General features: G+C 26.9%; 7 protein-coding genes, 1 long non-coding RNA gene and 1 pseudogene across 9 annotated transcripts in view; 5 read left to right on the top strand and 4 right to left on the bottom strand.

Annotated features, from left to right (window-relative positions):
- LOC122855151 (probable RNA 3'-terminal phosphate cyclase-like protein) overlaps positions 1–25 on the bottom strand; it is a 1,439-nt gene extending 1,414 nt beyond the window's left edge. For both annotated transcript variants that reach the window (XM_044156316.1, XM_044156317.1), the window contains exon 1: positions 1–25. This exon is cut by the window's left edge and continues 225 nt beyond it. The gene's annotated coding sequence lies outside the window, so the exon portion shown is untranslated.
- A 5,214-nt stretch (positions 26–5,239) lies between these two features.
- LOC122853919 (speckle-type POZ protein-like) lies at positions 5,240–6,845 on the top strand. The gene is made up of 3 exons (XM_044154327.1): positions 5,240–5,585; positions 5,793–6,110; positions 6,736–6,845. Exons 1-3 carry the CDS (start codon positions 5,240–5,242, stop codon positions 6,843–6,845), a joined length of 774 nt encoding a protein of 257 aa, XP_044010262.1.
- A 2,953-nt stretch (positions 6,846–9,798) lies between these two features.
- Positions 9,799–10,505, top strand: LOC122855150. Its single transcript, XR_006374048.1, has 3 exons — positions 9,799–10,006; positions 10,187–10,258; positions 10,363–10,505. It is a non-coding gene; the product is annotated as an uncharacterized LOC122855150 (long non-coding RNA).
- A 1,974-nt stretch (positions 10,506–12,479) lies between these two features.
- LOC122853918 (putative exonuclease GOR) lies at positions 12,480–13,652 on the top strand. Its single transcript, XM_044154326.1, has one exon. It carries the CDS (start codon positions 12,480–12,482, stop codon positions 13,650–13,652), a length of 1,173 nt encoding a protein of 390 aa, XP_044010261.1.
- A 7,340-nt stretch (positions 13,653–20,992) lies between these two features.
- LOC122853917 (speckle-type POZ protein-like) lies at positions 20,993–22,162 on the top strand. Its single transcript, XM_044154325.1, has 2 exons — positions 20,993–21,721; positions 21,911–22,162. The coding sequence occupies exons 1-2, from the start codon at positions 20,993–20,995 to the stop codon at positions 22,160–22,162; spliced, it is 981 nt and encodes a 326-aa protein (XP_044010260.1).
- An 892-nt stretch (positions 22,163–23,054) lies between these two features.
- Positions 23,055–31,498, bottom strand: LOC122855149 (annotated as a pseudogene).
- An 8,700-nt stretch (positions 31,499–40,198) lies between these two features.
- On the top strand, positions 40,199–41,326 carry LOC122853916 (speckle-type POZ protein-like A). Its single transcript, XM_044154324.1, has 3 exons — positions 40,199–40,550; positions 40,704–41,105; positions 41,214–41,326. Exons 1-3 carry the CDS (start codon positions 40,199–40,201, stop codon positions 41,324–41,326), a joined length of 867 nt encoding a protein of 288 aa, XP_044010259.1.
- A 1,869-nt stretch (positions 41,327–43,195) lies between these two features.
- On the bottom strand, positions 43,196–43,795 carry LOC122853915 (speckle-type POZ protein-like A). Its single transcript, XM_044154322.1, has one exon. It carries the CDS (start codon positions 43,793–43,795, stop codon positions 43,196–43,198), a length of 600 nt encoding a protein of 199 aa, XP_044010257.1.
- Positions 43,796–49,466: 5,671 nt separating this feature from the next.
- On the bottom strand, positions 49,467–50,066 carry LOC122853914 (speckle-type POZ protein-like B). The gene is made up of 2 exons (XM_044154321.1): positions 49,841–50,066; positions 49,467–49,765 (listed from the first exon to the last, which is right to left on the bottom strand). Exons 1-2 carry the CDS (start codon positions 50,064–50,066, stop codon positions 49,467–49,469), a joined length of 525 nt encoding a protein of 174 aa, XP_044010256.1.
- Between the last annotated feature and the right edge of the window lie 4,826 nt (positions 50,067–54,892).

The raw sequence follows: 54,892 nt of genomic DNA, 5'->3' as shown, positions 1-54,892 counted from the left end.
ACAATAACAAAAAACATGTGACTGCATGGTGCATGCGATCTGATGCGATCCATGTTGGTTCGTAAAAATCATTACATGCCATCTAGGATCTAGCAGATATTTAATATACCTATATCTGGATAAAAATGGCAGAAAGCGCGTAAGTTTAAATGAAACATATTGTATTAAGCAAACAATTGCCCTGTTATTTGTAATAAATGCAATAACTCTAAAAAAATGTTTTTCATCTTACTTTGCATACCATCGAAATTTAAAACTAAAAAAAATTATAGCAATTGAATAAAGTTTTTATATGAAAAAATATCAACAATTTTTTAATTACAAATTGCTGAGTTTATTTATATTAATATGAGATTAGACTATGTTATTTGATCCTCATTAAAATTTTCTTCAGCCATTGTCCGAACGTCATCTAGTTTAATTTTTAAAGTGATTTTTTCAAAATTATTAACCATATTTTCTGTAACTGGTTCAGTATTCTTTCTAAGATAATTTGTTTTTTATAGAAAAAATTGCTATGGAAATAATCTAGTCTACGAATCAATTTATTTGGCAACATCCTTTCTTCAGCTATTTTTGCCATAATTAATTGATAGAAAAGCTATTGGCAAATAGTTCTACACTGAGAGAATTTTCACGTTATTTTTAAGTTGAAAAATAACTACGGGGTATAGCCACTAAAAACTGGGCCGAAACGACAACACCGTAATTTGTACAAGATAGTTTGTTTTTTTTCGTGGGTTACAAAGAAAAGTTTACGCACGGATATTAAAATTCGGATTTTATAAATACGTACAAAATACAATAATGCTTATGGGGTACACCGTTTATAAAGGTACACGTGTGCTAACTTTTATTTTAGGAATTATTAATGCTCAAAACATAATTTTTTGGCAACCTTAATTCCTTAAATACATCTTTTCCTTAGACATTTTTATTGTTGAAAAATAAATTTACATGTATTTTATTTATAAAATAAATAAAAATCTTGAGGAAAAGCAGTAGCTAAAAAAAAGATGTAGCTTAGAAATGAAGGTTGCCGAAAGATTATGTTTTAAGCAACATTATATTCTTGAAACATAATTTTCTGGCAACCTTAATTACTTAGCTGCTGCTTTTCCTTGGGATTTTTATTTATTTCATAAATAAAATAAATATGTAAATTTATTTTTGAACAATAAAAATCCAAAGGAAAAGCTGTTGCTAAGGAATTAAGGTTGCCAGAAAATTATGTTTCAAGAAAATAATGTTGCTTAAAACATAATCTTTTGGCAACCTTAATTTTTTAACTACATCTTTTCCTTAGCTACTGCCTTTCCTTAAGATTTTTATTAATTCCTTATATAAAAAGGACAGTTGTCATCGATCTTCCTAAGATTTGATAATATCCACATACATTCTATTTAGAAACAAAAAAAAAAAAAAAAAGGGAATCATTTTATTCACAATTTTATTGACAATTGAGAATGTAATCATTCTATTTTGACAAAAAAGTAGAATATATATACATATATACATGTCTCTTTAAGTAAAAAAACTGATTATTTCAGTATAACTATTGATAAATATATGACTGTTATAATTTATTGATGGAACTGGTCATGTTGATATGATTAATGGCATAGGTGTTTATTTTTATAATTTCTTCTTTCACATCTTATAAATAATTCACGAAAATGAGTAATGTCACACTTTGTTTAGAAGTTGTGGTGAATTATGTAATGAAAAGAAATTGAAACAAATAAAATGAGGATTCGAAACTTTAAAGGTAATAATATGTTGGTGTTGTCTTGATATTAGTCATGATCTCACTAAAATTTCATTGGAAAATATTTATTAGTCTTACAAAATTTTCATGTATCTAAGCTAGGCAATTTTTTTGAAGAAGTTCTTTGATCAGGCTGGCCTTAATAAAGAGAAGTTAAGGTTTTCTTCATCAATTCTTGATCAGGCTGGCCTTATTAAGGATAAGTTAAGGTTTTCTCGATCAATTCTTGATCAGGCTGGCCTTATTAAGGATGAGTTAAGGGTTCCTTGATCCAATCTTGATCGAGTTATCCTTAATCAAGCATCTTGATCAAATATTGATCAAATTTCGATCAGGCTTCCAGTGTTAAGGGAACATTGATCAAGTCTCAATCAATACTTGAAGTCAAATCGGGCTAGCCTGACCAGATTTCCACTCGGGATCATATTTATAAAGAAGAATTTTTTTTAAAAAAATACTTAAGAACATAATAATTCGCTCTGTGTGAATGAATGATTAATTAATCAAAATATACATACCCTGAAAACGGAGTAGTAAAATGGAAAATGTTTGAAGTAAGCACAAAAATGTTATAAAGAAATGGATTTTTTTTCGACAAAGGTTGCCGGAAATTTCATTGTTTTATAAATTATATGTTATTCGTGAAAATATAATGTCGAAATTTTTTTGAAAATTAATAATCAACATAAATGAAAAATAATTGAAAAGAAGATTTTAGAATAGGCGCATGATTTTTCAGATCTTTAGTTTATGATTTGACAAATGGCTCAAGAAAACGAAATATTAGCCACTTTTGAATTTATTTTATCTACAAGTCGTGGTAAATATAAAACTGCATAAAATAAAGAGTTATAATCATTTCATGAAATTGTTTGGAGATTTTTATTGAGGGTGAGTTTGAAGTCTCAGATTCATAGTTTCACAAAAATTCTATTTAGAAATATATGTTTTATGTACATGACTTGAAGCAGGAAACGTCGTATTTCGTGTAAAAGTTATAGCAAATATAAAAAAGAGTCAAAATTGATTTTAAAATTTTTTAGGATAGAAGTACTGCACGGACAAAAATGAAAAGTAAAATTTATCATAAAAAAATTGTATAATTAATATTTTACGGAGGAAAAGAAGAATCTAAGGACAAAATCAAATGAAAATTACCTATTAATAAAATGAAAAAACGGAGACGTGTTTTTATATTTTTTTAATATGAATTTTACAATTTAAAAAAATAAAACACAAGCTTAACCATATTAATTTATAAAATTTACATTTTTTTTTCCTGTAGTTTTTTTCATGAGGTGTTTTTTGAATATAGGAATCATGATTTCGGGAAAATTCTATTTAGAAATATTTTATTATGAACATGAGTAATTTTGAAATGAATGTTTAATTAATTAATTGGGAATTGCATCACAGAAATAAAAGAATCGAAAATAAAGTGATCGAGACTTTGATGAATAAAGTATTATGGGTAAATTATGAGAAGGGTTTTTTAAAAGACATAAGAAAACATAATTATAGTTTGCTCTTTTTGTAACTGAATGATTAAGTTATCAAAAATACTCAGCCATGAAAAACTGAATAGTAAAATAAAAAATATTCGAACTAAACATCCACAAAAATGTCATAAAGAAATGAGTTTTGCTTCAACAGTGGCTGTACGAATTTGTTTAAACTCTATCTTTTTTAAAAATTGTCTTTTATTCGTGTGAACAGAGTGTTGTTTTTTTTTTTAAATTATTACTAAATAACAATGAAAATAATTGAAACATAAATGTGAATTACTATTTTTACAAAATAGCTCAATGAATAATGACATCAAGAGAAAGTATGATTGTGATAATATTTTTTAAAAAACTATCTTCTCATTCTTATAATAAAAACGGCGCGCGAAGCGCGCCCAGTGATCTCGTTTTATAAATAAAATACATGTAAATTTATTTGTCAACAATAAAAATGTCTAAGGCACCGTTTTTTCAGTGTACTTTTTTAACAACATCATAACTAAATTCATCAAGAATTTTCGAGTGATAATTTTGATCCAACATACTAAAAAATATATGCACCTGTAAACTTCCTGCAGAAACAATATTTCTAATTGCCCAATATTCATTTAATAAATTATCTGGTATAGCTTCACGTGTTTGATAATGTTTTGCAAATAATTTAATGGTTTTAGGATCATTTGAAAAATTTAACACAAATGCACTTGGTATACCAAATATATTTCACTTATGTCACGACTATACATTTTGTACAATGAATATATTGATACTGGGTTTTGCTCAACATTGCATGCAGTACATATCCCATTGTATGAAAAATTGAATCAACTAATTCATATGACAATAGACATGGATCATTCTCATTTCGTCTTGCTAAATTTAGAGACCATGCAATTATTGGATTTTTTAAAATACAAAATGAAAAAAAAAAAAAACAAATTAAATATTGACATTATTTTTAAATAGTAATTTTAATTGTAGATGAATTTATTACCTGGTAAGTACCGTCAGATATTTACCGACGTTGAAATTTCGTGCAATCACGAATAAAATCATGGACCTCTCAATCATCCTTTTTCAAATTTTTTATTAACATTAATACGAGATTAGACTGTGTTATTTGTTCCTTATCAAAATTTTCTTCAATCATTGTCTATACATTATCTAGTTCAACTTTTAATGTGATTTGTTTAAATTATTAACCATTTTTTTCTGTAACTGGTTCAGTATTCTTCCTGTTTAGTTCTTTTATAGCAAGTAGAAAAAATAGTCATCGCACCTATGCCACATGATTGAAGTGTTCTCACTGAAACACACGCACATGCTTTCTGAACATTTCCATTAGTTTATTTTTTTTTCTTTTGTTTTTTGACCAATGTTATTCATACTTTGAAAAAAAATATCCATAATTTTATTAAAATAATAAAATTTATCAATCAAAACATTACTTCAATCAGAAAAATATTATGAAAAAATCTCTTGTAAATTATGAATTTAACACTTTCTCTTATCTTGTCTTTATCATTAAGGATTATGAACATATATATGATGAAACCAGCCAAAGAGAACGGCAACAATTTTCATATAAACCATTAACAGTATTAGCCTAATTATATCTCTGTTCATGGTTTACATGAAAACTGTCGCCGACTCTTTAGCCGGTTTCATCATATAAAAGATCGATCGATTGTATAAAGCATTCGATTAATCAATACATTTATTGAAAGGTGTATCGATAATAAACCATGTGCTCGAATGTGCTGCCAGAGGCTATAAGGTTATAGATAAGGTTAGATAAGGTTTCATCCAGTTCTATCCAGCCATTCAATTCCATCGTTTATATTTGACGTTTTCATTGCCTATCAGTCTAAATCAGTCGGAATTAACCTGTACACAAATACACATTTTTTGTGCTAAAAAAAAATTATTAGTTTTACAACTAATTATATAAATAATATACATAATCATGGCAGTAGTTGCTAAAACAGCCACCCAAAATCACGTTAAACTTATAAAGTCAAACCAAGATTATGTTACTGGTATGGAAACTTGTAAATTTGCATATAAATGGATAATTAATAACGTCGAATGTGACCAGAAAAAAATTAAATCACCGAAATTTTCATCTCATTATTCTGACTTCAACGATGAATGGATTTTAGAGATGGATCCGGATGCAGTGCTATACTCCGATGGTCATTGGATATGTGAAAAATTTGTTTCAATACAGTTGCAATCTACAAAATTCAATAGTTTCAATGATACTTCACAATTTCAAACAGAATGTGAAATAATTGTAGATGATGATATAAGTCCGTTTAATAATATTAGGGACCTTTCAAAAAAAGCATATTGGAATTATAGTCGTTTCGGAAAAACTTTGAAAGCTGCATTGGATAATAAACATTTTCGAAATGATAAATTAAGGATTGTTTGTAAAATAAAAATGTCTAGAAAACTTACAAATAATTCTAATGAAATTAATATGAGATTTAATGCAACACATCAATTGATTGCAGACTTGGAAAAACTTTTGTTAAATAAAAAATTAGCTGATGTTACCATTCAAGTGGGTCAAAAATCATTTCGTGCGATTAAAAGCATTCTTGCAGTACGTAGTCCTGTTTTTGCTGCAATTTTTGATCATGAACAATTCAAAGGAAATGAAAAGAACGAAGTTGTCATTGAAGATATTGATGAAGATGTTTTTAAAGAATTTTTACATTATATTTATACTGGTGAAACACCAAATATTGACAAAATGCCGATTGAATTATTTGCCGTTGCTGAAAAATATCAGGTTGATTGTTTAAAAAATATTTGTAAAGAAATAATCGGTAAAACGATAAACTGTGAAAATGTCGCAAGTATATTCGTTTATTCTGATAGATATAATCTTAAAGAACTGCATGAAAAATGTTTAGAATTTATGAAAAAAAATTTACGAGCTGTTAGGAAAAATAAAACATTTCAAGTTTACAAAAAAAAATATCCTAAAGTTTTTGTAGGTGTTCTTGAGCACTTGTTGTTCTCATAAAATAAAAAATATATATTTTATTAACATATTAAAATGTCTTACATAATTCTTGTCTAAAATCTAGTGTAATAAAAAAAAATTATTGAAAAAAAAAACTTCTTTCAAGACTTATTTCTTAATAAACCTTTTCTTTTTTTTAGTTAATTGTGAAGTTTTTTTCCAAAGTAAAATTTGATACCTAATATATAAATATTTACTGGCATTGAGAATAACAATTATGAAAATATTGAAAAGTATTTATCGTCCAGATAGAATTCCAATAAAAAAAGATTCATTATAATTTGAGCCAAGAGGTATATGAACTTACATTCACCCTTGTATGTACATTTGGTCTAAGTATTGTATCTTGTATCAATGAAAACATCAATATCAGAAAATTTAATTGATCCAAAATATGTTTCACTAGCTGTTTTTTTTTATTATAGCATATTTTTTATTGATACATATGGATAATTTACCAAGTGACCATAATGCTGATTTAAAAAATTTAAAAGAACACAAAGAATTCATAAATGTTGTTGGACTTATTGATTAATCTGTGAAAGTATTTTTAAATTAAATATAATATAATTTTTATACAATTTACCTTTGGTTTTAAATGAAAAACGACAAGTATGTGAATAATATATCAACAAATAAAATTAATTTGAATTAAGAAAAATTAAATGAGTTTTTTTTTTTTTGAGTTTCTTTTTAATTGTTGTTAACTATTATTTTGAGTAATAATTTCATACTTTTACAAAGATGTCTCATTCTAATTAAACAACTGATTATTATTGACAATTATCAGATGATGTGAAATTCAATAATAAAAATTTTAGTAACGGATTCGTTCTATTGAAAATTGAAAATTTTCAAAACTCCGGCGAAAGCCCGTGTGGTTCCTCTTGATTATTCCAAATTCATTTTAGTTTTTTTTTTTATTAATAATTTTAAATTATATGATTAAATATTTTTTGTTTTTTTCGCGCTGTTTTTCACCTGTCAAATTATGTACATAAATCAAAATACAGATGAAAAAAATTTGAGGTTATACCACTTGTAATTAATAATTTTATTAGATTCGTTCAAAAAAGAAATCAATACAAATATAAAAAAAATAAATCATTCTACTTTTTTTAAACTGAACAAATCTTTTTTAGAACCATTTTGTTTATTACTTTTATTTATGAAAATTCGTTCATGGTAGTTTTTTTTTTTTCTTTTTAATAACATGATAATTTAAATAACTATTTTATCGATCAAGCAAATTATAACCACAGCAAAGAAAGTTTTACGCATGCGCTTTAAACTCTTTTTTGAAGAAAAAATGTTTAAAATAAAAATCGATAATTGTATATATTTTGGACAACTTTTGAACAAATTAACATAAAAAAGTTTTATTAAGCTCAAAAATTTGATATTAAATTCTGAGAGCCACTCTGTCTGATAAAAATCGCAAAAATCACTTCGTTTATTTTTCGACTGTAACATATAAGGCTGATAGTGATTGTTATAAACAATTGCTGATATCTAATTAACGAATGATCGAGTAAATTTTATCAAGAGAGGGTGGCTCTCGGTATCAAAAGACAATTAATTTGAGCTTATAAACAAAGCTTGTAAGTTAAAATTTTAAGAGTTATGCAAAACATAAAAACAGTTTTGTTTTTTTTTTATTAACAATCTTCCAACGACATTAAAACAATTTTCAACTCGATTATTATTATTATAAATCATTCTTAATATCCTGGCAAAAAATCATCCATGATTTGTTCTTAGTTTTCTTATTATTTGACACTTTGAAAATTACACGGTGATCGTTTTTGTTAATAATAAATTAACTAACAATTAAAATTACTTTTAGTAAGTCCCTGGTTTTAGTATTTTCATAGACGAATAATTCGGTCCTAATACGATCCTTCTACCTTTATTACTTTACAAGATATGATCATTTTAAAAAAAACGTGTATGAATTTAATACTATAGGCTTCGCCTACGTAAAAGTGTACAATGTTATCATAAATACATAACAGTTGAATTTATAACGAAAGAATGAATTTAATAATTATTTCTTTAAAAAAATTTAATACTTAACTAAAAAAAAAAATAAAAGAGTTTTCAAAAAAATAAGTAGATTGATAAAAGTTTATTTTTTAATATTTTTTTTCTTATTTATTATAATGAGAGGTTTAGAAAAATATTGTTATTGTTGAAAACCAAGACAATACCAAGACAATACCAAGACTGGTCTTGGTCTTGGGTGAAGCCCTAACCAACACCACAAGAAGTATCAAATTCGTTGAAATTTCTTATCAAATGGATTGTTGCTATATTTTCAAAAACATTTCATATCTAATATTTAAAACAAGATAAATATAATGAAATAATATAACGAACAGTATAATATTAAAAAAAAATATTACGGATCATTGAAGGTTCTTTTTTTTTGTTTTTATTGACACTGTAAGTCATCAGTTCTGACTTCTGAAAAACTGATATGATAATCAGGCATGGTTACTAGAGTTTTTTTATCATATGAATTTGTATATAATTATATATAAATCAATTATAATGGAAACTTTTCGAATGAATCGAACAATCAATCATTAACAAGAAATGCAATATAAAATTTGTAACATGTTTAAATCGTTTCATAATAAATAAAAGATTATAAATTATAAATTTAAATATTCGTTTATCGTATTTTTCTAATTTTTTTTTTTTTTTTTTTTACGACAGTCAATAAATTGACAAACTGCATAAATTTTATTTTACAAAAAAATATTTTTAAAAATCTAGAAATTTTATTTTTAACAGTAAATAACTAATATAATACGAATATATTGTAATGTTTATTGTATTGTTTATTTAATTTTTAAAAAAAATTATCATTCCAGAGAATACACACGAGTTTGCTTTTAGACAAATCGATTATTTTCAATTTTCATTACTCATTTAGATATTATGAGTATTATGACTATTTTAATAATTACGTATTAAACATATTTACTCCATATTTTAAAACTTTATGACTTTTATAATTATTATTAATAATAAAATAATGGTTCAACTTATTATTATTATTATTATTATTTAACTGAACGATTTTTATTTCTACATTCGCCTATAACGAAAATGAGAGTCAAATGGTATCATAGATATTGAGCAAATTATTAGTTCCAATTATAATAATAATAATAATAATATAAATTTTGTTTCGGAATTAATTATAAGTTTGCAATGCTGGATAAATATGTAATCAATACAAAAACATACGATTTTGTGTTTTTGACTATTTCAGTTTTGAAAATGGCGAGAGACATCTTGGTTTTCTTGGGAAAACTAATTTTTTTTTTTTATGCGCATTGTGTGCATTGCTTTGTATGTGTGTGTGTCTCTCTCTCTCTCTTTCAGAGCCAGATGCAGCCAGATGTCAATCTCAGTCAGCTGAGTGCATCCATACATTGATACATGACATGACGATGACATAAAACTTACGTCGTACCTGTTGCTAGAAACACATTGTTTTGTCATTTTCAACAAAATTATTACAACAATTAAGTTTATAAATCAATTATAATCTCGAATTATTCCAGTTATATAATTATCAATCTTTGAATTTCATAATTACATAATAAGTTTATACTTTCTCAGTGTATAAGGGTCCGCAAAAAACTTGATATGACCACGATGAGTCAATTGAGAAATAAAGAGGTTAGTTGAAAAAATTAATTTAAACTCGCGGATTATCTTCATTATATTAATGACATGAAAGGGTTTCAATATTATTATTTTTTTATTTTATTTAAATATTTATTTATTTTATTTATTTAATTAAATAAAATTTATTTATTTTATTTGATTCTATTATTTGTTTTTATTTTTTTTTTATAGGTTGAACCTCAGAATACTATCCGCTGCTGTACTCTTCATAATATTGTTAAATATTTCTCAATTTATGACGTTGTAAGTATATAAAATATATAATATTCTTTTAACTAAATTAAAAGCCGAGTTTACACTGAACAAGACTAACAACATTCTATGAAATTAATCTGTTTGATATTTAGATTACAACTATGTTATTACCATTAACGGTACGAGGTCGAATTGGTGGTCAATATGGCGTGTTTACATCGGAACCCCCAATACATGGTTTATGTTTGACAAACATGCCCTTCGAACTTGAAGTAATTATAATAATTCTGCTCTTTCTAATCCATTTAATGTGCTGTATTAGTGTCATCAAGGTTAGTTTAAAAAAAAGCAAAATTATGATATTATATTTTTTTTAATTAATTATTAATTAATTTAATTCTATTCTAGAATCTGGTCTTATTTTTTTGCATTTCTATGGCAGTCACTCGTTCCGAGCGTAACACTATCAAGTCGACAACCATGTCACAATTTTCATTGGGATGTTATTGCTCTTTTTCTCTGGGTATGTTGAAATAATCATGTTTTTAATTTTTTTTTTTGTTTTTTGTTTTACCATTAAACTCAGTTGCTTAATTCAAAAAAATTTTCTTTTTTTTCTAGCTATCCAAATCATCTTTGGAATTTTACTATTGAGGCTTCTTGTTCAAGAGTTACGAAGCAAGCCATCGTTAATAAAGAATAATGATTAAACACAACAAGAATAAAAAAAAAATATATATCTATTGTTAAAGTTATGAAAAGTATATATGTAGTATTTCATAATGACAGTAATATAATTATTATTGTAATCAACAGTTTTTCTAGCACTTAGCAATATTTTTTGCAAGAAATCAATTATTTTTTTTATCATTCAAGTCAACTAATTTTAGATAAATATAATTGGTTAATTTTTGCATTAAATATAGTTTGCTGTTGTTTATTTGATAGTTAAAAATATAATTATTCTGGAAAATACACACGAGGATGCTCTTGAAAAAATTGACTATTTTCAATTTCCATTATATTCATTAAGATATTATGGCTTTCCAGTAGCATTTTGTGTTAAATATTTCATCTTAAAAGTCATTTCAAAATTGTATTCTAATTATTATTAATAACAATATTTCAACTTATTATTATAATTTAGTTTAATATAACCATATGGTTTTTTATAATAAAAAATGTAATTTATAATTGATGTTGTAATTATAAATAAAAAACAATTTTTCAAACCACTTAACATTTTTAACCAAAAGAAATTATTTTTATCGACTTTTCATGTATTTCTTTTTCGTTTGTTCAGTCTTTTTTTTTATTCATTAATAATTTGTATAAAAAGAAAATATCATTTTGAATATTATCTATGAGAGATAAAATTGTAGGCACTGATTGAGAATTTAAAATAATGGATTAAGAATTAAGTTTTGACTGCTGGAGTCTATAGCATATTATTGTTCGATCAAAATTCTATGGCGTAGCCTTTTTATTACCAGAAACGACTAGATTATTCACAGATATTAGTGAAACATTAAGTTATTTCTGGTAATAAATTGACCATGGCATAAAACTTTAGTCAAAAAATTTGCTAGCGAACTCCACTCTTTCGTTTGTTTCCTTGATGGTAGAGTTTTACAAAAGGGGCGTTAGAAAAAAATTAAATAATTTATCTTTAATTTTTTTTTTTATAACCCACGGTGGAAAAATTTCTCCGATATTTTCTGGGTTCCTCCGGAATTGCTCAGGACTTCTCCGGATTTCTACGTGGTTGAGGCTTCCAAGAGTATTTATGGTGTAATCTTTCGATTATTTTCGTAATATCTTTGGATGTTTTCCGGCATTTCCTTTCAAAAAAACCAACGGATAAGAAAATGGAAAAATATCTCAATTGCGTAGAAATCCGGAGAGACTTTTTTTTACCAGGGAACACAACTTGTAGTTCTTTTTTATCTTATGAATATTAAGTATTTTTGTTTATTCGTTCTTTAGTTATCAACAGAAGAAAAGAACTTGGATAAAGTTACGGAGAAAAAACTTGAGCAAACTTTCCACTGACCCACTGACCTCTACTGGAGTTTTGCGCATGCGCTTAATGATCCTAGTAATCTTTTGCCAATTTCACTATAGTTCAAAAATCAGACACTACACGCACTGTGTTACGGTTACAGTGTGTGTACAAGTGTTTTAAATCGCACAAGGACTATTCACTGAACAGCCACGTGCAAAAAAAAAGATAATTTGAAATAAACAGAAATAATAAGTGAACAACAAAATGACAAAAGTTAATTTACGAAAGTACATGTTAAGTGGAGTGGATTTAACATATCTCGGCTTTCCAGTTGAATTGACTCATTATCCTGGTTGTGCTTTTATTGTATATCAAGAGCAACATCCAAGATATCATCAACCATATTCACGTGTTAACAACCAAAACAATAATAACAGCGGCAATAATAAATATATAAACAATTCTCTACAACACACTTTTAATGTAAATGCACGTGAATTTGTACCAAGTCAAGTGTCAAGTGATAAATTAAAAACTGCAGACAGTGATAGTGATAGTACATCAAGTTCATCATCCTCATTATCCGATTGGTCAGATGAAACATGTGAAAGTTTAGGTTCAAGTCCAACAACATGGAATAATATAAATCAAACACAAACTGTTGAACATTCTTGTGTTCGTTGTTTCGAGAATTTCTTAATAAACCGTGAAACAAATGAATATATTACAAAAGATAAATGCATATATCATTGGGGAAAATTACGTAATAATTATTATAATCCAAGTGATTCCAAGTGGAACTGCTGTAATGGTGAAGAAAATTCAAGCGGTTGTACTGAAGGAAATATGCATGTGTGGACTGGCATAACACAAGGTTGTAATGGACCACTTGATGGATATGTACGGACAAAACCATCACGTGTAATTTCATGGGATGATAATTATGGTGTTTATGCGCTTGATTGTGAAATGTGTTTTACTAAAAATGGTCTTGAAGTTGTTAAAGTGAGTGTTGTTGATATGAAAAAAAATATTGTGTATGATACACTAGTTAAACCAAATAGTGAAATTATTGATTATAATACAAGATTTAGTGGTATTACAAAAAGTATGTTAAAGAATACAAAAAAAACTTTAAAAGATGTGCAAAAAGATTTATTGACATTCATAAGTGCTGAAACAATACTCATTGGTCATGGTTTAGAAAATGATTTAAAAGCATTAAAAATATTACATTCGATGATTATTGATACGTGTGTTGTGTTTCCTCATTTTTTGGGTTATCCATTTAGAAGCAGTTTAAAAACACTTGCAAGAACAGTATTGAAAAAACAAATACAACTAAGTGAACATGATTCAATTGAAGATGCTAAAATTGTTGTTGATTTATTATTGGCAAGAGTTAAGCATGATAATACAAAATCATTACATATGTAAATATAAATATATATTATATTTAAAACATCATCGTTATTATTAAAATATATAATTTATTTATCTATTTGTATTTGAGTATTTAAAAAAAAAAACAATCAACTTATAGTGTTTAGTTTTGAAATGAAATTTGTGACATGAATCAATACTGTCGACTTTCGTAGAATGACTCATTTTTACATTGTTTTTTAACGTAACTATATTTTTAGAACTTTTAACAGATTTCAATAATGTATTTTATTTATATTTTTTTGTCACTTATTTTTTATTATTATTACAATTCAGATATCGAAATTTTGAATAGTTTCGAATGCTCCAAGAATAAAAATTATTTATTTTTTTTTTATTTTTCATGTAGATTATTTTAAGTATTGTGAATATTGAGAAAAACAAAAATCATGTTTCCAAGATCGAAAATTTATCGTACAATTTATTTATTTATAAAAATACTCAACAAGAATAATTATAAATACTCGAAAAAAAAAACGGAAAAAATTGTCGTAATGTGTACTGATTAAGCTGCCTAATTTGTAAATGAAATGATCAACATACATTTTGTTAATCTAAACTTATCCAATGAATGTATTTTTATTTGATAATATAATTTTTTAAATAAATAGTTATTAATAATATAATTATAAAAATAAATACTGTGTTTTCATTAATTTATTTATTTTTTTTTTCTTACACTTGACTCCGTGCCTTTTGATAAAAAAAAACTTTCAATGTTATTATTTTACTATTCAATATGTATAAATATATATTGTATTTTAAACATCATTATTATTATTAAAATACATTATTCATTTATCTATTTGTATATGAGTATTTGAAAAAAAAAAAAAACAATCAAATAAGTGTTTCAAAGTTTCAAAATGAAATATCTGTGATATATATCGATACTATCATTTTTCATCGAATGACTTATTTTTCCATAAATATTTTTTATACATTTTAAAACAACGTAATTATCATTCAAACTTTTAATCGATTTCAATAATGTATTTTTTTTTAATTTTTTATTATCATTATTATTACAATTTAGATGTCAAGATTTCGATTTGATAAATTAACAAAACATTTATAATTATAAATTCATATAACATTAAAATTTATTTACTACATCAATGTGTTCATTACCAAAATGTTTTTATTGATTAATTTATTTTTTTTCGATTGTTATTTCCTGTCTTTTTTCGACTACTATAGTTCAGCACCACTGTACTTGGTACTAACCAATTACCATTAGTTGTTGATCATTGTCAATAAAGGCCAGTGTCTTCTGCTATTTATTTGCGGCGCCCAGGAAAAAATTAGACGATCGCCAACGATCGTTGAAGATGTCATATTTGTCCACATCTTTGTCGATCGCCGTCGATCGCTGTCGATCAAAGTCGAACGCTGTCGATTGCTATCGATATACAACAATTTACAGAAAAATAGACAAATTATAATAATTATTAGCTTATGCTGGAGAATTTATCATAATTATAATATACTCAGGAATATTTTTTTTTTTTATTTAAATTAAGGCCGGAGAATCATGTTTGTCTATTTTTCTGTAAATTGTTGTACATCGATAGCGATCGACAAAGATGTGGACAAATATGACATCTTCAACGATCGCTGACGATCGTTGGCGATCGTCTAATTTTTTCCCGGGCGTGCTCAAACCGGCCATGAGGTTTTCACATTTTCATTGTTCATTAGACTGAGTTAACCTGTACTAAGTACACAAATACAATACAGAACTACTAAGGATTCAATTATAAAATTTTGAAGTCAAACCAAGACTATTGTACGGGTATAGAAACTTGTGAATTTCAATAATGAATGAATTTTGTATAATAGATCTAAATTGAAAATTGCCAAGTGGACTGATATCTGTTTCAATACAGCTACATCCTGCATCATTTAATAGATTCAATTGATAAATACTTCTGAATCTTTTTGTAAAAATAAAAAATCATATGCCAAGAAGAAAGAAAGACACACCAGGTCACGCTTCAGTTTAGAAATAATTTTTATCAGAGTTATAAAGACAAAATTTCAACTAAAATATATTCCAACGAGACAACAACATCCAACTTATTCTAGCAATGATTATCTTAATTAATAAATTAATTTAATTTTAATGATTCATCAAAATAGACCAATTGATATTTTTACTCCAGAATATATAATAGATGATGAGACAAGAATAATTAAGTAAAAAAAAACAAATATTTTTTTATAATTTGTGTATTTATTTATATATATTATTTATTTATTCGTATTTTGAAAAATAAATATTTTTTTTAAATTCATTATGTTCAACCATCCATGACAATATTTACAATTTATAATAATCATTATAAGTATACAAATTTAAATTGAAAAAACTTGTGATTATCTTAAAATTATCCACAAGTTCTTCGGTGTCACGTACATTCTCGAATTACATCTTGAGAACTGATAATATTTATCATATATGTAGATTTTTCATAAAAAAACATAGGCGAAAACAATATTTATTATTCAGTATGTTAATCTACAAATGAACCAAAGAACCTAACTGCTGGGTTAGTTAGTAAGCGGGAATGCTCATCATTAATTTTAAAAGATACAAACACCATTAAAATTTGTTGACGGTCTTTAGTTAATTCAGCAATGTCTTCAATGACTTCAATAGTTACTTTAGTATTTTTAATATCGAGAGACTTTAAATTTAGTAAATTTTCAACAATTCCAATGACTGAGCTGTTAGTGACGTGAATGCAATTTGATAGGTCCAAGTTTTCTATTGTGTTGCTAAACAAACGTTGTAATGAGTAATCAGTGATTAATTTATTTTCTATATATGTTCCAATCAAACCAAGAGAAAAATATTTTAATTGTTTAAAGTTATTAACTGCAATTAAACTTTCATCCGTTATGTTTGAACTACGGACTTTTAAAGATATCAAATTTTTACAATTATTGGTAAGCTTCACGAGTAATTCATCGGTAACACCATAATCCAACTTAATTGTTGCATATTCGAGATTTTTCATATTACCAATGACAGTCATTAAAGCTTCAGTTTCTGGAGACAATACCTGAAAGATAAATAATTTATTATTAATTATTGGGAATCAAAAAAAATAAATAATATTTTTTTTTTTTTTACATTTTAATAGTTGTAAAATTTATATACTTACAGAAGAATCATATGCAAGTACTCGAACAGAAGGCCAAAATTTTTCAATTTCACTTGAAATGGAAAAAGTTTTCAAGGTTTTACGAACTTGTTTTAAGGACTTGATCAAAGTCATTGGTAAAATTGGATTTTCACATTGCCAATGAATGATTAATGTTTCAAGATGACTCATATTAGAAAAAACATTATCAAAATCTTTACTTTCCATTTCTTTAAATCTTAATACGAGTCTCGTTAGATTTAAACAATTTGATTTTATCAATTGCATTATTTGAGAGGAAGGATAATTATATAAACTGAGACTCGTTAAGTTACATCCACAGAGATTAATCAAATATTTTAAATCATCTTCTTCATTTTTAAATGTTTCATCGATTGGTTTAGGGAAATTATATGTTGTAAAGCCGGAATCAACAAAATTGTTTCTCCAATCTTTGCATACTAAAAAAATAAAAATTATTATTATTTAATTATTTTGTAATGTTTTTTTTTTTTTTTTTAATTCAAAATTATACCGTTAATTTGTATTGATTTTATTACTTACTCTTTTCAAGTCTTGGTTGATTTGCAAATAGTGGCTGCATGCGCATCATGCGCATCTTGCGCTGTTCGAAAAATTTTTTTTCACTTTCACTCAATATTCTTTTATTTTTCTTATTATTGTCATCATCACTTATGTCTTTATAATTCTGGACTGTTGCTCTTACACGTGGATGAATATCAGCGCTATTAATTTTAGTTGGTGAGTCAATCTATATAATGAAATATTAATTAATTATTTGATTCAATTAATAACCAAAAATTACAGCAACTTTAAATTCATAATGAAAGAACATTATCAACATTATTTACTTGGTACTTACCTCTTCTTTCGAGATCGACATGAATGTTTCAACCCATTGAGTATTAATTGCAACAGTCTCCATATTTCAGGTTAATCTATGAAAAAAAAATCAATAGGTTATTCAATCAATAATATATTATATTTTTTATCTAAAATTTCATTCAGTTGATAACGGGCTCATTGAATTTATAAAACTTCAAACATGTGTGAATAATTTAATGGAAAATAAATAAAAATTTTGAGGACTATACCTTTTTTTTTTGCACGTGGTTGAAATGATGATCTTACTTTTTTTGACCAGTTTTACCTTGCTGAAGAGCACACGTGAGGTTGAGCAACTAGCATGAATTAACGCAGCAAATGCAACTGCAGTTCCATGTGCTCCCATGTGCTGGCATGTGCTCTCATGTGCTCCCATGCTTCTCCCCACTTTCAAAAAGACCTGTTTTTGCGCACCTTAGAGTTGCCAACCCACACTATGTACAAAAAAAAATATATAAAATAAATAATGTCAAAATCCCTGGTGGAACCTTCTCCCGCATATGAAACTATACTAAATTTCTTTATTTCTTTACCTTTTTAAAATAATTGCTACCATATTGTTGTATTTCAAAGTGAAACAAATTGAAATTAATTGGAAATAAATACCAAATAATATTAATATATTAGAAATATTATCATAAATAAATTAATGATTGATTTTTATATATTTTTTGGACATTTTGAAATAACTTGCTTAATTTTTTCTATCAACCTAATTGTAATAAAAAAAGTAAACGAAATATTGATTAATAAATTAAAATATGAATTTTTTTTTGTACGTGTTGAAATATTTTTTATCGTTTGCTGAATTTGAATCAACGTATGGTGCACATGCTGTTGCATCCATCAATATATATATATCATATGATACCTTTTTTTAGAATAAAAATAATATTTTTTTTTTTTCAGTAAACATCAATGGACAATAAAGCAAAAATATTGCCAGTAGACCAAGATGTTAAAAATTTCACATCAACCAATGACTACCAACAGCATGAATTACTTGAGATCATGAGCAATCAAGTTAATCCAGCATTTAAAATACTTCAATAATGAGCATCATTATTAGCAGGACCAAGTGGTAAATTATCACATGTTACTGTACATTGTGAAGATTGTCGTGAATCAACTGGTGGTAATATTATATTTGTCATATCAATTTTTAAACCATCAAATAATGTTACAAGATCACCAACTTTAGTTGATGATCATGTTTATTTTCAATAACAAGATCTAATGTTAATTCAAGATTTTCAAGTTTACCATTATGATGAGTTAATATTTGAAATAAATTTAAAAGTTTTTCACCAATTATTGTATCTTTTCTAAATGCACTATGATCTAATAAACGAAAATGTAATTCTGAGTATGGTGTTATTAATATTGTAAATTTTTCATTTCATTTTGGTTGATATCTTGCTTTACAATCTTCTGTTTGACGTGAATTTTTTTCAACAGTAAATTCAACTTATGGATTTGGTTTTAAAAATGATGAGCTTCAACTGAAATTTTTTTTTAAAATAATAATTGGATAATAAATTGATAAATCTTTCTTTTGCAAATCTTACTATCATTATACTTTTTTTGAATAAATAAAAAAAAGAACATGTAGATAAATATTCACCTGTGTTTTATTTAAAGAAAAAATAATTGAAATATTGTTGTTATTAATATTATTTTGGTTTATTATTACTTTCAAAAATTTGTACGTATCACAGTGTTATTTGAAAATACAATTCAAAATGTAATTCAATAATGCATATGCCACCTGTGCCAAATGTGCTCGAATGTGCTCCCATCATCAGCTGCCATCAGCCCCGAGGTTTTAATTGCCTCAGTTGCCTTAGTTGCCTCAGTTGTCAAATTAATAGTTTTTGTTTTTTTTCAAATTTGTATTTATAATGATTATTATGAATTGTACATATTAGCATAAATGCTATAGACAGTTGAGTTTTATAACAAAATAATGATGAATTTCAGAAATAATAGGTATTTATTTTAGAAAAAAAAAAACGAAATAACTAAAAACAAATAATGAGGTTTTAAAAAAATTAAATCTATCGATTAGTCTTAAAAAGTTGTAAATAGATAGTCATCACATTGTTTTTTGAAATCTTTAAAACATACTGTTTAAATAATTTTATTATTAATTTTTTTATAATATTGTATTATTTCTTTACAGAAAACATTCAAAAGTATGATTGTAATAATTTCATAAAAATAATAATTTAATATTTTCATTTCAATACATTTACTCAATATATTTATTTTAATTTAGTTGTTATTCCTTGCTCTATAATAGAAATAATTGGTATATTGACGAAAATTTGTTTTTTAATATATATTTTTTTTTGTTTTTACGACAGAGGTTTAGAAAAAAATTGAATAATTAAAAAAATATATTAGAATAAAAAAAAAACTAATTTAATTTTTCTGAATTTGAATTTCTTTTATTTGTTAATAGATTATTTACATACTTTTCGTTTTTCATTCAAAACCAAAGGTAAATTGTACAAAAATTAAATTCAATTTAGAAAAACTTTCACAGATTAATCAATAAGTCCAACACCATTTATGAATCCTTTTTGTTCTTTTAGATTTTTTAAATGACCATTATGATCACTTGGTAAATTATCCAAGAGTATTAATAAAAAATATGCCATAATAAAACTAACAGCAAGTGAGACAAATTGTGGATCAATGAAATTTTCTGATATTGCATTGATACAAAATACAAAACTTAGACCAGATGGACGTACAAGTATGCATCAGATCTATAAGTTGACTATATTTATAAACCGCTACTTATTGGCTTAAATGATGATGAATCTTTTCTTGTTCGAATTCTTTCTCAACGCGTATTTACTACATATAGTAAATTTTAACCCATTCTTTAATTATTAAATATTAATTAAACTATGCATTCCCAAATTAAGAGAATCATTTCCCAAAAGTTCTCAAATTATTCTTGAACGATTCTAGTTTCACCTCTAGAGGGAGATGTTTTATACAAATAGATAAAACTAAGGATGTTTAAAACTTATTATGTTTTATACATGCCCATCCCTGATACGGAGCCGACCCTTAGTCTTATTCGATGTAGTATGATACGTATGATTGTACGATGCTCTAAAAATCGTCAAATTACCCATCACTGGCGCCCATCTGTCTGAGTTGACTATGCTAAACACGCAATACGCAAAACGCAAATACGATTGTGCCTCAAAGAAATTAATCAGTTTGGAAACGAATTATAATTAATATACATAATCAATAATCATGTCAGTAGTTGCTAAAACAGTTACCCATGATTCCATTGAAATTTTGATGTCAAAACAAAACTATTTAACTGGTAAGGAAACTTGTAAATTTAAATATAAGTGGACAATTGAAAACTTCAGTCAGTTAGCCATAACAGAAGCAATTACATCACCAAGTTTTTCATCTCATCATTCTGATTTTGGCGATGAATGGATTTTGGAAATAAATCAAAATGAAGCAACCGCTTCAGATGACGATTCTGAATCTGATGATGACAGTTCTGATTCTGAATCTGACGATACTGAATCTGACGATCCTGACTCTGACGATGCTGAATCAGTCAACGGATACGTGTCGATGGAGCTACAACTTCAATCATTCCATGCATTAAAAAATCCTCTACAATTATTACAAGCAAAATGTAAATTATCAATTGAGGGAAGACAAACAATAACTAAAGAACACTGTTTCAATAATATCCATGAAAAAATTTCGTATGATAAATATATTTCAAGATCAAAGTTGTTGGATCTATCGAATAGATACTTAAAAAATGATAAACTGAAAATTTGTTGTACAATAACAATGTCTAAAAAAATAACAAAAAATTCTGCTGTAGTTTCAACATTAAATTCAACATCACAATGGAGTGAAGACTGGAAAAAACTTTTGTTGAATAAGCTATCAGCTGATGTTACCATTCAAGTGGGTCAAAAATCATTTCATGCAATCAAAGGAATTCTTGCAGTACGTAGTCCTGTTTTTGCTGCAATGTTTGATCATGAAGAATTCAAAGAAAATAAAAAAAACGAAGTTGTCATTGATGATATTGATGAAGATATTTTTGAAGAATTTTTACATTTTATTTATACTGATGCATCACCAAATGCTGACAAAATGCCAATGGAACTACTCGCTGTTGCTGAAAAATATCAGGTTGATCATCTTAAAAATATTTGTGAAGACGTAATTGGTAAAATGATAAACTTTGATAATGTTGCAAGTATACTTGTTTGTTCTGATACATATAATCTTAAAAAACTAAATCAAGCGTGTTCAAAATTTATGAAAAAAAATTTACAAGTTATATTGTTAAATGAGAATTTTAAAGTTTACAAAGAAAAACATCCTAAAGTTTTTGTAAGTTTTTTTGAAGAGTTGCTGTTGTCAGCAAAATCATTTAGATAAGTCATAAAACAAACATATTCATTGGTGTTTTGTTAAAAAAAAAAAGAAAAAACAAAACAAGTTATTCTATATTATATTATCATTTTGAAATGAGTTAGTTAATTTTTTTCTAAACCACTATTGTAATAAAAAAAAAATATTGAAAAAAATTTTTATCAATAGACTTATTTTTTTAAAACCCTTATTATCCTCTTTTTAATTATTGTTTTTTTTTTTTTTTTTTCAATAAACATTATTTTTAAATTCATTATTATTATATGTTATAAATTCAATTTTTATGTATCCATGATAATATTTAAATTCTCTAATCATAAATACAAATTTGAAAAAAAATAAAAAAACGTTTGATTACCTTCTAAGTATATATCAAAATGGGATGTCACATGCATTCCCGAATTACATCTTGAATTTGAGTTAAATTTTGTGATGCAATACTTGCTGCATCAATATTAATTCACGTAGTATATTTATGGACATGGAGCAACTCTTTCATGAAATATATATATTTTTTTTTTTTCACAAAAATCATGCTCTTTTGAAAGCAATATATTCGACCCTCATATCCATGGACAATTTCCTAAAAAAATAAAAAATAATATTATAATGTTTGATGTATTTTTCCAACGATCTGATTTATTTCTCACTTGACATGCAGCTCCATGTAACCTTTAATACACTTTTGACTTCAATTGTTTTTTGATTTCTCTCGGAGAACTTTATTTCTCAATGACTTATTGCTATTATCTAGATTTAAAAAAAAAATAAATAAATATATCAACATTTTATTACATAAATTATTTGTTTACCATCATAGGTACGCTGTATTTAAATTGTATATAATAACTAAAAAGAAGTATAACTTTGTAGTATTATACCTATATATACTACGAAACTATAACGCTCGTCTGCTGAAATTATTGTATCTAATACCCATGGAAGATAGATGAACTTGTTCAAAAATAATGTCTTGGTTTTCTGAGTCTTTAGCTGGCTCCAGTTTAAACACAACTCCCATGAAATCTTTTAAATCACTCAAAAATTGATACTAATATATAAATAAAATAATAAACAATTATTAGTTGATGAATTATTCGAATAATAATGTGTCTATAGACAAAATCACTGTAACACAAAATTTATAAATAGAGAAAAAATCAATGATTAAAGTTGTGCCATTTCTGCCAAATAAAACTTTTGATACATTTTTTTTCATAAAGCCATGAATAATGCCTTAAAAAAATTTATTATTTTGGTCCTTTCGGGCCGACCTTGAAAGATGCATTGAATAATGAATATTTCTGAAATCGTAGGTTTAAAATTAATTGTACAATTACAATTTCTAAAGAACTAACAAATAACTCTGATCAGAAAATTATTTATTATTTTTAATAAATTATTATTTGTTAGTAATAAAACTTTTGAATGTTTCTTGTTAATGATACAGTATTAGCAGTTAAATTAGTAATTAAATTAACTACCAAATAATTATATGTTTCATTTAAAAATATAGACAAAAACAATAATTATTATGAAGTATATTATTCTTCAAAAGAACTAAGGAACGATAATGTTCGGTTACTTAAAAATTCGGAAATATCATCATCAACTTTGAAAGAAACATATACTGCTAACAATGGTTTAGAGTCTTTTTTCAATTTGACAATTTCGTCGGCAACTTCAATCGTTGCTTTTGTATTTCTAATATGGAGAGATTTTAAATTTGGTAAATTTTTAACAAGTTCAATAACTGAGCTATTAGTGATTTGAATGCAATTCGATATGTTCAAGTATTCTATTGTCTTGTTAGACAAACATTTTGACTGATTAGTGATGAATTTATTTTCTTCATATGCTACAAATAAACCAAGATAAAAACTTTGCAATTGATTTAACTTATTAAGTTCATTTAAACCTTTATCCGTTATATTTGAACCACGTATATGTAAAAATTTTAAGTTTTTAGAATTATTAGTAAGGTTTATGAAAAATTCATCTGTAAAACCATAATCCAATTCAATTGTTGTAGACTCGAGATTTTTCATATTACTAATGACAGTCATTAAAGCTTTGGTTTCTGGAGATAATACCTGGGAGATAAAAAAATTTATATTATTATTTATTAAGATAATCAAAAAAACAAATAATATTTTTTATTTTATATTGTAATAGTTGTGAAATTTATATACTTACAGAAGAAATCGATTCAACTAGTACTGGTGTGTCTTCTAGATGAAGTTTTTCATGCTCACATGAAATGACCAAAGTTTTTAAGGTTTCACGAACGTGTTCTAATGACTGGATTAAAGTCATTGGTAAAGTTAAGTTTTCACATTGCCAATGAATGACTAATGTTTCAAGATGACTCATGTTATAAAAAAACAAGTCAAGGTACATCCACAAAGATTATAATCAGATATTTAAAATTATCTTCTTCACTTTCAAATGATTTATTGATTGGTTCAGGAAAATTATATATTGTAAAGTTTATTAACATTTTGAAATAGCTTACTTAATTTTTTTCTAAACCTCTTATTATGTAATAAAAAAAAAAAAAAGTTGAATACATAATAAATTCTTATTAATATACTCGCTTTCTTAAAAACCTCATCATACTTTTTTTTCGTTAATTTTGTTTCATCTGGATTTAAAGAGAAATATATAAATAACAACATTTTATAACAAATTATTTGTTTGCTTTTTTTAAAATATTAATTTTATTAATATATATACATACGTAGTTTTTTGTGGAGAATACTGTTGTACTTGTTAAAAAGTTTTTCAGTGTTTGCTGTTTGCAAATCAACGTTGCTTTTGCATATATCAATATAGCTATACTAGCACTGCTCCATCATGCTCCTGGTTGTTTTTTAAATGTGTATATTTTGTTTTATTTTGTGTTATTTACCAGTGTCAATAATGTTAATGAAATAAACAATAAAAGTTATTGTTTAACTGACCCTTTTTACATCAACATTTTCATCACCTAATTGACCTAATGCCAGAGATTCTCTTGGAATAACTAGAGCTTTTTTTTTTTATTTTGAATTATATTAATAAAATCAATTGTAGAAATATAAACACATTGAGTATTAATATGTATTTTCAAGTGGAAATACAAATTAATAAATATTAATTGGAAAGATTTATTGTATATTTTGGTTTATCTATGGCTGAAACCATTCAATAATACTTCACAATTACATACACAATTGTAAAATTAATTTTTTTATTTGGAAATGTTTTAAGTAAAAAAAAAATTGTATTATTGTCGTTAATTTTGATATTGTGTATATATTAATTTTGAATGATGGTTGTTTTTTTTATTTTTGGGTAGTTGGATTTTTTTTTTTGTTTTGCAACAACCAAACACGAAAGTATTAATTTTTAAAAGTAATTTTAAGAATAAATTTTTTATGTTTTAAAGTTGGTATGAATGTTTGTATGAAATGTCGAGAATTGGAACCAAAAAAACCAAAACTTTGAAAAGATAAAAATTTTGAAAAAATGATGTGCTCTTTTTTATATGAAGAAATATTATTTTATAATAGAAAATGTTGATAGTTATAATTTTATTAATTATTATTTTAATCATTAATAATTGGCAACGTATATATAATATATCGATCGATTGTATTAATTTTTCGATTAATCGATTAATTTATTAAAAGGTTTATCGATAGTAAATTAGTAAACCATTAACCATGTGCTTGAATGTGTTCCACAGTCCAATTCACGGGGCAAATGTTATACAATTTAGGGCTTTTTTTGCCGCTAATGGCGCTTGTAATATTTTTTTTATAATAGCAGCATCATCTATATAGATTTCACATATATACACAACTTCACAAGCGCCGTCAGTGGAGGAAAAAAGCCCTAAATTGTAATCAATTGCAAATTGCAATGCCCTGTGAATTGGACTGCTGATCAGTCACGAGGTTTTCCACGTTTTTATAGCTCATCAGTCCAAGTTAACCTGTACAAGTAAATACACATTGTGCTATAAAGAAATTTATTAGTTTCAAATCCAATTATAATTAATATACGTACGCGTAATGATGTCAGAATTTGCTGGCGCTCCTGGCGCTGGACCTTCTCCGGATTACATTGAATTTGTAAGCGGAAGAATCGCGAATCGTGATAATTGTCAATTTACGTATAATTGGACTGTTAAAAACTTTATCAGTCAATATTCCAAAGGAACAAATATTACATCACCAAGTTTTTCATCTCGTAATTATGATTTCGACGATGAATGGATTCTAATAATAAAACCGAATAAAATAATCGATCCAAATGATGATTCTGAATCTGATGATTCTAAATTAGCTGATAACAGTGAATATGTATCAGTGGAGCTACAACTTCAATCATTCGATGATACTTTACGGTTATCTACAACATGTCAAATAACAATTAATAGTCGATATGGAAAAACTAAAGAACAGGATTTTGATAAATTTCCAGATAAAATTACATGGAATCGTTTTATTTTAAAGTCAAGCTTGTTTAATTTATCTAATGATTATATACGAAATGATGAACTTCAAGTTTATTGTACAATTATAATTTCTAAAAAACTAAAAAAAAGTTTAAAAAGAAGATTTACTGGAACACAAGAACTGAGTGTCGACTGGAAAAAACTTTTGTTGAGTGAAAAATCAGCTGATGTTACCATTCAAGTGGGTCAAAAATCATTTCGTGCAATCAAAGGAATTCTTGCAATACGTAGTCCAGTTTTTTCTACAATGTTTGATCATGAAGAATTTAAAGATAATAACAAAAATGAGATTGTCATTGAAGATATTGATGAAGATGTTTTTGAAGAATTTTTACATTTTATTTATACTGGTGAATCATCAAATATTGTCAATATGCCAATGGAACTACTTGCTGTTGCTGAAAAATATCAGGTTGATCGTCTTAAGAAGATTTGTGAAAAAGTAATTTGCGAAACGATAAATTTTGATAATGTTGCAAATATACTTGTTTGTTCTGATACATATAATCTTAAAAGATTAAATGAAGCATGTTTAGAATTCATGAAAAAAAATGTACGAGCTGTTTTGTTGAGTGAGACATTTCAAGTTTACAAAAAGAAAAATCCTGAATTGTTTTTTAGTGTTCTTGAGGAGTTGCTATTGTCAGCAAAATCATTTAAATCTATTTATAACTTCTCAAATGAAAATATTAATTAAGGATTTTTATTGAAGAAAAAAAAAAAAAAAATTCAAATTCACATATTAACATTTTTCTATAAACTTACTTAATTTTTTGCTAAATGATTATATTGTAATAAAAGAAAATATTCATTAATGTTTTGTTCAAATAAAAAATAACAAAAAAAAAAACAATTCTATGTTTTATTAAAATTTTGAAATAACTCTTAATTTTTCTCCAAACCTTCTATTATAAAATAAAATATATATTGAAAAATAAATATTTATCCATATACTTTTTTTTAAAAAAACCTCATCACCTTTCTTTAGGTAATTTTTTTTCATCTGGATTTAAAGAGAAATATATAAATAACAACATTTTATAACAAATTATTTGTTTGCTTCTTTAAAAATATTAATTTTATTGATATACATACGTAGTTTTTAGTGGAGAATACTGTTGTACTTGTTGAAATGTTTTTTAATGTTTGCTGTTTTTAAATCAACGCATGGGGTACATGCTGTTGCATAATATATCAATATAGCTAAACGAGCACTGCTCCAACTTGCCACCTCCTTTTTATGTGTAATTTTATTTCATAATTAATTGTGTCAATTTAAAAAATATGGAATTTATATATTTTATCAACTGACCATCGCCTGATTGATTACATGGCTATAATTGTTCCTGGTAAGTTGATGTGATACTTGATTACAATTTGTTGGACAAATCAAATAACATTGTAATTCAAAAATTTGATAATAACTAAGTTTAGAAGATGTGCTTGTAAAAATATTTTATACACGAGTGTTAATAATGTAAACAAAATAAACAAGTAAATTAATCATTTAACTTACTCTTTGTATATCAACAGTTTAATTATCAAATACCAGAGCTCTTTCTAGCTCAACTACAGCTTTTTATTTCTATTTTATTTGGTATTATTGGACATTTCAAATTCTAATATTGTTTATCATTGAGTTGTTTAATCAGAATGTGACATGACACGGTAATATTCTGTATGGAAAAATAATAAAATTTACATACTTAGTTATATAAATATGTAAATGAAAAATAATGCTAAATATACTCATCAAAACCAATCCAAACAGCTGTTTTTTATGATTTGAAGATCGCACAAAACGTCGAGAAATCGAACAAAAAAATCAAGCTGACAACAGGAAAGTTATCTTCAGTAAAAATGTTGTGTATCTTTATTATCAAAAAATATTATTCTATAATAAATTTTTTTTTAATTATAGTGTTATATTTATATATAATAGGTATATTAATAATTGCTCAGATATTTCGATTAATCGATTAGTTTAGGTTACAGTTTATCGATGAACAGTGTCCCATGAGGGGATTCCCGGAATTTCCATAATCCAAAACCTATTTATTGCTATTTATATTATTGCTTTATTGTGCCCCACTGACCACTGCCTAGTGGTAATAAGTCCCACATTTTTATCGTGGATCAGCCTGAGTTAAACTGTACAACGACGCCAATAGGATTGTGCTAAAAAAAAATAAACGAGTCTAAAAAGGGGAATTAAACAAAACAATCATGTCGGTACTTGCTGGACCTACTCGAAATTCCATTAAACTAGTAAGATCACAACAAGTACAAGACTATGTTGATGGTTTGGAAGGTTGTGAGTTTACATATGAATGGACAATTAAAAACTTGAGTCAGTTGTATGGTGAAATTATTGAATCGCCAAGTTTTTCATCTCATTATTCTGATTTCAACGATGAGTGGATTTTAAAAATGATTCCAAATTATAGATTCGTTTGTGAAAAAATATATATTACGGTAGAGCTACAACTTCAATCATTTAAGAATACACAATTATTTACAAATTGTAAAATATCAAATGATGAAAATGAACTAACCAAAGAACATACTTTTACTAAATTTCAAGAGAAAATTAGATGGGATAATTACGTTTTTAGTTCAACCTTGCCAGGTGCAATTACTACAATTTTACCAGATGGTAAACTTAAAATTTGTTGTACAATAATAATTTGTAAAAAACTAACAAATAATTCTGCTGTAGTTTCAACATTGAATGCAGCACCACAACTAAGTGAAGACTTGAAAAAACTTTTGTTGAATGAAAAATCAGCTGATGTTACCATCAAAGTCGGTCAAAAATCATTTCGAGCAATCAAAGGCATTCTTGCAGTACGTAGTCCTGTTTTTGCTGCAATGTTTGATCATGAAGAATTCAAAGAAAATAAGAAGAACGAAGTTGTCATTGATGATATTGATGAAAATATTTTTGAAGAATTTTTACATTTTATTTATACTGATGCATCACCAAATGTTGACAAAATGCCAATGGAACTACTCGCTGTTGCTGAAAAGTATCAGGTTGATAGTCTTAAAAATATTTGTGAAGATGTAATTGGCAAAATGATAAACTTAGATAATGTTGCAAGTACACTTGTTTGTTCTGATACATATAATCTTAAAAAATTAAATACAAAATGTTTGAAATTCATGAAAAAAAATCTACGAGATGTTTTGTCAAATGAGTTATTTAGAGTTTACAAAAAAAAACATCCTGAAGTTTTTATGAGTGTTTTGGAAGAGTTGCTATTGTCAGCAAAATTATTTGATTAAGTCATAGGATGAACATATTGAACATATTCATTGGTGTTTTGTTTTAAAAAAAAAAAAAAAACTTAGTTTTATATTTTGTATTAAAATTTCGAAATAACTTACTCAATTTTTCTAATAAATAAAAATATTAAAAAAATAAATTTTTATCAATACACTTATTTTTTTAAAAACCTTCATATCCTTTTTTTCATGATTGAGTTTTTTCTTTGAAAAATAAATATTATTTTTAAATTCATCAAAATATTATATATAATATTCAATCATAAATATATAATTAAATATTTATATATTTATTATAAAAAAATTCATTAATACTGTATCTAATACCCATGCAAGCTAAATGAACTTGTTGAAGAATGTCTCCATTTGCTGGGACTCTTGCTGGATCCAGTTTAAAAACAACTCCTAGTGAAATCTTTTAAATCTCTTAAGGGATTACCATCACCAATCAAAAACGCAGGTAGAGCCGTGAAATAAAGCTTTTGATACATTTTTTTCTCTCAAAGCCATGAAGCATGCAGTCATTGGTTGAAAAACAGAATCAATGCATCCATATTTTTTAATTTCGTCAAGAAGACTATTTGCTACTTGTCCAATATCTTTTGGAGTACAAAAAAATGTATGTATCTCCATTGATGGACAATATGCTTCTCCAGTAAAAAATGCTCTAGTTCTATTTTCCTTTTTTTAAAAAAGTCTTTTTATTCCTGTTGTTTATGCAGTAATACTAATTCCAAATCCTTTAAAAATATTAAGAATAATTAGTAAATGATAAGAAAACAAAAAGACAAAGCTATTTACCTGGTGATTCTCCACCGAGATTTCCATGACAATGATTAGTATGAATATAAACATCAGAAATAAAATTAAGCAAAACACCTTTTGCTGCTTCAACCATACGATTTGCAATTGCTGGTGATACTTTCATGCTACATGATACACCTCTTATTCTTTGAATCAATCCACATTCATCAAATTGTATTGTTCTAAGACCACTATTACCTGGACATTTAAAATGTACTTCACTACCACCATTTGGTGAAGCACTAAATTTTTTCAATATTGGTAAACCAGAAACCCTTTTAATTTTGTCAACTTGATGGATCAGTTGTGTCATTTGTAACACCACGTAATTTCATATCAATTGGAAGTTTACAAAATAGTGCTAATATCATAACAGCTTCAAAATATTATCCAATACCATGTTGTAAACTACAATCATGTTCTTATTCACCTCCAATAAGTAAACCAGGTATATAAGTCAACACTGACCCAGTGTCATTGAGCTCAAATTGACTTCCATTTGTCAGTTTGTCTAGTAGTCTAATTAAGCTAACTTCATAGTCTATTTTGTAAATGAATAAATAAAAAATTCTATTAACATAACATATAACAGATATTAAGTAATTTTTATTAATAATAGATAATTTACCTTTTGCACCTGGTTCATCAGGGTTTAATTGAATGTTCTTAATTGTCACTGGTTTTCCAGACAATGTTGAAAAAAGTAGACGATACTTTATAAAATTAGAACCACTATATATTATCATTGCAACAACAATTGATTTTTTTCTGATTGAATTGATTGTAAAATCCAAATATTAGGAGACATCAATAAGTTAATAAATAAATAATAACAAACAAAAAAAACATGTGACAGCATTACCGCAATACTGCATGCGACCAACGTGGGTTAGTAAAAATCATTACATGCCATCTAACGGACAATTTATGTATATGTACGCATAAATGGCTGCAAATGGCTGATTGTACGTAATTTTAAATATAGAACATGTTGAGCCAACACAACTTCACATCATATTAGATATCTAATAACTTCAATAATAATCAGTTGTTTAATTATAGAAAGAAACATATCTCTATTAATAATTAAAATAATAGTTAACAACAATTAAAATCTGTTGAAAATCCAGATATGGAAATGTTTAGGCTCTGGGCTGTTTTTTATGATTTGAAGTTCGTACAAAACAGTACAAAACGTCGAGAAATCGAGCAAAAAAAATATTTGGAAACATAAAAGTTTTTTTGAAAAAATGCTGTTTGTTTGTTATTAAGCAATATTATTTTATAATAAATTTTTTTTTAATCATAGATAGTTATCAACGCATATATAATAGGTATATTAATCGTTTGTATAAATTTTTCGATTAATCGATTAGCCGTATATGTGACGGTTTATCGATGATGAAGCGTCCTATGAGGGCATCTCGGGATTCCCATACATATGTACATAATATGTATGTACATAATAACCAAAACTCACTTGATTGTGCCTACTGACGCTACTGACTACATAGTACATACTGGATTGCACTGGATTACTGCCTCAAAATCTCACTCTTATATTTTCACCGTGGATTAGCCTGAGTTAACTTGCCACAAAAAAAGTTTATTTAGCCTAAAAACAAATATTAATTAACACTTATAATGTCAAAACAAGACGTTATTTATGTAACTGGTATGGAATCTTGTGAATTTAGATATGAATGGACAGTTGAAGACTTTGCTAAGTGTATTGGAACAATTGAATCACCAATTTTTTCATCTCATTATTCTGATTTTAACGATGAATGGATTTTAACGATGGATACAGATTATAGATGTGGTCGTGAAAAAGTATATATTCCGGTAGAGCTGCATCTTCAATCATTTAATAATACTTCACCATTAAAAATAAATTGTAAAATATCAAATGATGATAAACATGAACTATCTAGAGCATATACTTTTACTAAATTTCAAGAAAAAATTAGATGGGATAATTATGTTTTCAGTTCAGACTTGCCAGGTGCAATTTGTACGCCTTGTCAAGATGGTAAACTTAAAATTTGTTGTACAATAACAATGTCAAAAAAACCAACAAATAATTCTAATGGAATTTCAACATTTAGTGGAACACCAAAACTGGGTGTCGATTTGAAAAAACTTTTGTTAAATGAAAAATCAACTGATGTTACTATTAAGGTGGGCCAAAAATCATTTCGAGCAATCAAAGGCATTCTTGCAGTACGTAGTCCAGTTTTTTCTGCAATGTTTGATCATGAAGAATTCAAAGAAAATAAAAAAAATGAAGTTGTCATTGAAGATGTTGATGAAGATGTTTTTGAAGAATTTTTGCATTATATTTATACTGATGGATCACCAAATGTTGACAAAATGCCAATGGAACTACTTGCTGTTGCTGAAAAATATGAGATTAATTGTCTTAAAAATATTTGTCAAGAAATAATATGTAAAACGATAAATTTTGATAATGTTGCAACTAAACTTGTTTTTTCTGATAGATATAATCTTGAAAAACTTAATAAGAAATGTTTAGAGTTTATGAAAATAAATATACAAGATGTTTTGTCAAATGAGACATTTAGAGTTAACAAAAAAAAACATCCTGAAGTTTTTATGAGTATTTTTGAGGAGTTGCTGTTGTCAGCAAAATCACTCAAGTAATTCATAAAATAAACATATTTATTGGTGTTTTGTTAAAAAAAAAAAAACTTGGTTTTATATATTGTATTAACATTTTGAAATAACTAACTGAATTTTTTTCCAAATCACTATTCTAATAAATAAAAATATTGAAAAAATAAATTTTCATCAATACACTTATTTTTTTAAAAACCTTATTATCATTTTTTCAATTTTGTTGAGTTTTTTTTTAAATATAAATATTATTTTTAAATTCATTATTATTTTTTCATTAAATTCCATTATTATGTATTCATGATAATATCTATATTTTATAATAATTATTATAAATACAAATGTAAAAAAAAAGACTTGTGATTATCTTCTAAAGTATATGTATCAAGGTTTTCAGGTGTCATATGCATTCACAAATTACATCTTAAATTTGTTTTAATTTTGTGGTGCAATGCTTGATGCTTATATAAATACACCCAGCAGCCCATGGATATAAAGCAACACTTTCTAATAAACTTATCCTTTTTTTTTTTCACAAAAATCATGTTCTTTTAGAACGCAACATGTTTAACCTCGATATCAGTAGACAATTTCCTAAAAAAATAGACAGTAATATTAGTTTTTAAGGTGTGTTAACAAAATTAGCATCAATTATTTGAAATATACATAGTGATTGATATATTTTTCCAATGATCTGATGTATTTCTCTCTTGACATGCAGCTTTCAGTATAACATTTAATTCACTTTTGACTTCAATTGTTTGTTGATTTTTCTCACCTCTTGGATACTATTTTCAATACTATATATCATTTTCAGAAAGTTATTATTTCTTAATGGCTCATTGCTTTTATCTAGATTTGAAAAAATGAATAGATAAATAGCATTTTAATACATGAATTATACATTTATTATTTTAATTTTTAAATTATATCAATGTACATATGTAGTTTTTAGTGAAAAATACTGCTGTACTTGTTAAAATGTTTTTCAGCGTATGCTGGTTTTAGTTCAACGTATGGTGCACTTGATGTTGTATATCAATAGCGGTACTAGTACTGTTTAAACTAGCACCTTCTTACAATGCCTATATTTTATTCGATTAATAATTATTCCATTTATTTTTTAGTATTCAATTTTTGAGAGATATAAAAGATTTCACTGGAGTTGGGCCAGAAGACCAAGACATCATTCTTGAACAAGTTCATCTATCTTCCATGGGTAATGGATACAATAATTTCAGCAGACGAGCGTTATAATTTCGTGGTACATAGGCATAACACTACGAAGTTATACTCCTTATTAGTTGTTATATATAACAATTATTATATACAATTCAAATACAGTACCTATGATCTCAAACTACTGCTCTAAAAAGGGTGAGTTGAATAATAACTTTTATTGTTCATTTCGTTCAAGTCATTAACACTGGTATTTTTATTAGCTCATCTTCTAGACTTAGTTCTTATCGAATTTTTACATTACCAGGAACAATTATACCTTGTAAAGCAACTGAATCAGAAGATAGTCATTTCACAAAACATTTAAATTCAATACATTCTATTATGTAGTTAACACAATTATTAATTGAATAAAATATACACATTTGAAAAAGGTGCAAGTTGGGATAGTACTAGTATTGCTATTGACATGCAAAATCATGTGTACCATACGTTGATTTAAAATAAAAAAACGCTCAAAAACATTTCAACAAGTGCAACAGTACTCTTCACTGAAAACTACATATATGTATATATAGATATAATTTAAAATAATAAATGAATAATTTATGTATAAAAATGTTATTTATCTATTCATTTTTTCAAATCCAGACAAAAGCAATGAGCTATTAAGAAATAATAATTTTCTAACAATGATGTAGTATTGAAAATGGTATCCAAGAGTTGAGAAAAATCAACAAGCAATTGAAGTCAAAAGTAAATTAAATGTTCTACGGAAGGCTGCATGTCAATTGACAAATGCATCAGATCGCTGGAAATATAGGTATTTATCACTATGTATATTTCAAATAATTAATGCTAATATTTTTAATACGTCTTAAAAACTAATTTTATTTTTGATCTTTTTAGAAAATTGTCCACTGTTATGAAGGTTAAACGTGTTGCTTTTAAAAGGGCATGATTTTTGTGAATTAAAAAAGAATAAAATTATTTGTATTTATATATGCAACAAGCATGAATTTTAATGAATTTAAAAATAATATTTATTAAAAAAAAAAAAAACTTAATAATAAAAGAAAGGATAAGAAGGTTTTTAAAAAAATAAGTGTATTGATAAAAATTTGACTTTTTTCAATATTTTTATTTATTAGAATAGTGGTTCAGAAAAAAATCATGTAAGTTATTTTAAAATGTTAATAAGATATATAAAATCAAAAAATTTTTTTTTAATCAAAACACTAATGAATATATTTATTTTATGATTTACTCAAATGATTTTGCTGACAATAGCAACTCCTCAAAAACACCTACAAAAACTTCAAGATATTTTTTTTTGTTAACTTGAAATGTTTCATTTGACATAACAGCTGGTAAATTTTTTTTCATGAATTTTAAACATTTTTTATTCAGTTTTTGAAGTTTATATCTATCAGAACAAAGAAGTATACTTGCAACATTATCCAAGTTTATTGTTTCGCCAATTACATCTTCACAAATATTTCTAAGACGATCAACTTGATATTTTTCGGCAACAGCAAGTAGTTCCATTGGCATTTTGTCAACATTTGGTGTATCATCAGTATAAATGTAATGCAAAAACTCTTCAAAAACATCTTCATCAACATCTTCAATGACAACTTCGTTTTTTTCGTTTTCTTTGAACTCTTCATGATCAAACATTGCAGAAAAAACAGGACTACGTACTGCAAGAATGCCTTTGATTGCTCGAAATGATTTTTGACCTACTTTAATGGTAACATCAGCTGATTTTTCATTTACTAAAAGGTTTTTCCAGTCTTCACTCAGTTGTGGTGTTGAAATTACATCAGAATTATTATTTAGTTTTTTAGACATTTTTATTATAAAACAAATTTTAAATACATGAGTTCGGTAATATATATCATCCAATAGATCTTTAAAGGTTGGTCCAACACTACTGATATTCAAATATATTTTTCTTGAAAGATCGCTAAAATCACGGTCTTCCGCTATTTTTCCTTGAACTACTATATCATATTTTGTTTGTAATTGTGAAGTATCATTGAATCCATTAAATGAGGTAGGTTGTAACTGCATTGCAACACATGTCTTTCCATCTATCAATGTACAAGTCGAATCGATTTCTAAAATCCATTCGTCGTTAAAGTCAGAATAATGTGATGAAAATTTTGGTGATTGAATTGTTTTCTGGTCTAATTTAACGTCATTGATTGTCCATTCATATGTAAATTCACAAGTTTCCATACCAGTAACATAGTCTTTGTTTGACCTTAAAATTTTGATGGAATCCTGGGTAGCTGTTTTAGCAACTACTGACATGATTATGTTTATTAGTTATAATTGCTTCCAAACTGATAAATTTCTTTTAGGCTCAATCGTTTTTGCGTATCTGTGTACAGGTCAACACTTCAGGCACTTCAGGTAAACTGAGGCAACTGAGACTGATGGGTAATTAAAACCTCGTGGCTGATGCCAGCTGATGGGAGCACATTCGAGCACGTGTTCCATCATCGATACACTTTTTAATAAATTGACCGATTGATCGAAACATTTACACAACCGATCGATATATTATATATACGTTGACAATTAATAATGATTATGATAATAATGTACAATATCATAATTATAAATATTTTATATTATAAAATAATATTTCTTATTCATATAAAAATATACGCATCATTTTTTTTTTAATTTTAATTTTTCCAAAGTCTTGGTTTTTTTGTTTCGATTTCTCGACATTTCGTACACATATTTATACCAACTTCAAAACATAAAAATTTATAAATAAATAAAAAAAAGAAATCACTAGCTTCTGATAATTTCTGGTTAATTAGTATTTTTTTTTTTTTTTTTCTAAAAACATTTTTTTTTAATTAATTATTTTTGTGTATTTAGTTGTTTCCAAAAAAAAAAAAAAAGACATGATACAGCAGCATGTAAATTGTAAAAACGTGTAAAATAACACAAAAAAAAACATGGAGTTGAATTTTTACCCGTGCTTTAACGAAAAAAAAAATATTTTACATGCTCAAATTTTTAAATTGAAAAAACAATTTTTCAATTTTTCTTTTTTGTTATTTGCCATACATGTTCAACGTAACATTTATTTTAACATGAACAGTCAAATTTTTCTATAAGAAAAGAGTGAATTTAAAAATAGTATTCAATTTTTGTCATGGTAGAAGTACTATTTAGAAGTAGTATTTCTACCATGAATTTTTATTACCAATTTCTTTTTTAACGAATTCCGGATAAAAGGTACGTATTATACGACGCTGAAAATAAGAACCTTATAATACGCGTATAATACAGAATATTATACGGCGTATAATACGGTTGGATAAAATGAGCCCAACAGCAGTCCAATTCACAGGGCATTACAATTTAGAGCTTTTTTCCTCCACTGGCGGCGTTTGTAGAGCTTTTGTATGTAAAATCTATATAAAAAAAATTTTACAAACGCTATCGCCGGCAAAAAAAAGCCCTAAATTGTAAAAAAATTTGCCCTGTGAATTGGACTGCAGTAGGAGCGTTCTTTCATCAATTTTTCAATCACGTATCATGATCGCGCATTTGCGCCAAAGCTAAAAAAGCACGTGAGTTTTTAAGGGTACGTTCCAAAAATCACTCGGAAGCCCGGAAGTTCAAGATTGTGATCATAGAAAATTTTTGATATTTTGTTGTGGTAGACATGATTTTTTTTCCATGAATTTTAATAGGTACAAATCAAAAAAATATTATTGTTTAATTATTAATAATAATTATAAAAATACTTTTCACAACTGTAATAAGTAACAAAAGCAAGTGGCATGTATGCAATATGGCAATACAATGCATATACAATCTACAGTAACCTCCAGTAACTTTTAAGTTTATTTTATTCCTATATTTTTTCGTCTACTGCGCCGCTTCCGGGCTTCCGAGTGATTTTTGGAACGTACCCTAAGTGTTGTAAATAGGTGCTTTCTTTTGGGTGTTTATTTTTTTTCACTTTAATGCGCATGATCATGCACATGCGTATGTCATGCAAAATTGAGGAGAGAGCGGTGGCGTCGAAACAAATAATTCTTAAAAAATAAGACTTAAAATATGGCTGATCCAGCTCTTTATGTCCTACGCTGTTGCAATCTGACTTTTTGCCGACTGCGCATTTAACTGCGCATGCGCGAAAATAAACAGAAAAAAAAAATAAACACACAAAAAAAGCACCTAGTGTGTGTAACGCACACATATATATTTTAAAAATTTTACTTGATTCCATGACTTCTGCGCAAATGCGTGGTCATGATGCGCCAACAAAAAATTGACGAAAGAACGCTTTTAGGTACTGGCTGCGTTCTTTGGCCAGCACCCGTATTCAGAGGATGTTCTCATTAGGGCGTTTTTTTTCCGATGGTAGCGTTTGTGAAGCCTTTCTATATGAAATCTATATAAAAAAAATTTTGTCCAGCGCCATCAGCGGAAAAAAAAAGCCCTAATGAGAACAATTTTGCCCCGTGAATACGGGTGCTGCAGTCCAAGGGTGCATTCCTTTAATAAAAAATTTTTTTTCGTTTTGCGATTTCGCCCTGTAATACCGGCCAAAATTTTATAGGAAAAAGCTGTTTCTTGTAGTGGCAGTACTGGCACATGACATTATTTTTTTTAGCTTCCAATTATTAGATGGATAACTGCAGTTCAATGTTTATATCAAACTGAAATAAAAAGAGAATTTACTTGTTGTAATTGCTTGTTATTGTCACATAGGTTGTACAGGATATTATCGTAAATGTTCAAAGTCTGGAATATGGAATAGAGAATTTTATCACTTTTGTCGTTGTTTCTGTTTCTCGTTTTTAGTCGGTATTACAGGGCGAAATGGCAAAACGAAAAAAAAGGAATGCACCCCAATTCACAGGGCAAATTTTTTACAATTTAGGGCTTTTTTTGCCGGTGATGGCGCTTGTAAAATTTTTTTTATATAGATTTCATTGGATTTCATATACAAGAGCTTCACAAGCACCGCCAGTGGAGGAAAAAAGCCCTAAATTGTAATGCCCTGTGAATTGGACTGCAGTTTTTTTTTATTTATATTATATAAATTTTTTATGTTTTAAAGTTGGCTTGAATATTTGTACAAAATGTCGAGAAATCGAACAAAAACCAAGACTCCGCAAACGTAAAAATTTCGAAAAAATAATGTTTTATTTTATATGAAAAAATTTTATTTTATAAGAAAAAAAATACCTATAATCATAGTGTTATAAATTGTTATCTTTATCATTAATAATTATCAACGTATATATTAAATATCGATCGATTGTATAGAGTATTCGATTAATCAATAAATTTATTGGAAGGTTTATCGATGCTAAACCATGTGCTCGAATGTGCTGCGCAGTGCTGCTAGTGGCCATAAGGTTTTATCCAGATTTCCAGTTTCATCAGTTGATGGTTTACATTGGTTTACATCAGTTTACATTTAGTCATTTAACGTTTTCACTTTTCATTGCCTGTCACTCTCAATCAGTCTCAATCTCCTCAATCTTCTCAATCAGTCTGGATTAACCTGTACGAATACACGCTTTCTGTGCTAAAAAAATAATTATTAGTTTTACAACCAATTATAAATAATATACATAATCATGTCAGTAGTTACTAAAAAAGCTACCCAAGATCACATTGAACTTATTAAGACAAACCAAGATTATGTTACTGGTATAGAAACTTGTAAATTTGCATATGAATGGACAATTGATAAGGTCGAATGTGACCGGACAATAATTAAATCACCGGAATTTTCATCTCATTATTCTGACTTCAACGATGAATGGATTTTGGAGATAAATCCGAATACAATGGTATACTCCGAAGGTGCAGGTCGTATGGTACGTGGAACATTTGTTACAATACAGTTGCAACCTACAAAATCCAATGGATTCAATGATACTTCACAATTACAAACAAAACGTAAAATAATTGTAGATGTTGATAAAAGTCCGTTTAATAATTTTAAGGACCTTTCAAAAAGAACATATTGGAATTATAGTCGTTTTGGAACAACCTTGAAAGCTGCATTGAATAATAATTATTTCCAAAATGAAAAATTAAAAATTGTTTGTAAAATAAAAATGTCTAGAAAATTTACAGATAAGTCTAATGAAAATATTATGAGATTGAATGCAACACAGCAATTGAGTGCAGACTTAAAAAACCTTTTGCTATATAAAAAATCAGCTGATGTTACCATTAGAGTGGGTCAAAAATCATTTCATGCAATTAAAAGCATTCTTGGAATACGTAGTCCTGTTTTTGCTGCAATGTTTAATCATGAGTACCTCAAAGAAAATAAAAACAACGAAGTTGTCATTGAAGATATTGATGAAGGTGTTTTTAAAGAATTTCTACATTATATTTATACTGGTGAATCACCGAATATTGACAAAATGCCAAGGGAACTACTTGCTGTTGCTGATAAATATCAGGTTGATTGTTTGAAAAATATTTGTGAAGCAATATTATGCAGAATGATAAATTGTGATAACTTTGCAAGTATACTTGTTTGTTCTGATAAATATAATCTTGAAAAATTAAATGAAATATGTTTAAATTTCTTGGAAAAAAATTTAGTAGCTATTATGTCAAATAAAACATTTCAAGCTTACAAAAAAAAACATCCTGAAGTTTTTGTAAATGTTCTTGAAGAGTTGCTGTTAACAAACAAGTTTAAAGCAATTCGTCAAACATCTAATTCTGAATGTACAGTTTTATAACAATTGTTATGAAATAAAAAACTTCATAGGTATTTTTTTTTTAAATAAAAAATCAGTTTTATATAATTTTTTAACACTTTGAAATTTATTTAATTATTTACTTATTTCAAGTTCCCAGCGGCAAGTTTTTATAATAAGGACCAGACATAACAATTTTTTTCTAAACCTGTTATAATAAATAAAAAAAAATATTAAAAAATAAAGTTTCATCAATAGATTTATTTTTTTGAAAACCCTTTTATCTGTTTTTTAGTTAAGTATTCATTTTTTTTTCAAGAAATAATAATTATTATGAAATTTATTATTTCGTTATAAAGTACAATAATAACAAATGAAATAGAAAAAAAAAATGTATAATTTTATCATGAATACATGACAGTTGAATTTATAACATCCAATAATTGTCAATAATAATCAGTTGTTTAAATAGAATAAAACATATTTCTATTATTAATCGAAATAATGATTAACACCAATTCAAATGAAACTCAAAAAAAAAAAAAAAAACTAATTTAATTTTTCTAAATTCAAATTAATTTTATTCGTTGATATATTATTTTCAATATTCAAAAACTTTCACAGATTAATCAATAAGTCCAACAATATTTATGAATTCTTTTTGTTTTTTTAAATTTTTTAAATCACCATTGGATCAATTAATATTTCTGATATTGCATCGATACAAAATACAAAACTTGGACCAGATGGACGCACTAGTATGCATCAGATCTAAGTTGACTATATTTATAAACCGCTACTTATTGGCTTGAATGATGATGAATCTTTTTTTGTTGGAATTCTATCTCGACGATAAATACTTTTTAATATTTTAATAATTGTTATTCTCAATGCCAATAAATATTTATATTTTGCGTATCAAATTTTACTTTGGAAACAAACTTTACAATTGAAAAAAAAAAAAAGGTTTTTTTAAAAATAAGTCATGATAAAAATTTTTTATTATTAGTAATCCTTTGATTATGGAAGTAATTAAAATTCCTTAATTCTTATCTAAGACTATATATTACAATAAATCAAAGGAATAATCAATAAATAGTTTTCTGAAACAGCTCAAGATCCAGAAAATGAAAACATTATTCTTGAACAAGTTCATTTACCTTGCATGTGTATTGGATACAATAATTTCAGCAGACGAGCCTTATAATTTCGTATAATATATACCTATAATACTACTTTTTTTTTTATAACCACAATACTCATAATGAAATATTCATTGCAATGATAAACTTAATTAATTTTTAGGTGTATCTTCAGCACCCGTTGTTAAAATTAAAGAAGGAATATATCAAACCAACGTGGTAGTCTCAAAATTTTTTAACGAAACAAATGGTATTCTTGTGATTGATACTGATCCACCATCACCATCAACACCAGCACCCCAAGAAGTATCGAATTCTTTGAAGTTTCTTATCAAATGGATTGTTGCTATTTTTTCAAGAACATTTAATATTCAATATTTAAAACACGATAAATATAATGAAATAAATATAAATATAATATCATGAACAGTAATATAAATTATTGATTCTAAAAAACTGATATCATCATAAGGCATGGTTACCAGATTTTTTTTATCATATGAATTTGTATACAAGTATTATAAATTTTAAATATTATCATCAATACATGACCAAATGAAATTTATAAGTAAATTATTAAATTAAAAAATATTTATTCTTCCAAAAACACTTAACGACTGAAAAAAAGATAATAAGGTTTTTTTAAAAAAAAGTATTGATAAAAATTTATTTTTCACTATTTTTTTATTTTTATTACAATAGAGGTTTTAGAAAAAAATTAAGATTTTTCAATCTTTTTTTTGTTTCAAACAAATTACCAATGAATATTTTATGACAACAGCAAGTGCTCAAGAACACCTACAAAAAGTTCAGGATATTTTTTTTTTTGAACTTGAAATTCTTCATTTGACATGACAGTTAGTAAATTTTTTTTCATAAATTCTAAACATTTTTTATTAAGTTTTTCAAGATTATGTCTATCAGAAAAAACAAATATACTTGCAACATTATCAAAGATTATCGTTTTGCATATTACTTCTTCACAAATATTTTTTAAACAATCAACCTGATATTTATCAGCAACAGCAAGTAGTTCTTTTGGCATTTTGTCAATATTCGGTGATTCACCAGTATAAATATAATGTAGAAATTCTTCAAAAACACCTTCATCAATATCTTCAATGATAACTTCGTTCTTTTCGTTTTCTTTCAACTGTTCATGATCAAACATTGCAGAAAAAACAGGACTACGTGCTCCAAGAATTCCTTTGATAACACGGAATGTTTTTTGACCCACGTGAATGGTAACATCAGCTGATTTTTCACTTAACAATAGTTTTTTCCAGTCTAAACTCAGTTGTGGTGTTGCATTAAGTGTTGCATTTAATGTTGAAACTGCAGCAGAATTATCTGTCAGTTTTTTAGACATTTTTATTGTACAACAAATTTTAAGTTCATCATTTTGTAAATATCCATTCAATGGATTATACAACTTTGATCTTGAAATAAATTTATGATATGTAATTTTTTCTAAAATTTTATTGAAACAGTGTTCTTTAGTTTTTGCTTTTCTGTTATTAATTGATATTTCACACTTTGTTTGTAATTGTAGAGGGTTATCGAATGCATGGAATGATTGTAGCTCCACCGCCACATATCGGCCTGGATCAAAATATTCATCAGATTCAGAACTATAAGAACTGTAACTATCAGATTCAGAATCGCCATCTGAATCGGTTTCGTCATTTGGAATTATTTGTAAAATCCATTTATCGTCAAAATCAGAATAATGAGATGAAAAACTTGGTGATATAATTGTTTTTCTTATGGTCAACTGACTAAAGTTATTTATTGTCCACTCATATTTAAATTTACAAGTTTCCTTACCCTTGAAATAGTCTTGTTTTAACATCAAATAATTCTGGGTAGTTCTAGCAACTACTGACATGATTATATATATATATATATCAATAATAATAGGTTTCCAAACTGATCAATACTTTACTAGGCACGAGCGTATTTGCGTTTTCATGTATAGGTTAACTCATATCGGACCATGTACATTGTACATACGTTGACACATAGGCTGATGGGCCTGACTATATACATATATGTCAGGCCCATGTAGTATTAAACATATATGGGGCCCGATGGGTAGTGAGTAGAGGTGGGTAATTCGACGATTTTTGGGGTATCATACAATCGTACGTATCATTACATCGAATGTATGGTTGTAATCAGTTAGCCGACAAAAAACCATATACATATTCAATAGGTGCTTTCTTTTGGGTGTTTATTTTTTTTCCTGTTTATTTTCGCGCATGCGCAACTGGATGCGCAGTCAGCAAAAAGTCAGTTTGCAACAGCGTAGGACATGAGGTGCTAGATCAGCCATGTTTTAATACTTATTTTTGAAAAATTATTTGTTCGACGCCACTGTTCTCTCAACAAGTTTGCATAACAGGCGCATGTGCATGGTCATGTGCATGAAAGTGAAAAAAAATTTTTTTTCCTGTTTATTTTCGCGCATGCGCAGTTGAATGCGCAGTCGGCAAAAAGTCAGATTGCAACAGCGTAGGACATAAAAAGCTGGATCAGCCATGTTTTAATTCTTATTTTTTAAGAATTATTCGTTTCGACGCCACTGCTCTCTCCTCAATTTTGCATGACATACGCATGTGCATGATCATGCGCATTAAAGTGAAAAAAAATAAACACCCAAAAGAAAGCACCTCTTATCTGTGAGGCAACATGGCGCATTCCGGACCATTTTACTACAGCGCTGCCAACTCTGAAAACAGCAATATGGTATGAAGTAGGGGAAAATATGGTAAAATGGACACTATTATGGTATAGAAGGAAATTTTAAATTTTTTATTGAAATAAATTAAATGAAACCATGCAATTAATTTTTTTTTTATTATTATTTATTTATTTAGTCATATTTACTTATTTTTATGAATATATTTATTTATTAATAATGACATTTTTCATATTAATTTTTTTTAATTTTTATCATATGAATTTTAGTACTCTTTAATGTAAAATATATTTTTAATTAAAAAACAATATAGGTATATTGTTTAATTTTTTAAAATTAAAATTTTTAGTTTGTATCAAACAAAACTCCCATTAACTCATCATCATCATCATCAATATATTTCTCATTAATTGACCGATCAACATATGAAAATTTTTCGCGCAATTAATAAAACTCGGTTTCTAGTATATGTGTGATTTTTTTCAAGACTTTTTCATCATTTTTTCTATCCGAAAAAAATGGTTGAAATCTCCATAAGAGCCCATGTTAAATATTATTTTCAATAATTAATTACAAAAAATTTAACCGACCAACATAAGAAAATAATTATACCGTTGTATTTAGAATGAAAAGATCTACTTATATACAAAATTTCAGAACATTCTCATTATATTTTTTAAAAAAAGAGTAATTTGTGTATAACCTCCTTAATATATACCTATAGAAATAAAAAAACATTTAATTAAAACTTAAGTGTATAGTAGATAGCCCATTTTAATTTTTATCAAATATGAGCCAGTACAAAAGATTACTAACCTCAGACTTGAAAAAATCTTTAACAAAAAAAAAGAAATTTACACGTTCCTTGAACAAAAAAGATAGTAAGGTGAGTCCAAAAAATAAAAAAATTGCAGTCAACACGTGTTTGTAAATAAAATATTGAATTATATATTGTTATTAAATATATAAATGTATTGATTATTTTTTTTAGGAAGACTATCAGCATCAATATGTAGATGCATACGCCGAAAATATGATTCTTGGCCGTGTTAATGATGATTGCTGGACTGAAATATTCATGTATTTGTCACCAATTGAAAGATCAAAAGTTGCATTGGGTATGATAATAATTATGACAACATATCAATCATTTGATTTAAAAAATTATTTAGTAATGACCATTAATTTATTTGTAATTTATTTATTTTTTAGTATGCAAAAAATGGAAACAAGTTCTTGCTTATTCTTGGATTGATGTCAAAAAACTTGAATTAACACAATAGAATTATGATGAGATGTGTCCAAGTTATATGGAAAAATATCCAATAAAGAATGAATCCTTATTAGGGCAAAAGCCTTTATTCCGTTTCTTGAAATCGCTGCTTGGTAATTGTGGTAGTCATTTATCAGAATTAGACGTAACAGTCTATGGTCATTGTAACATACTACCGGTTATTAGTAAATCTTGCCGAAACCTTGTAAAACTTAAGTTGAAATTAAATAATATGTTCATTGATATCAATGAGAATACATTTGCGGATCTATCCAAATTAAAAGTATTGAAAATTATAATTCAATATTATAATCCTATCCGTATGTCTATTATTTTAATCACTTTATTGAGAAACGTTGCTAGAACATTGACTGAACTGAGTCTGTCATATCGGGTTAATATCATCAGCGGCGTACACTTATCACTAACAAGAATCGCTCATGTAAGTTAAACTTTATATTCTATTACAAAAAAATAATGAAAAATATTCTTTTTGTTCTTTATATACAATACTTACGGATAATTTTTTTTTGCAGGTGATTCCTGAACTAAAGGCCTTGAAAACAATCGAATTTTTTGGTTTTAATATTGATAATGATGATTTATCCATGTATCTGAAAGATTCTCAAATATTGGTCTTTAATCACCATGAAGTTTTGTTTACAAACCATGACCCTCCTGGTACCTCCTCCCCCTTCCTTGGTAGGAACTTTGCTAATTCGTTAGAATCGTATGGACATGTAATCTACTTAGATTTGTTATACGACGTTACAAATGATTTTTTATATAATATTGCCAATTGCATGCAGCAATTACGATCATTTATGGTACCTTGTGAACGAGTAACCGATCCTGGTATAATAGCCATTTCAAAGATGAATAATTTAATATATCTTGATCTTAAGGGCCATAGTAATGTCACTGAATCTTCAATTATATTGCTCAAAAATTTCAAGACATTACGTTTACCATACAGTAATAAAATTACTGATTGTTCAGTCACAAAAATTCTTGAAAATTCACCAAACATAGAAGAGTTTCACATAAGAGGATCAGCTATAACTTCTAAGTTTATCAAAAAAGCAGCAGAAATATCAAGAAATCGACAAATAAAATTGAAATTACGAATTCAACCAACAATGCCAGCAGGTATCGAACAATATGAATCACCATATTTAGACATATTTATTCCAGATTGTAAATTTACATCAGAACATGAGACAATCGGTCGTTGGTGATAATTTGCAATTAATTTTGTATAAAGAGAAGGTGGTCTAAATGAAGACTTTGTTTTTCAATAAAAATTTTTTATTTCTTTGACTTGAGAAAAAGTTCCAGACACTACTTACATATAATTAAAAGAATATTTTTTGTTAGTTACAAAAAAAAAAAAAAAATTTATAATATGTCATTTCTATAACATCGATTGCATACTATATGCCTTTCTTTTCTATATATATTTTTTTGTAAAATCCATCGATAGCAGAGAACATCAAAGGTGATTTTTTAGTATTTTGTAGTGATGCCGCGATAGACGAGAGAACTCGAGACGAGACGAGAGAGAGGTGACGAGAGACGATAAATTTCGAGACGAGAGACGAATTTTCTCTCGTCGCGAGAGACGAGACGAGACGAGACACCAATGTCGATATGCGAGAGAAAAGTCGAGAGATAAATATTTTAGTTCATGTTTTTATTTTTTTTTGATTTTTATATATTTTCAATCTACTTATATGATAATACATTTCTTTTAGACGCTTTTATAATTCTTTTAAATCTATTATAATAAATTTTCGATTTTTTTTTCATCAATATGTTGATTATGATATTATTTTTTATATTGCTTCTTGTTTTATATATATAGTACAGTATAGATAACATATCTATTCTCCATACTATATTTGTTTTTCGCAGAAAAATTACCGGAATAATCGAATAATATCTAAGCATAAAAAATTTGTGTTAAAAATTAAAAAAAAAAAATTATAATAAAATCAAAGTAATGAATCTATTATTTATATTGTAAATAAAACTACCAAAAATAAATTGTTGACCGAGAGAAGTCGAGACGAGACGAGAGATAGCTGACGAGAGACGAGAATATTCGAGACGAGAGACAAATTTTCTCTCGTCACGAGAGACGAGACAAGACGAGAGACGATCTTTTAGTCGAGACGAGACGAGAGTCAGCCCTCTCTCGTCTCGTCTCGTCTCTCGGCATCACTAGTCACAAAATAGTATTTTGTGACAAACATATATCACAATAATAATTATGTTACTTTTGACATTATAAAAACTAAATTTTTTTGTGTTGTAAGAGATGATCGCTAAATGAGCATGATCTTAGTAATTCCACACTCATTTGTTTTTCTTTGGAATATCAACAAGTGCATACACTACTACTGCACAGAAAGAGATGAATTCGATAGCTAAAATAAAAAAAAAAAACATTTTTGAACTAAACGACTGAGTTTTAATAGTAAAAAAAAAAAAATTAAATTCAACATGACTATTTTAACATACCAAAAGCAACGAAGCAATACCATCTCAATGAATCTTGTGATAATTATACATATAGGTGCAACTGAAATAAGTTGAGTTTATAAATAATTCGTTTATCATAATGACAAGACTGCGTTTTTATAGAAACAGTGAGCAACAGGTCCAACATAAATTTTATACAAATATTTAGTACATAATCATTTAAAGACTTTTTAAAAATTATTACAATATTTTAATAAATAATGAAAATATGAATTTGTATATAAGTATTATGAATTTTAAATATTATCATCAATACATGACCAAATGAGTTTTATAACGAAATTATCAAATAAAAAAATATTTATTTTTCCAATAACACTTAACGACTGAAAAAAATATGATAAGGTTTTAAGAAAATAAGTCTATTGATAAAAATTTATTTTTCAATATATTGTTTTATATTTATTATATTTATTTATTGTATACAATAGAGGTTTTAGAAAAAAATTTCAAAATGTTAATACAAAATATAAAATAAAAATTTTTTTGTTTCAAACAAAATACCAATGAATATTTTTCATTTTATAACAACAGCAAGTGCTCAAGAACACCGACAAAAATTTCAGGATATTTTTTTTTTTGAACTTGAAATGTTTTATTTGACATAACGGCTCGTAAATTTCTTTTCATAAATTCTAAACATTTTTGATTAAGTTTTTCAAGATTATATCTATCGGAAAAAACAAGTATACTTGCAACATTATCAAGGACTATCGTTTTGCATATTACTTCTTCACAAATATTTTTTAAACTTTCAACTTGATATTTTTCAGCAACAGCAAGTAGTTCTCTTGGCATTTTGTCAATATTTGGTGTTTCACCTGTATAAATATAATGTAAAAATTCTTCAAAAACATCTTCTTCAATATCTTCAATGACAACTTCATTTTTTTCACTTTCTTTTAATTTTTCATGATCAAACATTGCAGCAAAAACAGGACTGCGTGCTCCAAGAATGCCTTTGATTGCACGAAATGGTTTTTGACCCACACGAATGGTAACATCAGCTGATTGTTCACTTAACAAAAGATTTTTCCAGTCTTCACTCAGTTGTTGTGTTGCATTAAGTGTTGCATTCGATGTTGAAATTACAACAGAATTTTTTGTCAGTTTTTTAGACATTTTTATTGTACAACAAATTTTAAGCTCATCATTTTGTAAAAATCCATTCAGAGGATTTAACAACTTTGATCTTGAAATAAATTTATTGTACGAAATTTTTTCTGAAATTTTATTGAAACAGTGTCTTTTAGTTTTCACTCCTCTGTTATTAATTGATATTTCACACTCTGCTTGTAATTGTAGAGGATTATTGAATGCATGGAATGATCGAAGTTGTAGCTCTACCGCCACATATCTGTCTGATTCAAAATTGTCATCAAATCCAGAACTGTCAGAACTGTAATTATCAGATTCAGAAACGTTATCTGAATCAGTTTTTTTATTTGGATTTATTTTCAAAATCCATTCATCATCAAAATCAGAATAATGAGATGAAAAACTTGGTGATGTCATCACTACAGCCAATTGGCTGAAGTTATTTATTGTCCATTCATATTTAAATTTACAAGTTTCCTTACCCTTGAAATAGTCTTGTTTTAACATCAAATGTTCAATGGATTCTTGGATAGTTCTAGTAACTACTGACATGATTATGTATATTAATTATAATTGGTTTCCAAACTGATTAATTTTTTTGAAGCACAATCGTATTTGCGTATTTATTTATAGGTTTACTCAAAGTCACTTAAACCAAGACCAGGAGTCCAGGACTAACTGGGACGACTAGGGCCAACTCGGCAACTCAGACTGCAGCAGACTGCAGATAAGCACGATGGGCACAGATGAGCACAGATGAGCAATGATGGGAGTGATGGGTAATTCTATGGTACAAGAACTACAGGTATAGCAGTAGTCCATCAATTTTTCGTCACGGTTTGCGCAGCTTTTTGAGCCAATGAAAAAGGTGCCTTTTCTCAATCGAACCAATCAAAAGCTTGCCTTTCACACTAGCCAAGCAAGGCTGCGCACTGCTATACCTGTAGTTTTTGTACCATGGGTAATTTGACGATTTTTGGGGTATTATACAATCGTACGTATGCTACTACATCGAATGTAAGATAGTTGCCCTCTTTTTTTTTTTTATAAAAATTTTTATAAATCTAATATAAGTATATCTCGAATAATATTCCCAATAATTCGTCAAATTTCTAATTTATATATCTATACAATCTAAAAAAAAAACTTTGTGAATAAATTTGTACAATGAGCCGTAAAAATTGGTATACATACATATATACAATATTTTGTATATGTTTTTTCCCCTCAAAGTTTAGCAAAAATGAGAAAAAAAATTCTCGATAGTGGATTCAGAATACAACTATTCATATGGTGTAGAAAAATAGAACAAATTGATTTCCACTAATTTAAATATTAAAAATTTATAAACCAATATAAAAAATAAAATTTTGTCTAAATATTGGTCAATAGAAATATTTTTTTTTTAAATATCAAAGGGAAAAAATAATAAATAATAATTTTACAATAAAGACTGCAGGTACATTTTTATTTTATAAAAAGAAAAAATACTAAAATGATTTAATAATAAAGTATGTAATATCAACAGCTGTACCAGAGCATGGAAAAATATATAAGAAAAAATAAAAAAAAACTTAAGTTAGACATAATTAGGTCGATGTGACAAAACATGTGGTAGCAATTGTCTCATAAATTTAAAATAAAATATGAGCACCAAACGAAAAAAGATTTAAAAGAATAAAAAATATATATAATTGAAATAAAAACACAAAACCATGATAGAGGAAATAAGGCATTGAGAATTATTAACTGAGACTGGAAAATGGACATGCACAATCATTTTTACCATACTTCAACACTGCAGCTGCGTTTAGAATTTCATTTTGTAAATAAATAAATAAATAATATTTTTATTGTTTTTACTCGATCTTAAGTGTTTTTTTGCGTTTTTTGGAAAACGTTTGCAAACGTTGCTGCCAGTTGTTGACAATATAACAATTAATGTGCAATGTGAAAATGTGACAATTAAAATTTAAGAAGCACGTGTGCACAGCGGCAGCTCTAGAGTATAGTATTTACATAATATACATATATACATCACTGCACTCCGCCATTCTGATTAGTTCTGATCTTTAGTTATGTTTGATGACTGGAGTTTAAAAATCTTTTGATCTTATTTTAATATAATATATATAATATTCATATATAGAAATAAAATAATTAAAAAATATTAAACTCAAACGTGGTTATCACATTTTAATTTTATTAAATATGAGTTACTACAAAAGACTACGTACATCGGACTTGAAAGAACTTTTGGCAAGAAAATATAAACTTAGAAGTGAAATTTCAACACGTTTTTTCAAAAAAAAGAATAATAAGGTTAGTTGAGAATGAATGCAGTTACCATGCTTGCAGATTGAACCCAGGGAAAAATCGTCAGATCAAATCAGATCAAATTAGATCTAATTTGATCTGAGCCAGATCTAATTTGATCGATTTTGATCTGGCTCAGATAAGATTTGATCTGACCAGATCTGGGTATAGATCAAACTTGATCTGGTTTCAGATCAAACCTTATCTGACCAGATCTGACTAGATCAAACTTGATCTGGACCCAGATCAAATCTTATCTGACCAGATCTGACTAGATCAAACTTGATCTGGGCCCTGATCAAATCTTATCTGACCAGATCAAACTTGATCTAACCAGATCTGACTAGATCAAACTTGATCTGACTAGATCAAACTTGATCTAGACCCAGATCAAATCTTATCTGACCAGATCTGACCAGATCTGACTAGATCTAACTAGATCAAACTTGATCTGCGCCCAGATCAAATCTTATCTGATCAGATCAAACTTGATCTGTTTAGATCTGAGTAGATCAAACGTGATCTGCACTTAGATCAAACTAGATCACGGGCGAATGAATGTTTAAGAACCCAGGGAAAAATCGTTAGATCAAATCAGATCAAATTAGATCTAATTTGATCTGAGCCAGATCTAATTTGATCGATTTTGATCTGGCTCAGATAAGATTTGATCTAGTCAGATCAAATTTGATCTGATCAGATCTGGGTTTAGATCATAATAAATTATATAGTTATCAAATTCCCTATCTGAATATATATACATGTGAACAGAGTGTCCGTTTTGGGTCACTCTTCCAAATATCCCAAGATATATTAAATTTATTGAATATTCTTTTTAGAAATACTATCAGCATTATGCTGATGACACTAAAAACACGACGATTGACCTTGTTAATGATGATTGCCTAGCTGAAATATTTATGCGTGTGTCAGCATGTGAAAGACCAAAAATTGCATTGGGTATGATAATTATAACATATTAATTATATGATTAAAAAAATTATTTAGTATAATGATAGTTAATATATTTGTTATTAATTTATTTTTTAGTATGCAAAAAATGGCGAAAAATCCTTAAAAAAACTTGGTCCGATGTCAGAAAACGTAAACTCACTTATTGGCAATGTGATAGGCGTCCAAGTTCAAAGAAAATAAAAAGAGTTAGAATAAGAGAGTTTCGAGGGCCAGGCTGGCGACACTCTCTATGTATTCTATTTTACAAGATCACTTTTCGATAAATGTGGTTTTTATTTAACAGAATTAGGCGTGACAACTTATAGTGATTGGAACATAGTACCAGCTATTAATGAATCTTGTTATAACGTTGTAAAACTTCGGTTGAGATTGATGTATTGTCACGATATACCATCCTGGAATGGATTTTCATATCTAACTAAACTGAAAGTATTAAAAGTTATATTTCAAACTGATGACCGTAGTACAAGACGTAACTTATCTACTGCTTTAACAAATTCATTGATAAACGTTGCTGGAACATTGACTGAACTGAGTCTGTCGAACTGGATCAGAGGTAGGGATCACTGCGGTGAAATTACAAGACCACTCACTCGGGTAAGTTAAATTTTATATCGATCACAAAAAAGAAATGAAAAATATTCTTTTTATTCTTAACATATACTTATGAATAATTTTTTTTGCAGGTGATTCATGAACTAAAGGCCTTGAAAACAATTGAAATTTTTGGTATAGCGATTGATCCTGATTTATCAATGTATCTAAGAAATTCTAAAATATTAGTTATTCATTTTAACCGTCCTGTATCTAAATATATTTTTAAGCACGATATTTTTGAGGGAAAGAATCGTACACTCACCGAATTGGATTTGACTTCTTGTCGAGTTTCAGATGATTATTTATATAATATTGTCAATTGCATGAGAAATGTCGAAGTATTGAAAGTACCGTGTGAACGGGTAACTGATGTTGGTATAATAGCTATATCGAAGATAAAACTTTTACAATATCTTTATCTTTCCGGCCATAGTCACGTTACAGACTCTTCAATTAGATTGCTTAAAAAATTAAAAATTTTATATTTACCAAACAGCAATAAAATTACTGATGATTCAGTTACGAAAGTTCTTGAAAATTCATCAAAAATGGAAGAGTTACAAATTGTAGAAACAGCTGTAACTGCTAATTTTATAAAAACAGCAGCAGAAATTTCTAAAAGTCGAAAACAAAAATTGACATTAAAAGTTTCATTTATACCTGATATTAAACAATATCACTCACCATATTTAGACATTATTCAGAATCCACCAAAGACAATTAGATAATCGACAAAAATTGATGATAATTGACAATTAATTTTGTATTTAATACTAGATTAATAAAAAAAATAGATTTAAAAAAAATAAAAGATGTGTATTACTGCATTTTTTATAGATTTATAACAATTATTTTTAATTAAAATTAATAATACTTTTGTAAAATTATCTATTACGTTAATGTAATCACCTTGCATTTACAACCACCAGGTTTTACATGCAATATGTGTAACGAAAGAAGAT

Source organism: Aphidius gifuensis, linkage group LG4 (assembly GCF_014905175.1).
Source record: "Aphidius gifuensis isolate YNYX2018 linkage group LG4, ASM1490517v1, whole genome shotgun sequence".
Lineage (NCBI taxonomy): Eukaryota > Metazoa > Arthropoda > Insecta > Hymenoptera > Braconidae > Aphidius > Aphidius gifuensis.
The sequence above is the reverse complement of the archived record's forward strand: the minus strand, read 5'-3'. Positions and strand labels throughout refer to the sequence as shown.

Bases quoted from the DNA above. Each gene is read 5' to 3' on its own strand.
- LOC122853914 (XM_044154321.1), bottom strand. From the start codon at position 50,066: ATGTCTAAAAAACTGACAAAAAATTCTGTTGTAATTTCAACATCGAAT. The intron at 49,766-49,840 runs GTGAAAAAAATG...ATATTTATACAG, and splicing joins TCATGAAAAATTAAAAGAAA to GTGAAACACCAAATATTGAC.
- LOC122853915 (XM_044154322.1), bottom strand. From the start codon at position 43,795: ATGTCTAAAAAACTGACAGATAATTCTGCTGCAGTTTCAACATTAAAT.
- LOC122853917 (XM_044154325.1), top strand. From the start codon at position 20,993: ATGTCAGTAGTTGCTAAAACAGTTACCCATGATTCCATTGAAATTTTG. The intron at 21,722-21,910 runs GTACGTAGTCCT...GAAAAATATCAG, and splicing joins CAATCAAAGGAATTCTTGCA to GTTGATCATCTTAAAAATAT.
- LOC122853916 (XM_044154324.1), top strand. From the start codon at position 40,199: ATGTCAGTAGTTACTAAAAAAGCTACCCAAGATCACATTGAACTTATT. The intron at 40,551-40,703 runs GTCCGTTTAATA...GAAAATTTACAG, and splicing joins AATTGTAGATGTTGATAAAA to ATAAGTCTAATGAAAATATT. The intron at 41,106-41,213 runs GTATACTTGTTT...AAACATTTCAAG, and splicing joins AAATTGTGATAACTTTGCAA to CTTACAAAAAAAAACATCCT.
- LOC122853919 (XM_044154327.1), top strand. From the start codon at position 5,240: ATGGCAGTAGTTGCTAAAACAGCCACCCAAAATCACGTTAAACTTATA. The intron at 5,586-5,792 runs GTCCGTTTAATA...AATTGATTGCAG, and splicing joins AATTGTAGATGATGATATAA to ACTTGGAAAAACTTTTGTTA. The intron at 6,111-6,735 runs GTAAAACGATAA...TTTTTATTATAG, and splicing joins TATTTGTAAAGAAATAATCG to CATATTTTTTATTGATACAT.
- LOC122853918 (XM_044154326.1), top strand. From the start codon at position 12,480: ATGACAAAAGTTAATTTACGAAAGTACATGTTAAGTGGAGTGGATTTA.